Source organism: Chelon labrosus (assembly GCF_963514085.1).
Source record: "Chelon labrosus genome assembly, chromosome: 5".
In the NCBI taxonomy this organism is placed as follows: Eukaryota; Metazoa; Chordata; class Actinopteri; order Mugiliformes; family Mugilidae; genus Chelon; species Chelon labrosus.
Window position 1 is genome coordinate 15,044,653 of NC_140341.1, and position 70,822 is coordinate 15,115,474.

General features: G+C 41.6%; 7 protein-coding genes across 8 annotated transcripts; all 7 read right to left on the bottom strand.

The window, feature by feature from the left end:
* Positions 1-1,207: 1,207 nt before the first annotated feature.
* On the bottom strand, positions 1,208-11,477 carry LOC311487690 (uncharacterized protein). The gene is made up of 7 exons (XM_084544044.1): positions 10,142-11,477; positions 9,735-9,808; positions 9,273-9,501; positions 4,386-6,376; positions 3,998-4,216; positions 2,465-2,605; positions 1,208-2,214 (listed from the first exon to the last, which is right to left on the bottom strand). Exons 1-6 carry the CDS (start codon positions 10,491-10,493, stop codon positions 2,501-2,503), a joined length of 2,970 nt encoding a protein of 989 aa, XP_084400170.1. The 5' UTR covers positions 10,494-11,477; the 3' UTR covers positions 1,208-2,214; positions 2,465-2,500.
* Positions 11,478-15,145: 3,668 nt separating this feature from the next.
* chaf1b (chromatin assembly factor 1, subunit B) lies at positions 15,146-26,364 on the bottom strand. 2 transcript variants are annotated; one of them, XM_084544816.1, is made up of 14 exons: positions 26,351-26,364; positions 25,834-26,008; positions 25,226-25,358; positions 24,520-24,640; positions 24,135-24,238; positions 23,757-23,853; positions 23,559-23,643; positions 23,192-23,285; positions 23,006-23,075; positions 22,683-22,774; positions 22,415-22,574; positions 19,847-20,368; positions 18,185-18,264; positions 15,146-15,763 (listed from the first exon to the last, which is right to left on the bottom strand). In XM_084544816.1, exons 2-14 carry the CDS (start codon positions 25,957-25,959, stop codon positions 15,663-15,665), a joined length of 1,785 nt encoding a protein of 594 aa, XP_084400942.1. In that variant the 5' UTR covers positions 25,960-26,008; positions 26,351-26,364; the 3' UTR covers positions 15,146-15,662. The 2 variants fall into 2 exon arrangements, with proteins under 2 accessions (XP_084400942.1, XP_084400943.1); XM_084544817.1 differs by lacking the exon at positions 26,351-26,364 and having other exon boundaries at positions 25,834-26,017.
* morc3a (MORC family CW-type zinc finger 3a) lies at positions 26,365-40,134 on the bottom strand (the record flags this gene model as incomplete). Its single annotated transcript, XM_084544813.1, has 19 exons — positions 26,365-28,160; positions 28,330-28,487; positions 28,687-29,776; positions 29,863-29,938; positions 30,031-30,139; positions 30,249-30,359; positions 30,472-30,508; positions 30,953-31,027; positions 31,579-31,707; positions 31,784-31,891; positions 31,981-32,078; positions 32,172-32,291; positions 32,401-32,529; positions 34,356-34,503; positions 36,378-36,534; positions 36,672-36,898; positions 37,128-37,260; positions 38,367-38,439; positions 40,096-40,134. 19 exons carry the CDS (start codon positions 40,132-40,134, stop codon positions 27,998-28,000), a joined length of 3,180 nt encoding a protein of 1,059 aa, XP_084400939.1. The 3' UTR covers positions 26,365-27,997.
* A 2,312-nt stretch (positions 40,135-42,446) lies between these two features.
* On the bottom strand, positions 42,447-53,709 carry LOC311488233 (MORC family CW-type zinc finger protein 3-like; the record flags this gene model as incomplete). Its single annotated transcript, XM_084544814.1, has 16 exons — positions 42,447-42,457; positions 42,569-42,642; positions 44,884-45,946; positions 46,030-46,062; positions 47,931-48,002; positions 48,253-48,381; positions 48,466-48,573; positions 48,718-48,815; positions 48,930-49,049; positions 49,159-49,287; positions 49,690-49,822; positions 50,011-50,178; positions 50,406-50,630; positions 51,200-51,332; positions 51,962-52,034; positions 53,671-53,709. The coding sequence occupies 15 exons, from the start codon at positions 53,707-53,709 to the stop codon at positions 42,583-42,585; spliced, it is 2,583 nt and encodes an 860-aa protein (XP_084400940.1). The 3' UTR covers positions 42,447-42,457; positions 42,569-42,582.
* A 3,151-nt stretch (positions 53,710-56,860) lies between these two features.
* On the bottom strand, positions 56,861-59,627 carry LOC311488007 (carbonic anhydrase-like; the record flags this gene model as incomplete). Its single annotated transcript, XM_084544510.1, has 7 exons — positions 56,861-57,004; positions 57,275-57,430; positions 57,599-57,661; positions 57,826-57,918; positions 58,179-58,297; positions 58,512-58,709; positions 59,594-59,627. The coding sequence occupies 7 exons, from the start codon at positions 59,625-59,627 to the stop codon at positions 56,885-56,887; spliced, it is 783 nt and encodes a 260-aa protein (XP_084400636.1). The 3' UTR covers positions 56,861-56,884.
* Positions 59,628-61,186: 1,559 nt separating this feature from the next.
* Positions 61,187-63,742, bottom strand: LOC311488008 (carbonic anhydrase-like; the record flags this gene model as incomplete). Its single annotated transcript, XM_084544511.1, has 7 exons — positions 61,187-61,330; positions 61,674-61,829; positions 61,996-62,058; positions 62,147-62,239; positions 62,576-62,694; positions 62,908-63,192; positions 63,709-63,742. 7 exons carry the CDS (start codon positions 63,740-63,742, stop codon positions 61,211-61,213), a joined length of 870 nt encoding a protein of 289 aa, XP_084400637.1. The 3' UTR covers positions 61,187-61,210.
* A 1,565-nt stretch (positions 63,743-65,307) lies between these two features.
* Positions 65,308-66,656, bottom strand: LOC311488009 (carbonic anhydrase-like; the record flags this gene model as incomplete). The annotated part of the gene is made up of 5 exons (XM_084544512.1): positions 65,308-65,452; positions 65,804-65,959; positions 66,126-66,188; positions 66,347-66,439; positions 66,633-66,656. 5 exons carry the CDS (start codon positions 66,654-66,656, stop codon positions 65,333-65,335), a joined length of 456 nt encoding a protein of 151 aa, XP_084400638.1. The 3' UTR covers positions 65,308-65,332.
* Positions 66,657-70,822: the final 4,166 nt, after the last annotated feature.

Consider the following 70,822-nt stretch of genomic DNA (forward strand, 5'->3'; position numbering starts at 1 on the left):
CATCTCCAAAACTGCCGCTCTTGTGGGGCGTCCCCAGTTTCCAGCCGTCAGTATTAAAACTGGTCTAAGGAATATCAGGGACAGGATCTCAGGAGGCACTAATGACTGCACCTCAGGGGACCCTCCTGTGAAACTCCTGACGTTTGCAGACGACACCACTGTCACTGGACTCATCAGGGACGGCGACGAGGCTGCACACAGAGGGGAAACGCAACAGCTGGTTCTCTGGTGCAGTCGGAACCACCTGCAGCTAAACCCGCTCAACAATGTGGAGATGACAGTGGACTTCAGGAAGAGGGCCCCCCATCAACCCCTCCTCTCACAATCCTCAGCAGAACAGTCCCTACAGTAGACTCATTCAGGTTCCTAGGGTCCTGAAGTGGACCCCCCCCCCCCCGTACGGAAGAAGGCCCAGCAGAGGTTGAACTTTCTGTGTCAGCTCAGGAAGTTCAACCTGCCTCAGGAGCTGCTGATCATTTTCTACACTGCAATAATCCAGTCTGTCCTGACCACGTCCATCACTGTCTGGACTATGGACTACTCACATCACAAACATGACAGGGACAGACTGCAGAGAACAATCAGGTCTGCAGAAAAGATTATTGGTACTGACCTTCCCTCCATCCAGGACCGGTCCAGGGTCAGGAAGCAGGCCGGTAAAATCTCCACAGACCTCTCACACAATCTGTTTAAACTCCTCCCCTCCGGACGGCGTTACACAGCACTGTACGCCAAAACCACCTGCAAAAGACAGTTTCTTCCCCAGGGTCGAGGCTCTGATGAACTCTGAGCAGTCACAGAGTGTGAGACCAATCACTGGCCTCAGTTGAAAGCACCTACAATGGGCATGTGATCATCAGAAGTGGACAACACAATGGGAGAAAGCGACCTCGTCTGATGAATCACATCTTTTGCATCATCGTCATCATGAATGCAGCGTGTGTGTTGCTTAGCTGGGGAGCATATGGCACCAGGATGCAAGGAACACCCGCCTGTTGTTGCCATGGAGGTGTGCTCAGCGTGCAACAACGTGCAGGTGTTAGTAAGTGTCCAAAAAAACATCCAGATAAATGCAGGACCGAGGTTTCCCAAAGGAATATTACATTGTAATTTGATGATCAGTGTTACTAATGTCACCGGCAAGTGGTTTTAATGTTGTGGCTGATTGTTTTATGCAATTCAAACAAAGAGAAGAGGATGTAAAAGGCAAAAATTTATTTAGTCTTTTGACAGATAGCGAGAGACAGCTCATTTCTTTCTAAAATCAATTTGTGAAACATAAACATCTCTGTATGTGCACACATTGCATTGAATCAGTAGGAGAATTTGAAGGAGGACAAGACCAGCGCCCCGTCCTGGATTAAAGTGGAAGTAGAGATCAATAAAATGTAAAAATGCAATGACACAGTTGCGCTGATTTACAATTCAGAAATTCACATTTAAAAACGAGACAGGGTTCCCTTTTTAAAATTGGCAGCCTTAGAAAAGACAGTGGACTACAAACGGCCTGCAAATACACATGCAGTGGCGTCGCCGCGGCGCCCCCCACGGGTCGAATCCCCGACCCGTGGGCCAGGGCGAGGAGTAGCAGATCGATACGAAAGGACGAGTCAAGTCGTTTCAAAGTTAGCACACCAAAAAGGACAAAGACCCACTGGAGACACTCAAAGGACAGGCTCATTCTTAAGTCCACCTCCAACTTCAAGTATTCCCTCCAGCACTTGCATCGCTTCAAGTATTCCCGCTGGGACTCCAAACCTTCACTGTCATCACCACTTCTTAGGTTTACAACGTAAGCTATATTTATAAGTGCACTCAAAATTCTTCTATACATAGAAAAATAAAGATAACAATAAGTAGCAGTGATAGTTACGACGATCACTTTACATTTCATTTTGTACACAACCGTGACGTTGAATCACTTTATACCGTGGCATCACATTCCCCCACCCCACCCCCTGAGTGTAATGTTCAAGTTTAACCTTCTGTGGCTACGGAGAAGCAAACAGGAACGGCAACCTTGGTTTGGTTATTTAAATAACATTAGAGATCACCAACAACGGCAATGATTAGACTCCAGAGTAATTCTGCCCTTCCGCGTGTCCATTGTGCTTGTGTGTGTGTGACGGATGCTTTATATACAAGCTGCTGATCGATCAGGTGCCTCTGGCTGCAGCCCGGTCGCTGGTGTGTTAGACACTGGCAGCCTTCGTCCTGGAAAACAAACACGAGCGTTAAGAAACAAGGCCGCGAGGAAAAAAAAAAATCAATGCGCGCATCGAGCACATGCGATCACACCGCGCCGGAGCGTATTGATAGCCGTTCTTGGAAGACGTACGAGGAGCGAGGGGCGAAGCACGCACTCATCTCCTCGGCTCAACGATCAAAACTTCACCGTTAGCTTCACCCGAGACAGATGATGTGAAATTGATTGAAGGGTAGCTCGGCTGTCGCTTTCACTCACCTCGGTCTCAGTGCTTGAGCGGAGCCCGCGGCCGCCTCAGGACCCGGCGACGATGCAGCTCCGGCATTTGTACAACTTGGGGTCGTGGGTGCGGATGTGGCTCCGTACATTCCTCAGTAGAAAGAACGTCTTGCTGCAGAGCTGCGGAGACGGCGAGACAAAGAGTTAACGGCACGGAAATGGCCAGGTCTCTCATACAACCCGTCAAGTGTTTCTTCATTTTTTTTCTCTGTATGGGCCCATGTAACGTTTTAATATGAACCTATATCTAGTTCACAAAGTCATCTTGGCGGTACCTGACCCCCCTCCTCACGGCTAATCCAGAAACGGGCAACGTTGTGGAGCGTGAGTGGAGCTAAAGGCTGGCTAAAGCCGACAGCTAGCAACCTGAGACGGCACCCACCTGTCGCTCAAAGCAGCCACGCCCTTAATTATGCATAACTTTATAAAGCCTTGATATAAACTCACGTAAAATGTCTCCACTTATAGTTAACTCTAGAGACCAAAACCCGTTTTTGTTACCATGCTGCACATTTTGACACTTCAATGTTAGTTTTCTAGCCTGGTCGTTACCATCCAACGTTTCCGCCCGAAATTTGATTTCGGTCTGGCACGTTCGTCTGGCCCAATGTAATAGGAATCTGTCTCCGTAATGGGCGGGTGCTTATTTTGAGGTTTAAAATCATTGGAGTTCAATTAACCAATCAGCAACGTTTGGTAAAGACGTATATTGTGCGCCGGAGTTCAGGCTCTTACGCTTACCACTTCCGCTTCCAGTTAAATAAATCAAACTTTTCCCAAAGCCAGTTGGAAGGAGAGCTACGACGTCCGTGCCATTTATAAAATTGACAAGACAAGCCTCTTGTTCTGGTTTTAATTCCGTGATGCTCTCGAGAGTTGAGACAACTTCGCGGATGGCTTCTAGCGTCTCTTCCTCCGTCGCCGTTGCTATGCTGTTGAACTACAAGCTTCGCTGGACTACAAGCAACTCGGCAGGCGAGTTCCGCGTCATCACTCAACTGTTCGCTGATTGGCGCGGACCGCGCGGTTACACGCGAACCGCGGAAGTGCAATTTGGCCAGACTCCGTGCCAGACCGAAATCAAATTTCGGGCGGAAACGTAGGATGGTGACGACCAGGCTATTAGTTTTCAGCGCTGGAGCTTGTAGCTTGAATATGTAGCTATGTATCTTAACCACTTTTCAGTTGCTTTCAGATATTTCCTACTTACATACTATTTCTTACATCAAACACTAGTTTTATTTTTCAAAAACATTTGTTGGGCCAATATTTTTTGGAAACTGTAGAAATAATATGTTGCTACAAGGAGTTCTTGTTGGGAATCATTGCGTCTTCATGACCATGAAAGTGCAGCAAAACCTGCCGTCTGTCGCGCTTCTTATTTCCCAACACAGGCGCATGTAGCATTAAAAACAGCTCGTGTTTGATGGAAATAAAAACTGAGTTAACTTTTGTTGCTCCAGTCATGTATGTGGCCCTAGCTGTAGAAGTTCAGGAAACCTCGGTGCTTACCGGACACGGCCAGTGCTTGCCCTCGATGTGCCTGAGCCGATGCATAATCAGAGCATCGCAGTCCTTGTAGGAGGCTGCGCACTGCGGACAGGCGTGGGCCGCCTTGGGACCTTTGGGGGCTTGACTCCGAGGCCCGCGGAGCTGCTTTAGTCGCGCTCGACGTATGGCGTCCAGCACGGCGCAGCTTTTGCTGTTCGGAGCAAGTACTTTACCCTGTTGCTGGTGAGACGACAGGGAGATAGAAAATGATGCGTGAGTCATATTAACTGTACAACTGTGGCGCCTTAAATATCAACAAAGGAGGAGACATTAGTGTTTTGTTGCTCATTTGTAGATGCGTACATGTCCCTAAAGAAATCACGTTATCACTAACTGCCCTGTGATCTACCTTTGGCATGGTCCGTGCGGTTTTTGAAGCAGCACGTTTGGACAGATGCAGAGTAGTGTTCTGGGTGTTTGGCTTGGGTCTCAGAGTTGTGCCTCGGGTAACTTTCCTCTCCTCCCTCTCCCTCTTCACCACGGGCAGGATGGGTGGCCCCCTGGCTCTCAGTATCCTGTGCGGGGACTCTTTCGCCTCAAACTTCTCGCCAACTTGCGACACGGAGCGCGTCAAGCAGATGTCCACGCTCTCCTCCTCTTTCTTCACGCACGCCATGGGCCCCCCCGCGGGCCGACAGAAGCTGAACAGAAAACCGGAGTCCAGCAATTTGATGGGGGGCTTGCTCTGGCGTTTGCCCAGGTCTGGGGACGGAGGATCGTTGAATGGTACCCCAACCGGCACGGGATCTGCCGGCTCCTCTTTAATGACTTTGTACAGGGGGTGGTTGTAGATGGACGGTGGAGGCGAGTGCTCTGAAAACTGATGCCCATTCGGTTCAACGTCCTTTACATTTGGGCTTGTGTCACTTACGCCCTTCAGCCCCTGGCTCCCCACCTTCCTTCCCTCCTCTCCGGGACTAAGCTTCACCTTCTCCACCTCTCTCGCGGAGCCCCGCCTGAATTTGCCCTTTGTCGCCGGTCGGCCGCTGTTGTAGCGCAGTGTTTTGACCTTCTCTACGGTGCCCTTGTGTCTGGCCTGCGTCCTCTGCGAAGGCGGGGATGTCTGTGGCGTGCGGCCGCTGCGATTGTTTGATGAATGTCGAAGACCTGAGATAGAGTATTCAGCTGGTTCTGATTTGATCCTGACCGCGTTCCTCGCGAGGTTCTTGTTGGCGGCGGTGTTGCGACGCAACGGCTGCTGGATGTAAAAGTGGGAGCTGTCACCCTTCCTCACAGATCGCCTGAGCTCCCTACCCCCATAGGAGGCTCTGGATGCAGGCTGGAACAAGTCAGGCAACACCCCTTTACTCCGCATGCTCCTGTCACTGGGAGGAACGTGCTTCTGGGTAGTTTTCGGCCTCTTGGCTGTGGCTCGCTGCGCGCCGACCGGGCTCACGGGCTTGGTTTTTACAGACTTGCTGAGGAGGTGAGTGTTAATGGTGTTACAGAGGGGAAGCGAGAGAGTCACATCGCCATACGGCAGTACTGGAGACGACGAACGGGGTTTCCGTCGCTTGGTCAGCGAGTAGTTGTTGGCCTTCAGCTTCCTCAGTCGTTTCTTTTGTCTCCAGCCAATCAGATCTTCTGGTCTGGGGAGGAGAGCAGTCCTCTGTAGCCCTAAGACATTCATCAACTTGTACTTTTCCTGCGCTCTGGCAAAATCTTCTTCATCCTCTCCGACCTCTTCTACCTCCTGCTTCACTCGCACGGGGCTGCACACCGGGCTGGGCCTCGATCTGACAGGGTGAGACTTTCTGTTTTTTCGAGGGGTCTCCGTCGTGGGCAGCAATCTCTCAACCTGCTTGGCAGCCCCAGGAGTGGAGCGGAGGAGACGAGCGTTCGACGGAGACATGGGCGAGTAATTCTTTGACTGTGAGGTGGCTATGGCATGTCGGGGCGTGGTGGCCTTTTTGGAAGAGGGAGACTTGAAGTCCATGAGCTTCATCCTGTGCGAGGGACTCAGGGGGAGGCCGTTATGGCTTTGGGGTTTTGGCATCCTGCGCAAATTGCGGCTGGGACTCCCTTCAAAAGACTCATCGGACGCATCCAGTGTTAGATTGAAGCTGCTGTTCATGTTCTCCCCTCGTCCCAGAACCCTTTTGCGGTCCTTCTGCCGGTGATGGCGCTCATGAAACGACGCAGCGCAGGCTGAGGTGAAGCCCTTCCCGGGGTGGAGCCTCTCTTCCTGCTCCTTAATGAGGGCGGAGCAGGCTTCCACTGCAGGCCACATGCCAAGGTGGCGGGCCATGGTGATGACTTCAGGTAGGTCTTCCTGGCGAACGCACAGAGTGGAGGAGTAGGAGAAATCCAGCAGAGACAGAAGGCTGTCCTCACTAAAACCTGGGGAGGAAAGAAAGCCTTTAATTAGATATGCTGACACGGGTCAATCAGGGGGTGAGATGAGAGAGCAGAAGAAGGATTTGGTGTAAATAGAGGATCAGAGAGACGGCAGTACGGGTGGGAGCAATGTAAACATTACACTGGAGACAAGAAGACAATGCAAAAACAGCTTTAACAGGGTTCCCACTCCTAACCTGAAATTATTTTCCAGGACTTTTCCAGGACATTTTCAGCTGCTACAGAGACAAGTTATCATGTCATACACTAATACATTCCCCTGTGTTACGGGTCCAACAAATATTTCGTTATCCAGCATAATGACAATAAAGACTCTCTTGACTCTTGAATAAAGTAAAATTGACTGATTGATAGCTGTAATGCCAATTTAGCCATGTTAAATCACATTAATTTATGCAAACAGTGGAAATAAAAAATGCCAGCAGTTCAAATAAACATGTAATAGGGTAGGCTACTTTAAGTTTTCACTGCCTACTTTTCTAAGGCTGCCCCTATTCCCTGTGGTGTCTGTGCACATCTCACACTGTTGACTTTCAACTACTTTCTTTGGAAATTAACGATTTTAAGTTTACATGAAAACTCGTTAATCTCTCTCATTTCTTCTCCCCATCTATCTGTGCACATACACAGTATTTTAATACAACAGAATTCCTAAAGTTGTTTTCATTTACTTATTTTCTGTTTCTATTGTCAGACAATAAAACAAGGGTGAAATGCTGAGTGAAACGTGCCCCATTAACCGTTAATTACCTCGAAGCTCCCGCTCTGTTGAAATCAGAAATATGGTTAATCTCACTGCGCACAGCTAACCTCACACTGGCGGACCAATGCTAGCGACACTGGCACTTTTCAATACCGTAGTCCCGAGTTTTGTCTCTAGGCGCGGGGTCTCAAAAGTCGCTAAAGCCAGAAATTCTCTGCTAAAGCTAGCGACAAAATCAAATTTAATTTGCTTGTAGTGTCACGTGGGGCACTGCGCTGGCTAGAAGCAGAGAAGCTCTGTGCCGTATGTTGCCCAGAAGACATGCATGTGCATAACTTTTAACCCGTTTGCATTCGCTCACAAGGCAGGGGGAGGATAAATAATTTTCCAGGATAACTTTATAATTTCCAGGACATTTGACCCATTTTCTCATTTTCCATATGTTTTCCATGACTGGAAAATTGGTCAGTCATTTTCCAGGTTTTCCAGGTTTTCCAGGACGCGTGGGAACCCTGTTTAATCATGATGGACGCTTATGCTGCTATCTGAGGACAGACATGGAATTTAAGCAGATGAGGAGACAGACTACATCCAAAATCAGAGTCTGGATTCTCCAAGTACTAATTTTCAAGTCTGAATATGTCTTTAACAAACTGACGAGCCAGACTAATCTCTGAAGGGCTTTGAAACACAGCCTCCTTCAGCATAAACTGGCTGACAAGGCCAGTGTATCCTCTGCAGTTCTCTTTATCTTACAAACCATTATATGAGGAACGGCCTTGACAAATCAAGTCAGGACGTGTCATGTGCCTGAAAATGTACAGTTTTGCATTCAAGCAGTTGTGATAAATGTTATCACATGACCTACTAGACCAATGGAAAACAATTAACATTTCTAGCCCTGGGGATCACAAGAGCCTCAGAGAAACATTGTTGAATGTACTTAAATGTACGACTTAACTACAGCTGTAAAAATTAGTTTAGTTGGTTGGCGGACAACTTATTAAAGGAGTCTTCAGCCTAGACAAAATTATAGCCGACATATGTTAATAGTTTCTCTTGGCTGAACCGTAAAGTTCACCCGGCATCTAGTATTTTGAAAGCAGGCACCAGGGCATTTTCACACGTTATGAACTCACTGTGACACACGAAGCTGACAATACGCACCTTTTAAATTCAGTGAAACAGCGAATTTGAGGAACCACATTATCCGGTTTCACCCTGAGCTAACGCCTGCAACCATGGCGACGACACCAGCGAGACCAGCTAACCGGCCGAAAACTGAGGAGGTGCCGTGACATGGACTCTACAACTAAATCAAAACCCAGCTAATGTAAAGGTATTTAATATTTGTGGTTGCGTCCATTTTCTCTCTCTTTGACTGCTTGTTTAAACTGATAATGTTCTTAGATAAGTTTTTAGATAAGTGAAGCACAACACATCTGATGCAGTCTGCGACTTAATGGTAATGACTTTAATTGTCAGATATTAAATTAAATTTCTCTGCATTTGGGCGATTTAAAAAGATAATTTTGTCGTGGCTAATGGGAAATTATAAGGGACATTTTTTCCTATTAGTTAACATTTTAAGGACAAAACTATTAATTTGATTGTGTAGATATTAAACAGCAGTGAAAATAAGTATTGTGTGAAAATCTGGGACAGACAGTCTTGGCTGGAAGTCATTTAGTCATAGCGATGCATCTAATTATTCGGATATAAGCTGTCTGAAAGAGTTAAATGGTGAATAATAAAAAATAGCTAGCTCCAATAAATCCTGTAATGTATTTGAGCAATTGTTACACGAAGCAGGAGTTTGTTTGATTTGTAAAATTGCAAATAATTTTGAATGCTGCTTCCCTAGTTTGCAGCTTCAGACTGGTTTAAGAGGAAGAGATTTTTTTAAAGCTGTTTGACCACCTAAAAGGAACTTCTGGTGGCGTTTACAATTAAATGACAACTGGTATCAGTGTAATTATCCCTTCCCTGGTGTTTAGGTTCTGACATAGAGGTTTAATAAGAAAACTAAGACCCGAACGTTGTTGCTGTGGGGGCACGACTGAGTCATGTGATGAGAACGCCTTAAGGTCCCTCATCTGGCCACTTAACCGAAGCACAACTCAAGCAGCGACGCTTTCTAGGTCAGCCTGACGGCCTCCAGGTGTCCGATCTTACCAGTGAGATCTATGTCCGCCTTCATGCTCGAGTCCATCTCCGTTAGGATTTCCTGAAAGTGGTCGCTGACGGCCGCCAGCACGGCCCTGTGCGCCGAGAAGGACCGCCCGCCCGTCCGCAGGGTGATGTCACAGAACAGCCCCGCCTCACGCTGGCTCCTCAGCTTGCTCAGCATGTCGGCGCCGTGCGACGCCACGGTCTTGGTGACACATCCTCTGCCGCCAGGCCCCTGAGAGGCAAAGACACACAAAAAAAGAAAGAAAAAAAAGGCATCGTTATATGAATAAAACGTGTGAGGAAAAAAAAAAAACTTGTAGGATACATCAAGTGAGAATGAGAGAGAAAGTGTGAATTAAAATGTGTGAGGTGCAAAAACAAAACGAGGCGCTGACAAAACGGGAAGGAAGTCTGATAGGAGGAAAAAAAAAAGCCATTAGGAATGACTCCGCAGACTTTAGTTACCTTTGATTTCTTGTTGCGCTGACTTTGACACTCGGGACAGGCGAGGACATAGTCTCTGATCTGGAAGTACATCCCTGTGGAGAAGACATCAGATCATAAGGCGAAATAAGACATGCAAGGATTCAGGTACAAGTTCAAAAATGCGCATGAAGACTAGCTACAAATCTTAAAGAAATCCAGAATCCTTATGATAAAATAAGATAAGGTGCATATTTAACAGTTATGTCAATCATGAGTGCACGCCTGTTTCAAATGTGTCTGCACTTTCCAACAATAAGAAATGACTAAAATCTTGGGAGGCAGTTAAAATAATAAGAAGACATAAGGTGATTTCAGTCTTGGCTGGTGCAGTTTGTCAGGATGCTGTCCCGTGAAGTCAAACGTAAGACAGACAGTGGCGTTCATACCGTCCCACCAGTAGTTCTCAGCCACACATTTGTAGGTCTCCTCCAGGGAGTGGTGCCTCTGGCCGGGTCGCCGCAGGTGGAAGGTGGAGATGGCCTCGTGTCTCCGCTCCTCACCTAAAACCTCCCGGTAGTTGATGTAGCCCCGTTCCAGCTTCCTGCGGTACAGCTGCCCGTCAATCACCTCGAAGTTGGGCGACCACCGCGGGGCGGGTCCGCGTCCTTTGGAGAACCCGCCCGACTCCGGGAGAGTCTCCCCGGCTCGCTCTCCTCCTCCTCCTCCGGGAGAGCCATCCGACCAAAACGTCTCCGCGTTCGCGTAACGAGGGTTGGTGTGGGTGCAGTCGCCGGCCATTTTAACCGTGTTTATACTCCAATATTAATAAAAGTTTTTTTTTTTTTTTTTGCTTTTTCTAGTCTATAAGGAGACAGCGGCTAGTTTCTCCTTGAAGTAACCAAAACACACCTCTCTTTGATGGTCCCGGTGAGCTGTCCCGAGCAAAACTTCACTCACCTGAAACAAAGTCCACGTGGATGGGGTGACAGCAGAACCTAAACAATGCACCCCACCTAAAACAGTCTGGTACAGTCCAGGGGGGGGGGACAAAGTCAGATGGGAATCAGCAGCATTTTTTTTTTTTTTTTTTATTATTGGACGCTCTTGCTCTTGTGTCCTAGCTGTCAATGAGAGCATCACTTCTCCAAACAGTTGAAGCCAACATCCCTAAAATATAAACGGGCTACACTTCCTGTTTGGAGCACTTATGATTATATGTGTCCGAGCGGGCTCCCTAACGCCGAGGCAACATCAAAACAGAAACGTCCCCAAGTGTCCGAAGAAGAGTGGATAATAAACGCAGCCGGGAGAGTATCGCGCCAATAACGCCGAGCCAAGTGATGTAAAGTCACCCGCTACGGCTACGTAACCGGGCTTCACCGCCAACCTCGCACCGGCAGTCCGTCTTCCATCTATTTCAGGGGTCGGGAGTGGCCTCTGGGGCAGGATGACGGCCGGCAGCCTCACCTCTGGCGTTAACTTGAGATTTCTTCTCGCCAACTCGAGTCGGAAGCAACATGATGACGCAGCTATCAGCTCAGCATCGCCAGTTGAACGACCTAAAAAAAAAAAAAAAAAAAAAAAACAAGAGCGAGGCTGTCTCTCCCCCGCGAGCGGCTCGAAAAATGTTGCCAAAATCGCCGCCGCTTCCCCGCAAAAGAGAGCCAAACAAGCTCCGGCTACACACCCGACATAGTTCGCCCCGCTCTCGACGCCCCCAAAAGCAAGCCTAGTAGTCAAATACTTCAAAATTTCAAACTCGTAACCTTCTGTTTGTTGCTAATCAGCAGACTAACCGAGCCAACTCCTCCCCGCCTTCACACAAAGGCCATTAGCAGAAGCTTTAAAGAGCCTCGGCTAGTCGGACTGTGATTGGCCGACAGAGCTGTCAATCAAAGCTCTTAGCAGCAAGGTAGGTTGCTCTCTCACGAAGCAAAAATTCTAGTATTTGCAAACACAGAGAAGTTAAACATGATACACCCAGTGGATATAATGGACCACTGGAGCACAGATACTATTATCTAAAGGATTTACAGTATTTGTAGTTTGAGAGCAACCTCTGATAAATTAGCTAAAACATTTACCATAAAATTAATTCACATTTCAAAACGTCAGCTGCCACTATTGTCTCAATATCACTTATACAAATATTGTAACGCTAAATTCATTTTTACATTTGTTTTGGCTCAGTTTTCACAAAAGGATTTGAAGATGTCAAAAGTGTTGACATTAAAAGGCAGCCGTGAAATATTTCTTTAAAGTTTAACATGAGAATTGGAGTCAAAATATGCGTATTATATATATTCATTTCTATGATTGTAAAGGTTTAAAACACGCAGGTTATTATGAAAAACGCGGCCCAATAGAAACCTCTCCTCATTATACTAAAGCGCTGGTAATTTCCAGTAATATTTAATAAATAGTAATCAGATAAAAAGGGTATAGAGAGTTTGATACGACATAAAGACTTTTGAAAACTTGAACTGAACCTTCTGTAAATTCAGATGACAAAATCTGCAGTACACATTCACATAATACAACATAAATATTGTAATCTTGCGTTCCTGTATCCACTTATTTTTCCTGGCTGTATCAGCAAAGGCAAGTACCCAAATCCTGTAATCAGGTATACATTTGGAGTAATAGTCCTAAATGTGACAAGCTACACTGTCACCCTAATGCTGGAAAACAATCCACGCTGAACCGACACACATCCTTACAGGGTATGGTTAAATTGTACAGTTCAACAGTAAAATAAGTGCATCACACGGAAATGCTTGGCTTTGTATTTGAAGTATTTAATCATCTTTGAAACAGCATCTACAGCAGATATGGCAAATGTTGCATATTTGAATATAACCAGAAGAACAAGCACCGTTTTCTAACATTTATTCAACAAAAATATCAATATGAGTCATGTTTGTCTAGCTAGCTAGTGTTGCCCCTTTCAAGTAGATTTAACTGTGGCCCGAGTGGAAAAGTTGATTGTCCATAGATCACAAGACCTCCACAAGACAAGAAGTCCATGAGCAAGACGTGGAACAGCCGCACCGGCATTGCTCCTGATGGCAGGCGAGCACCTTGCACGGCTGCTCTGCTTCCATTGGTGTGTGAGTGTGTGAATGGGTGAATGATAAACAGCACCAAAGTTAGAGAAGTGAAGACCATTTAACTCATGGTTTTGCATACTTGTTCACCAGTCTGTGAAATCAACTTTTTTTTTAAATTTCTGACCACTCTTCCACGGAAACTAACATATGAATGTAAGATATTCTGGCATTTAAACTGTCAAAGAGATTTAAATCTGGCTTTGCACCAGGTCGTTTCGCTTCATAACTCTCCAGTGTTTTCTTTCGAGGTGAATTTGTAAGTGTGCCCTGTGACCTATACTCCTGTTGAAATTCCAACGTCCGATTCGACTTTTTAATCACTTCGATGAGATTCAGAAATGAGGTTCTTCACCTGAAAAACCAAACATGTCCACTGGCCAAACAGCCCTGTAACTGATTGATCCGTCCAGATTTGTCTTGCGCCGGTGTGTTCACTGGCAGTCAGTACTGTAATGTTCTTTTCGGGCAGCCAAGGCTGTTTCCTGGTGCAGGTCAAATCTGTGCAGTCTCTTTCTGATTGTAGACTATTGCTCTTTAACACAAGCAGTTACAAGACCTACCTGCAAAATATATGAAGTTTGAGGTTCTTGGAGACTCCTTTAAGCTTTAAACATTTGCCTCTTGAGATTCATTTGCAAGGGAGAATTGACGTTTGTCTTACATTCAATTTTTATTTTGGTTAATTTTCAAATTTTTAGATCCCTTATCTGCGTTTTTTTTTTTCTCTTAGAGAGCCTTAGAGAGCTTTTTATTTATTGGCATGATGGCGCCACACAATTTAGTAGCTAGAACAACAGACGCCACGTGTCAGAGGTTTAAATAGGACTGATTCCACCCGACACTCCTCGATATTTTAGTCACCGTCAGCTTATCTGAAACCAGATCCTATTTTTAAAACGGTGAAGGTGATAATGGTAAATGGTAAATGGCCTTGCTTTTATATAGCGCTTTTCTACCTATTGGTACTCAAAGCGCTTTACAATCATAGACACATCTACCCATTCGCTCACACAAGCACACACACATTCACACACCAGTGCCACGCACTGGGAGCAACTGGGGGTTCAGTGTCTTGCTCAAGGACACTTCGGCATGTGGCACATTCCGGGGATCGAACCGCTAACCCTCTGGTTCGTGGACAACCCGCTCTACCTACTGAGCACCGCATCTCCGATCTTCATAAATTTATTCGCACCATTAAAATAAATGAAAAAATGACAACATTATGTCACTTTTGTTTAAAAGAGAATGACACATGGATTGATAAACACTGACATTTTTGTTAAAATTAAGTGGATGTATACCAAAGACTTAAAATGTGACTTTACATTTTGCACCTCGTGTATACAGAGGACATTTTGCATGAGCTTAGCGAGGCGGTTGGCAGTGAGAGCAGTGAGGTCACATCCTTTGTATAGCTGAAGGACTTTATCGGCCTCGGAGAGGATGATGCCTTTTCATTTAAAGACACAGCGAGTCTGAATTCTAAAGGAACTAAAGGAGGAATTCACTGTCACGTCAAGTGGATTATTCCTAACAGAGCACAGTTTATCTTGACAATTAATAATTAAACGTAGAAAAATTCACCGGCAACATTTATATTTCAGGTTTCGAACAAAACGTTCTGACCCAAGTTTTCAATACGCTGACACAAATTGCTTTGCCCAGAACAGAAGCAACAAATATTTTTACTTGGTACCAGAAATGGCAGCATTACGCAATTCTTCCTTTTTTTTTTTTGCTTCATAGGAACAATGTGGCCTCCGAATATGCCACAACTGTGTCTCTGTACACCCACACAAAATTATAAAAGAACCCGGCTTATGGCGAAATTTGGCAGAGCTGCCTTTTACTGAAAATAATTTATTTTCCAGTTTTCCATAAAGTAAGGTATGTCCCGCTAGGAAAGAATCCATTAACGGGGAGGAACTGTTCATTTATCTTCGAAAAGAGTAATTTCTGGCGAGTTTGGCATCTGAAGGTCACTCTTTGTCTTCTAGGTGAAGGGAAGTATGGGAAATGAGAAGAAGCACAATATTAGACATGAAAATAATCAAACATATGGGAAGCTGGCAAATTGAAGCCTTGATATTAACCTGAGAAACTACCATCTTTGTGTCAATCTCTGAAAAGTTGAATGCCTCGACTTTGCCACAGTGAATCAGTATGGAGGCTGACACAAACTTGAAACCAAATTCTTCAGTGGAGCCATCACAGGAAGAGTTGAACATTTAGAAAGGTTGGATCTGTTTGGTTTTACTACTGGATTATGGTGAGGAAAATGTGAATGACTGTCTCCTAGCATTGTATGTAACAATCACCAAACAAGCCTTCTATTTGTAACAACCTTTATTCAACAATAAGGAAATGACAATAGTCATTTTACAATTTACAGTTTTTCCACTCAAGCTGCTGGTCCAGTCTTCAGCAATTAAGATACAGGTTACACACTCAAAGCTACATTAAGTTGTTTTTATCTTCTTCAGGTTTGCAGTGAGATTTTTTTTTCTTTTTCTTTTTCTTTTTTTTTTTTAAACAACAGCATTTTTAAATGTCACACATATCAAATATAATACAATTATCTCACTACCTGTTTGTTCTATGATACAAAACACACACCAGACTAAAAAAAACAACCAAAAGAAGCATGAATTCAACAACAACGACCGCAGAGCAGTTTGTTTTAAAACCAGAAACGTTTAAGTGTGAAGCGTCGATCAAGTCAAATTATTGCACCGTGGTGATAAGATCCGTGGAGGAGCCTCGGCAGATTTATACTTAGGCTCCTTTGACTGCCTCTCTTTCTTGGTATGTACTCTAATGTGATATCATAGCACCACACAGCTGCCAGTAAACACTAATTCTGGGTGAGGCCGGCCTTTCCCGTCAGGTCGCTGGTCTTGGGTCGTTTGGACTCCGGAGGCTGGCACACTGGATCAGTGGGAGGAGACGGACGCTCTGTGGAAACACAAATGAAGGGAAGAGTGAGGAGAAGAAAAAAAAAAAAAAAGGCTGGCGTTTCTGTGTGCTCTTCTGCTGATATATGCAACTATAGTCCTGTATTTGTTGAAATACTTTGACTCAGAGCACTGTCCACTGTAGTCACCGATCACAGCTTACAGTCCTCATTTATGGATCTTTGATCTTGACACACTCAAAGGTGAATAATTGCTCGTATACAGTGAAGGGCTTTTGGTTTCAGTTTTACTCAGCAACCTGTCTGACTGCCTTTGTTTCTAGCTCCACTGGACGTCTGTAGCTATGTCACTGTGTTCACAGATCTCAGGGATTACTTCAGTCAATACAATGTCTGTCATGATGAATAAAAACAAAGACTGAAACTACTGATAAAAAAGAAACAAGCTGTGAAATATGTTTGGTTTTTGAGTTTTAAAACTCCAACACAAAGGCCGTCTCTTCCGCACACTACCTTTAGAAACTGCACATATACCGAGGTAATCGAAGTGGGATGTGTTGAAACATGGTATCTGGACGCACAGGAACATACCCTGATCACAACTACTGCTGAACTGACCCAGTCTCTTGGATCGGTCCATTTCTGATCTGATTAAATGACCTGAAAATTTGTCACAGTTTTCATTATCGTGTTCATGAAAATCATACATGTGCACAAATAATCACCCAGTCCGAACAAAAATGACTCACGTAACCACCTCAGCCTTCACCTGACTGGAGGGAATTTTCTTTTGGACTGAAGAGGGGGGTTTAAGAAACCTTTAGTATTCTGTATTATCAGAAGATTTCCGTCTTATAACCATGTAAAGACATGATAAATAATAAATACATTCATTCTGTGCATGTTTGCCCGACGCGGGGTAAACATCAGGTGGCGTGACGAGCTTCCAGGTCAAACAGAAACACGGAGCGGGCGAAACAATGAGTCATTCAAACAGGTGTTTGAAAAGATGAACAAAGCCAGAAGTGATGTGGACAGTGCTGTTGAAAACTCATGTCTGTCCAAGTCATCCTTATATACTGGATGCATTCAATGTAGGGATGCACGATAACTTATTAAAAACCGATACCGATAACTTTCCGCTTCCAAAGGCCGATACCGATACCCGATAACATACCTGACATATCTTTCCGGCTAGCTTGCTACCTTCTTTAACCGCGCTGGCGCCCTCATACGCCTTCAAAGCCCCATTGAATCGATGGCTATGTTTCAAATGACTTTTCCTGTTTGAGGTATTAAAGCTGGTGCTGATTTTTCCACCTCGTGGCACTTTCTTTAAACATTTATTACAAACAGGCAGAGAAATGTCATCCTCGGAAACTTTAAAAAAGTCCCACACCACCGCCGCCGTCATGTTGTTTGTTTACAAACGTATGCACGTTGTGCTGCATTCAAGTGGTGACGGAAGTTCCCTGTTCCCGGTTTGAGAGTTGTTTTTCCAACCTTTTATGTTTCTGTGGTTTATGTGTAACATCCTGGGTAACGGCAGCTACTACCAAATTCATGACCGAGTTGACGAGTTGTTTTCCGACATGAGGGAGTATTTAAATGATTTTTTTTCAGCCAGAATGTTGTTTTTCCGATTATACCGATGCCACTTGAACGCAGCATTCACTTCACGTCGTTCAGGTCTCATGTGGGAGTTGGAGCGATTGATTAAAACAACCACTCACACCGCAGTACTGACAAAAATATATATTATATATTATCGGGGCCATTCGTTATGATATCGGACTTATCGGAATGACGTCATCATTTCCAAATATCGGACCGATAATTATCGTGCACCCCTAATTCAATGTTGTCCATAAAGTTGAGATAAATACTGAGTGGAACGTAAATACATATATCTCATCAGCATCCATGCAGACAGGTAAGATGGAATGATTCAGTCAAATTAAAGGATCAGTGTTCATATAAATGGAGCCACTGATCAATTTTTCAGGGCCACACGCTACATTATGTAAAAGAAGTGATTAATTCAAAGAGGTTTGCAGTTAAGCATAGCAGATTATAAATTTGGGAAGAACAGAGAAAAGGTTGAATCAATGATCCATAATCACGTCAGATATCACATTAGGGTGCCTATAAAAAGTTTTCAACTTCTTGGATGTTTCCCCTTTTCTTTATGTTTTATAAACGTAATTATGGTCAATATAATTTACAAAGAAAAAACTGAGATAAATAAAGATTTACTGCCAAAATGAAGACAGATTTCTACAAAGTAACGTCAATTAAATAAAAAAGTAGAAACAAGTTGACTGCATAAGTACTCGCCTCCTTTAGAGTGGCTGATCTGAGTTTTTCCACAGAGGTGCGAATGGGAAAATACCACACACAATTTTCAACCGTGAAACTAGTAATATGCAACATAAAAGTCAAAATCATCTGCCCTCACTAACCATGTTTGGCCTTCTCTGTGGAGGAGGGAGTGCTGAAAAGTGCTGGAGATCGGCATGCGACGGGAGTTAAAGACACTCTCCTGTAAACAAACAGAAAAAGCACAAAGGCCATCAGTGAAACACGCAGGCAGGAAACACGAAAACCAAGCTGATTCAGTCGTGGCCTATTTGTGAAGGCTAGTTTCAAGTTACAGATGTAAAAAACAACAAAGCATAAAAAAATCATGTGCAGGGCCTTCCATTGTCTGTGAGCAGCCTGTCAGAGAGATTATTACTTTATAGTCGGCGGGGGGTCCAACGAATCCCTCGTACCAGACAGGGCTTTGTTCACGATGCCACTACTGAGCACATGTGAAAAAACAAAAACATCCCAAACCCGGTGACGATGTTTACATCTCTCAGATAATTTACATTTTATCTAAAGTGTAATAAAAAGGGCATATTACACATTTTAAAAGGACATTTCTCCATCCATGTAGATCTTTACACACAATCAGCTTACTTTAAATCATTCAAGGGAGGGAGATGGAGGCAGCGTAGCCTGCAAGTGTGAATCCAGTCAAAACACATTTAAAAATATTTCCATAAATTACCATTTGCAGTCTTTGTTTTAGGGAGCGCCTGCACTCTTCACACCACCTGCACGACACCTAAATACCCAGTGTGAGAGTTTGGGACTGTTCTGATGCTACAAAAAGAAAACTATTAGAATATGTAATAAATAAACCTCTACGGCCTGTGGTTGTTCATAAAATGTTTTGTAAAAGTATAGTTTATTAAATGTGAACAATTTTATAAGGTGCTTGTCCTTATTTGCACTAAAACAAAGGGAACACTTCCTGTATAGTGTAGGATTATATTCAGTACAACACATATACTGTGACTGGCTGCCTAGTCTCTTGGGAGTCAGATCAGAAAACAGCGGCCAAATTATTCTTCAATTGTTGCTTTAAATATTTATTTACCTGCCAAAAACTGTTTTTTTTTTGGAAATGGTATGTAAGGAGCTACAACAAATATTAGGATATGGAGTGACTAAGACCTGTTCAGTGCTTTATCTATTTAAATTCTCAGAAGAGGCCCGACATCATGATGGTTACTTGATCAAAATACTGCTAGTGGCAGGCAAGGAAGCCATCACGGGGAACTAGGGAAAGGAAACACTACCGACGAAAGCTCAATGGATAACAATTGTGGAAAGAAATCTTTTTAATGGAATAATTGACAGACATACTAAGGCTACAGGAAGCACAACTGGACAGAAAATGGGGAAAATGGACCCTATATAAGACTCGATGATACTGGACTGGGATAATAATGGATGGATATACCAATCTGCAAGACTGTAAAATAATATGCACTCCCCAGGCAGCTTCTGTTTAGTTTGTTTGTATTTGTTTTTTTTGTTGGCTTTCATGTAACTCTGAAGCATTTTGTAAACCTCGGTTAGGAAAGTTCTGTATAAAAACTGTTTTATTTACTTCAAATATTCGGTTGAATAAAGTCATAATCAATGAAAAACACACTTGTCAGCTACTTTGTTGATGATTGTTATTTTTCATTACTATAAATGAATTATCTCTTTGTTTTAGACATCCTTCTACATGCTAACAATGAAAGCACACTGGTGCAAAGTAAAATATCAGTTCTGTTTTACTCTACCTTGGGGTGGGTCCCTTTGGTGTAGTCACCCCCTTAGGGGTAGTGGGCCCAGGAGTACTGGCGCCATTGTGGACTTTTATCGTGGTGGGAGTGAGCGGAGCGATGCGCGGCTGCGGGGTCGATGGCGCGCTTGCGCTCCCAGACGCTGGGGTTAGAGGAGCCGAAGCAGCCGAGACTTTAGGGGTGGTGGGCTTCCCCCAGCCCTCCAGGGTGTTGAGGGTGATCCTACGGGGCTGGGGCTTTGACTTCACTTTGGGCGTGCTCTTCTTCTCCTCGGGCGGGGTGGGAGAGGGGGCGTCTTTGCCGGGGTTGGTTTGGGGTGTCGGGGCAGAGGTTGGCGGCTGGGACACAGGCGGGGAGTTTTTGGCCTTCTTGCCCTTTTTCTCAGTGCCGCTGTTCGGGACGAAGACCTCCAAGGGGGGCGGCTCCTTCAGCGGAGTGCCCAGCTCGCCGGGAGAGAAGGACAGGAAGGAGCAGTAGCCGTCTGTGGAGGACACAGCCAGGAAGGAACCATCACCAGACCTAAACAGGAAACACATCAGTGGAATGAAAAAACACGTAGGAGACACATACATTGATCCTTCTAATGGTCATAGTGTTACATGGCCAATGGACCTTATATCAATCGGTCTGATAGGCCATTCCTTCCACGAAAGCCTCCATTAAATCAAAGAAAAAAAAGGTATGGGGGATAAAATCTAGTGATTATTCTGAGTAAATTAAATAATATATATTTCAACATCGAGGAAAAAGCTAATATGAAGCAACATCACTCTGAATTAGTCAAGTTAAATGCACATCTAACAGTGTTTCAATACAAAGCCTGCTCTTCTCTCATTATACAGCCTTATAATGGCTTCATGATGCAGTGGTTTTACTTTCATAGGTGTGACACAAACAAATACCGGCTTCCCAAACTACATGTGAGGGCCTGTAAGTTGCTATGAATATGGGAATATGTGCTATTCATACTCCTTTTTTTGCCATTATTCCAACAAAGACGATGTTGTTATTATTGTTAATAACCTCATGAAAAAATATTCCTGTTTTTCTGATATTTGTGCATATCCAAGTTTTTTCCTGAAGGCTCAAAAGAAAGTGAGATCCCCTCCCAACCAGAAATGTGGGCTTTTCCTTTGAGCACTTACTCCAGCTTTGCAAAATGTTGCCTAGCTGGTTTTTGTACAACGCACAGAGCTGACTGTACACTGGCAACAGGAAGTGTGTTGCAAACCAAACTGTGATAAAAAAAAAATAAAATAAATAAATTACCAGTTCAGACTGCTCCTAAAAAGAAAATATTATTTGTATCCCCCACGTCTTAACTGGAAAGCGTCACATATGACTAAAGGTCTAATTATGAGAATACAAACACAATAAACTTTTTACACAGACTCTAACAAGTACAGGACTGTTACGCGCCAGACAGGGGCAGTGTAGTTCTTTTTCTCATCCAGTTACCACCACAGGGCTGACGTGAAAAGGGATCCAGATACAGGCTCCTCGGTCTCTACTTCCCTCAGCTCTTGGGATGGGCCTCATGATCCAGTCTCTGCTTCCTGCTCGACTGCTCTTTTGATTTCTGTCGCCTGTCTTGTTATCGAGACGTGTGGACCCTTTTGAGTACAGTTTATTTCAGTTGTGGTGGAAGGTGCGGACCATAGGGTTAGGGTACCTTATACACCACACCACGTGTTTATACACACTAGGATTACAGGTTGGTGCCACCTATGTAGTTTTGATAACATTTCAGTAGAGAAGATATATAGGCCTTTTGTCAGTTGTTTTCCATATGGGAGGTTGTTAGCCAGGCCTAGTTTTGTTATATTACTTTTATTTGTTTGGCACAACCACGTCTAATCCCCCGCTGTTTCTGCTTCGAGGAGATTTTTACCAAAAGCTACCTTTTGTATTTCATTAAATTCTGTTAAGCAGACTCGATTTCACTGGTTGTCCTGTGTTGGTCCCTAAATTCCGCTGGAGCCTCTTAGGGACGTAACAAGGACATTGTTTTATTTAGTATAATAGTTGAATCAGTGGCATTGACCTGTGTACTCATCTTTAATCATTTATGTATTTTATATACTGGGAAAATGTGCTGACTTTCTGTTTTTATTCACGGCTGTTTTATATTTACCATTACTAACGGCTGCCCCCCTCAAGAATATTAAAAATTTACTTTACTGGGAGCAGAATTACAGAAACTAGCCTCATATTTAGATCAATGCAAAAAACATCAACCACAATCGCTTCCTCTATTATAAATTTCACCCTTTAGTTCAGGCCTGGCCAACCTTTGCCCGGTTTCATGCGGCTCTTACGTTCATGTCGAATTTTGTGGGTTTTTTTGTTTACGGTACGTGCATCTGACGCAAATGACTTGGAGGGTAGAACCGTTGAGTAGTGTAGGCCTACCAAGTTCGCTCTCAAAATGGCAGGGAAAAAATTTTGAAAAGGATTGTTGAGGGCAAGGAATGTCAGAAGTCCCACTAAGCAACATGCATGTTAAAGAGACAGAAAAAAGACAGGCATCTGTTACAATTACTCCAAAAGGCCGTGTTAGTTTACCATGTGAGATCACTGAGTGTGTGGTAGTGGATGTTGGACACCAGGCCAAAGGGAAGAGTCTGCTGCGTATCATACAAGAAGATGGAGTCCTCAGAGGCTACGGCAAACACCATACGGTACGGCAACTGGAACACATTAGGAAGAGCCTGGACAGAGCCATCTGTAGGGGAAAGAAGAACACGTACAAAAAAAAAAAAACATAAGAACTACAAACAAAACAGAAAGGAAGGAAGGAATTTATAATCAGCCCTGTTTGTTTTGTCCTTGCCTTCTCCCTTTTTGGTCCTCAGTTCAAAGTAGACAGGGCAGCAGCGCACAGCCAGTGTTGCTTTAGTTGGACACGGCAAGTGGGCAATGGGCCTAAAAGACACAGAAAGGCATTTATGCATCAATTATAAGTGTTAATAGGAGTCTGGAAAGTTTTCCGTTCTTTCATTCATCTTCTGTAACCGCCTGTCCTGTGAAGGGTCGCGCTGCGGCTGGAGGCCATCCCAGCTGTCATCGGGCCAGACCGCGGCCAGGCCGCCAGCCTATCGCAGGGCTAACACAGAGAGACAGACCTGGAAAGTTTGTAAATTACACAAAAGTTACCTTTTCAGACTCTTCCTGGAAAAGATGTAGGTAGTATTCATGATGTTTTCACCAATCTCCACACATCCAGCTGAGGGTGGAAAAAAAGAGAGAGAGAGAGAGAGAAGGAATTTGGTTTATGTAAATAATTTACAAAACTAGATTTAACAGAGTAAAAGCCATATTTCATGCATGCAGTGTGTGTACCTGGAGCGAGCAGGAACGACCCATCTGGAGTAAATGAAAGGCGGCGAAAGAACGACCTCATACTGTCATCGTGGAACATTCTGTACTGCTTGACCTGTAAAGTTACGTTCAGCCATGTGAGTATTTATGTTACATGTCTCACACACACCGGACAGTTTAATGTGTTTAGATGCTCTACCAGAGAGTTTAATTTCAAACTATTAAGAACAAATATAATGAATTAAACATGTTTTAGTCGAGTGATGGATGAAAAAAAGATAAATGCATGGCTTGTTGAACATGCAACTAATAGGTTTTAATGTAGAACGTCTGATTCTATGGAAAGAAATTCATCTGATGCTAATGAAAAACATGAATTTCTACTGACCTCTCCTTCTGCAAGTGGTCCAGAGCTCATTTTACTGATACAGAAGGCCTTCTTCTTTGTGTGAGTGCTGTAAACACGCATCACCCTAAATAGGAGGGGAAAAAATATCCTGAGCATCTGTCTGCTTAATACTCCAGTAGTGTTGACTTACCATGCAGCATTCTTTTATTTAGTGAAGATTTATTTTTATTTTTTTACCTGTCACAGCTCAGAGTGGCAACATATTGCCCCAGGGGATCCCAGGTTACGCCCTGCACGTAGCTCTTGTGGTCATTTAAGATGCACAGTTTCTGTCCTACAGGGGTAAACGCAATAAATACACAGCCACAGTCAGGTTTAATGAGAACATGCGTTCACAGAAACAGATTAAACAAAACATACATTGATGCAACTCAATTTAAATAACTCATTCCTGTTTCGATGCATTTGTTAGGACACCAGTGGTGTTGTGTTGTAGGGCAAAGAGAGAACGGCCAACGACACACAGGCCAAATGCAAATGAAGTCCGAGCGGCCGGACCTAAATGTTTCCTCAATGCATCGCGGGTGCTTTCAGGTCCTAAGGCTACAGACAAACCTTTGTTGATGTCCCACATAATAGCAGTGTTGTCAACAGATCCAGACACCATGAAATTTCCATCCCGTGTCCAGCAGATGTCATACACGTCCTCTATGTGGCCCCTGAAAACCAATCATATCAAATACGTGCAATAACCATTACCGAGTATCGCTGCAAATTCACAACAAACCCACAAACTGTTTCACTTGAACTCTGTTTCTAGAGATAGACCTTCTAATTTTTTACAGTTTAGACAATAAAACTCAATACAGTGATTTGTGGTTCATGAACGTCACAATACAAACAACAAGGAGTTGTAAAACACCAGCAACACAGCAAGAAGAGCTGTACAATTACTTCTCCTATTTTAAGTGAGACACAGGGACTTGCTGGTCTTGTGTACCTTAGTGTTTTGACCACAGACCAGCTCTCCTTGTTGAGCTGAGCATCTTCATCCTCCTGGAAAACAGGGGTTTGTTCAGGCTCCTTAGAGTCATTGAGCTTCCACAGCAGAATGGCTGCATCTGTATCAAGTTAAAAAAAAATAATAAAAGAATCATCAGACATCGTCCTTTGTTTTTTTTTTGTGGTTCAGTCCGCATCAATGGGGTGAACCACAGTATATTTGTTTGTTTGGGTCGTGCTTCAGTCCGCATCAACGTATCAGGTACGTTTGATTGCTACATAAAAGGGCTAGGCTAAATTATTGAAAGGTTAGTTGTTGATAGTCACTGAATGGTGAGAAAAAACGGGGTTGTGCAGTGGCAGCGTGAAGGGGGGGGGGACTCCAGGACGCTGGAATTCACTGTTAAGCCCACTTGAAAACCCCAATGACACGCTGCATACTGCTAACTGTTAACTAGACCAGGTATCTGATGTCTTTATGTTGGTTGGTAGCTATATTTCTTTGTTTAAGCGGTGCATACAAGGTTTGAATTGTCCACCGTCTGCTGCTCCATACAAGCCAGCAGGGTTTCTCAGTTGGACAGGGCATCTAAATGTGTCTTGCCTGGACTCTTGGCACAAGGGACTGTAACATCTAATCCTGTGTATTAATGAAAAAATTAGCTGTCTTATGAATGGACGTCTATTAACTGAGCGTGACATACCATCTCCTCCTGAAGCCAGCAGCTCTCCGTTGGGGCTAAAGCGTACTACGTTAACGGCCTTAGTATGTCTCGCTAGATTGGACAGAAACTCCACCACGGCCTTCCCGTCTGGGCCTGTGTCCACCCGCCACAGCTGCATCAGCGATCAGGAAAGAAGTTCATTAAACACAAGCGGTAAACAGGTTTGGAGCATTTAACGACACACATACATATATATTATTTGATTACAAGTTCATTAAAAGAAGGATGTATTTCAGTGGATTTTTTTGGCAGGGACTTGTAAAATCTTCTTAATAAAGTTAGACTGGCTTAGTGCATCCCATGTGACTAATTCAGCCATTCAAGGTATTGACAGATCCCCTAATCTACTGCCACCGTTTCATTATGTACATCAATAATGAAATGCAAGCATGCAATGTCATTTATGTCTACAACTGTCTTAAAACAAGTTTAGATCAGCAGCTACGTTACAGTTTAGAAGAATCATCTATTTTAACCAATATCAAAACAACAAGAATGGACGTATGAAGCATCACATCCATAGAGGGAAAGCACTGAGAAGCAGTTATAATGAATAAATCTGCATTAACCAGATGTTAACAACTCACTCTGACTGTGGTGTCGACTCCAGCTGTGGCCAGCCGATGAATGCGTCCATCTGAGCTGTGCTGAAAGTCCAGACTGTAGACTGGCTCCTTGTTGTGCCATGCGATCTCACAAGTTACTACCTTCATTTTTAGTTTTTATATGTATTTTTAAAAAAGAATAATCCAACGTCGACTTCTGAGGATGAAAAAAACATGTTAAATAAAGCTAAACGGGCCGACATTGGCTCATTAGCTACCGGAGAAGGCAAATTTGGATCCTACGTTAATAAATACAGAAGAAAATAGATAAAACAGAGTCAATTTTAACAGATGACACAAGCTAACATCGGTAGCTTTGCTTTGCTTTGAGAACAAAAATGTGGCGACCGCTACAGGCAAGATGTCAAATGGTGGAACATTTAAGTTACTGTAAATTTAAAAAAATATGTTCGCTACACATACACACAAGTTATAGATCATTTACCATCAACATTTATCATTTTAATTCAAGTAATATGGAGGTGAGTTACGGTTTTACCTCCTCTGTTGTCCAGCGCAATCTGTAATAATTTCCCGCGTACGATTTGTTAAAAACTTCCGGTCTGGCGGCTGCGCTGATTGGACAAAAAAGAAATGCGGAAGCGGAAGTTAGTTTTTTTTTTTTTCGGCAGTTATTTTATTTCCAGAGACGGTACAGTTATTTCTTAAACACGGTTATAGAAATATAAATATCATACACACAACGCTCAACATTCGCACGACACATTATAATATCTCGATACAGTTTAAAAACTAAACCCCGTCCCTCTTATTTGATAACCCCTTTTTAAGCACGTCTTCACAAACTGTACCCTTTATCTGTAATACAATATATCGCCAAGAGTATTCACTCGCCCATCCAAATAATTGAATTCAGATGTTCCAATCACTTCCATGGCCACAGGTGTATAAAACCAAGCCCCTAGGCATGCAGACTGCTTCAACAAACATTTGTGAAAGAATGGGTCGCTCTCAGGAGCTCAGTGAATTCCAGTGTGGTACTGCGATAGGATGCCACCCGTGCAACAAGTCCAGTCATGAAATTTCCTCGCTACTAAACAGTCAGATACTGTGGTGTAAAGCACGCCACCGCTGGACTCTAGAGCAGTGGAGACGTGTTCTCTGGAGTGACGAATCACGCTTCTCCATCTGGCAATCTGATGGAGGAATCTGGGTTTGGTGGTTGCCAGGAGAACGGTACTTGTCTGACTGAATTGTGCCAAGTGTGAAGTCTGGTGGAGGAGGGAGGTTATGGTGTGGGGTTGTTTTTCAGGAGCTGAGCTTGGCCCCTTAGTCCCAGTGAAAGGAGCTCTGAACGCTTCAGCATACCAAGAGATTTTGGACAATTCCATGCGCCCAACTTTGTGGGAACAGTTTGGTGATGGCCCCTTCCTGTTCCAACATGACTGTGCACCAGTGCACAAAGCAAGGTCCATAAAGACATGAGAGGATGAGAGAGTTTGGTGTGGAAGAACTTGACTGGCCTTCACAGAGTCCTGACCTGAACCTGATAGAACACCGTTGAGATGAATTAGAGCGAAGACTGCGAGCCAGGCCTTCTCGTCCAACGTCAGTGTCTGACCTCACACATGCGCTTCTGGAAGAATGGTCAAAAGTTCCCATGAACACACTCCTAAACCTCGTGGAAAGCCTTCCCAGAAGATTTGAAGCTTTCGACATCATATTAAACCCCATAGATTAAGAATGGGATGTTCATATGTGTGTAAAGGCAGATGAGCATATACTGATCATATTCTAACAAAAATTCCACTCATGCATCATATTCATCAGATACTGACAGCTTGTGTATAAAGATGCATAATTTCAGCCCAGTGTAGAAGACCGATTTAGCTGCACGAACAACATACAGAGTCCTTTATCAAGATAAAACTGAGAAAAATACTGGAATTAATCACAAAACATAAATAGCAGTAGAAATATATATATATTCACTGTACATGATGTGCTACAAATCAGTAGAAACAGATGCAACACAATAATAACATATTGTATGGCACAAAACATTCATTAATCTTTGCTGCGATTACATTGTTAATATTGCTTATTAGAGGAAATACTGCAAAGGACTCCATATCAATTTCTTCCATTTGAAATGTCACACTTCGATCTAGGGTCGGATGAGTTTTTACTCGTATCTTGCTCTGATGTGAGCTGTGATAGAGTCATCAATAAGAACCTGCTCTAGGATCTCATCAATGACATTACAGTTATAATTGACTTGCTGCAGGTCCAGCGCAGGCACAAAAGAGACGAGAAGGCGCCCGACGTTCTGCCGAAGCTCAAGCAAACTAAAGAGAGGAAGACAAAAAGAGAGAGAGGGAAATTCATATTTACATAACTGTTCTTATGAATTGTTGAGTTCATAAATGGCTTTGTAATCAACATGCAGGTGGAGTGTTGGACTCATCCAACTTTCTGCATAGATATGAGCTTAAATGTGCGCTGGAGCCCACAAACCTTCCTGCCTCCCCTGGATATGCGTGATGAGAACGATCTTTTTGTGGACCAGAGCTTCCTTCAGCTGTGTTTTCCTTCTGCTGCTGCTGCTGCAAGCTAAGCCTGACCTCTTCACACTGGGCTGCCAGGTTTGCTTTGTCCTCCTCTAGACAGCTCAACTGATGGTACAGCACATAGTGAACCACCAGAGGACAGAAAAATGGACAAATGAGGGAGTGTAAGTCATCATCAATATAACAATGGTAAAAGAAACAAGCTATCAAGTAAAATACAAATAAGAAAGACAATGCAACAAGGGAGTATTGAAATTAAACTGGACATGTCAACATTAGCTAAATTCAAAACTGGGTCACTGACCTGTGAGCGCAGTTCATCCCTCTCCTTGTTTCTTTGGTCCAGTTCACGGAGCAGACGGTCAACCTTCATTGAAATCTCATCACTGTCCTCTTCCTCACCGTTGGCAGTACTAGTGACGTTGGGCTTCATCTCAGTAGCTTCTAGTAAGGCCTCTTTGTCCTTAATGAGTTCATTGACTTTCTTTTTGGCCTTCTCAAACAGACTTTTGTAGTCAGTCTTTCCCTCCGTTTCTTCTGTCTGGATGGCTTGGTCAGAAAACTCCTTCCTCACATTGACCTCAGACTGATCCTGCAGTCTGCTCTGAATGTCTTTCAGCTGAGAGCGAAGTTCGCGAACCTGTTCTTTTAAATCGTCTCTCTCCTGAGCAGTGGCGTGCATGAGCTCCAGGAGCTGGTCTTGCTGTTCCTGTACCTCAGTAATGTTGGGGTAGTGATGTGGAGAAGTATTTGCGCAAGAAGGTCCAGCTTTTTGATCACCTATCAGATTATGTGCCACTCCATTCTGCAATATCTGCTCTCCTTGATTCTCACTCTGAGTGTCTCTGCTCTCTTGCTTAATTAGCTGTTCTTTGCTACTCGTACTCGTACTCGTACTCGTACTCCGTGTTGCTCCCTCCTCTCTTTCAGTCTGATTTTGGCTGTTCACTTCCTGCTTGAATTTGCGTACTTGTGTCTGGGTGGTGGTGCTGGCTACACCTTGAAGGAGTGATGGGGAAGGACAGTTTTCCACAGCAGCAGACTCTGCAGAGCCCTCTCCTTCAGCATTTGTCTCTGAGGTGGCATCAACAGCAGCATTGTTGTCACACTCCATACTGATAGGAATATCACTTTGCTCTTCCTCCTTCTTCACTTCATTAAAATGACTGACAGGCTTGTCTGGCTTAGGCGTGCTAACAGTCTCCAAGATGACAATATCATCATCAGTGTCAACTTCAGTATCATCATCATCATCACTAACATGAGGCACAGACTGGGGGGTCAGGGGCCTCACATCTACTGATGAGGGTGTATCTGGGGCGCTACTATGGAAGCCGTTGACTCTTGGTCTCTTCTGTGCTGTCTGTGGAGTATCAGGCTGGGATCTTTTTTGCCTGAAGTGAACACAAATAAGAGTTAATGTCTTTACAGATGCAGAGGCAATATAGTTATTAAGTTCATGAACAACACAATAACATACCCTAGAGGGGTCGCTGACAGTGAGAATACATCAGAAATAACTGGAAGGCCACCGCTGCTGCTGGGGGAGCTGCAGGCTATAAAGAAAGAATACATAAACATTTTCATCTCTCATGCTTCTTTTCTTTTACTCATACAGAGAGAGAGAGAGAGGGCAATTTTTTCTCACCAGCTTGTGAAACGGTAGAGGGACTCTGAGGAGAGGAGTCAGCCCTCTCACCACCTCTTACAAATAACCTTATTCTTGGAGTAGAGTGAGTGGAAGGGGATTGAGGAGACTGTTTACGAGAAAAATGTCAACAAAACTGTTAATAATTATAATTCTTTACATTTTTTATACTCAATATTCCCATTTGATTTTCATAAAGTAATTATTAAACAACATACTTTTTGATGAAGCTGCTGTATCACGCGTTTCTCTTGCCGTTTGATAGCCCTGTTTTGTCTGGTAACATCAGCCATAATTTGATCCTGCTGAACCCTTTGATTGTCCTCATCCTTGAAGAAAACATACGTACTGTATATTAAATCACGCTGATGTGTTACAGCTGTTCTAAGGTGGACACATGAATTAGCAGGGAGAAAATCCATCCAGACCGTGTACGCTTACCCTGCGTCTTTTCGTTTCTCGTTTCTTCTTTTTCTCTCTGTGACAAATAAAAAGTAAGGAGTCATACCCACAGACATTAAGCAAACTAATCAGGGGTAAAAATGGTGACAAAAATCATAACAACTAAGTTCTGGGAATATTTATTTATTTTAAGTCCATAGGACGCACTTTTTTCTCACTTTTTTTTTTAAACAAAATATTGCCAACTTCAAGTTTGGGCACTTAAAAGTCAGCGATTAGATATGTAGTTCAGAAATGGATTTAACAACAACTACAACTGTCACAGTTCAGGTTGCGCCATTTAAAGTGAGACTGGCATCTGCCCCCTATTCAAGTGACATAACTAGGCTACTGTAATAAGTGCTCTATTAGACTACACCATAAGTGATGTAGGCCATATTTAGCTACACATCTGCACAATTATCTCATGAATTAGTCAAAAGTCGTGGCAGTGTTTCAAAAGTGGAAATCTGTGACTCACTGTTGCTTATATGTTTTGCAGTATGATCGTTGTTCATCATCAGAGTCCTCGGGCTCCTCATCTACATTGCAGCTCCTGTACGGACAAATCATATAGAAAGTGAAAGCATTAGCAAGCGGTGTATGTTTGTGGTAGACCTTGACCCAAGCAAATAGCAGACACTCAGGTTACAGTGGCTGGCCTGACGAGCTGGATAGGCAGCATCTCTGTTCCGATCGTCCGCTAGTCTTACAAGTAACCACTAGTTGGCAACCCCTCTAGGAATATGAGTATAATTTCTGATCATCATTTGAATTGATAATGCTTTGATTAGACTTAGACAGACTTTATTCATCCACAAGGAAAACTGCATGGTCACAGTAGCTTAGGTGTACATAAAAAACACTACTGAGAACCACAAGTAAAAAGAAAGATAAAATAAAATAAGTAATAAAATAATAAATAAATCTAGTAAAATAAAATAAAATAGTATGAGCAAAAAATGTACAAAATAGCATATGAATAAATGTATAAGAAATAGAGAGAGAAGTAACTATATATTACATACGTAGGAAGATTTTATAAGGTGCAATAATGTTCATTAACATTAATAAGATGGCGTTATCTGTTACAGAAGGAAAGATTACCTGAACTGAGGGTCAGGGTTCATACGGCAGAACCATTTTTCTGGCAGCTTGCTGCTGTCAATCCCATCAGGGAGTTTGCGCCACCTTAAACAGTCATCACACTGCACCCAGTTTTGATCTGGTTTCTTCCTGTGGAGGAGTCAACGTGGTTAGAAAAACCGCACTTGCCGAACACATGATGTCAGTCACTTAATGTTCTACTAACATGGTATCTTCCACTGGTATGGTGCTGTTTGGATTTTCTTTGGTCTTATTGTAGCGGATTTCCTTCCAGTACTCCTCCAGTTTGATCCCCAAATTGATGATGGTTTTTCTGTATCAAAACATCAAACAGGTCAGACTTCAAGGAATCAGGAATCATTTTACAGATAAGACTTGTAAACACAGCATTGTCGTTATTACCTGTACTTCTCTGTCTCCATAAAGCTCTGTTTGTTGTGGGTAGGATCTAAAAAGTCACATTCTATGATCCCAATGACTCCAACTCCCATGTTGTTTCCCTGTAGAAGGTAAAGATTCAGCTCATGATAACACTCAGAAACCTCTGAATACATGTGGAATAAACAAACTCTCTTAAAACAGTCCAAACTCACCTTCAGCTGACAGCCCACACGTTCGTAGGCTTTGATGAGCCGATTCTTGTGATACATCATAATGCCATACTGGTCTTTACTTTTGGTGTTGTACCCAAAAGTTATAGGAATGCGTTTGTTCTGAAATAATGTTTAAGGAAATCTCAAGAGCAGCAAAATAAACACATATCACCAACCATCACCAACCAAAAAGAGGAAGATTAGAAAGAAATCTACGATGAAAGGATACCAGGAAAGTGGGCTTGTAGTGGTCCTTTTTGGTGCAGGCCAGGCTCTTAGCGATGAGTTGAGATTTAACATTCACACCTCGTACCACAATCTGCATCCGGGGCTTCAGGTAGAGAATACGACAATATGCCTGAAACCATTACAAACACAGATATCAGTTTGTTTATACGATAAAAAAAAAAAATGTGACTAAGAATAAAAAATAGTTTGCACAATCAAATGGATTAAATTCCCCAGAAGACTATGATTGGGCCATTTCTCTGTTATTACAGACCTCTTAGAGAAAAGGGAAGGGAATCTCCTGTCTTTCCTTCTCTCATTGAAGATCTAAAGCTTAAAATAGAATTCATTCATTCATCCATCTTCTGTAACCACTTGTTCCTTTTCCGGTTAACATATAATTCAATTATTAAAATCTAATTTCCGTAGTTTAACTGCTAGCAGTGTTGGGAACGTTACTTTAAAAAAGTAATTAGTTATAGTTACTCACTACTTGTTCCAAAAAGTAACTGAGTTAGTAACTGAATTACTCTATAATAAAAGTAACTCGTTACCAGGGAAAGTAACTATTTGCGTTACTGTTAAAAAAAAAGTTGCTATATGTCAAATAATTTTGATTTTTTTTTTGCAGTTTTCACAAGTCAGTTGAAATGACTAGAACAGACAGGTGTTTGTACATAACTTTCGATATTTATATATTTATATATATATATATATTTTATAAATTAATATTTATATTTCGATAGGGTTTTGATCTATATACAGTCAATGGTTTCGACAGCGAGCTGTCATCTGTGGTGGAGGTATCGGTGTTTTTGGCCACTAGCTTTGTAGATGCGTGTGTCGTTGTGAGATGCTTCATTAAATTAGAGTTGCTTACAACGGATGTCGACAAAGTCTTCGCTCCTGGACATAATGTACACATTACATGCACGTTCTTGCCTTTGACCACAATGAATTTGAAGTAGTGCTTATATCTCCACCTTGAAAATGCCAACTTTTCATCGGATTGCTCCTGACTCGCCATCTCTCTTGCGTCATCGAATCTCTGTTTAGCTGTTGTGTGTGTGTGTGTGTGTGTGGCGCGTATGCTGGCATGTGTGTAAAAACACTGGCTCTGATTGGCTACCATGAAACATGACTCTGCCTTAGCCAATCATAATCGCTTACCTCGTTATTAACCCACCTCCTCACTAGCGGTGAGCCAGGGGTGCGTTCGGATTACACAGTTTATTCAATCAATGCATAGTAACGCACCGCATTTAACGTTCAGTAACGTTAACGGCGTTGTAACGACGGGAAAAGTAATTAGTTAGATTACCCCATTACTGAAAAAAGAACGTCGTTACCTAACGCCGTTCTTTTAAACGGCGTTATTCCAAACACTGACTGCTAGTCTGCTGGAAGCCTCCTAATACACTGAAAAATGACACTAGTGGAAGCTGCATACTAGACTGTGGTTTGTGCTTTCAAATTAGTTGACACGTTACAAAATGTAGCTGTAATTATGCTGAGAACACAAAGCCTTTCCTCTTTTAGCTGATGAATGTGAAAACAGTCCCCTGGAGTCAAACATTGCAGACCAGACACACCAGTCCATACAATGAGGGTCATTTATGGAGCGTAATTAGTCTCAAAATGGTCACAAATACGTGTCCCACGATCCACAGGTCCAACGTGAGATTCACAAATGCGTACAACAATTTGTGTGCGTACTTGGGTGGTCACAAATGCGTAATAAGCAATTTAAACATGTACCAAGTAATTTCACAAATAGACACAGAGCCCACTGAATAAATATTATTTTATGCTGTTTTTTTTTGTTTTTTTTTTAATCACATGTTCAAATTGCTCGGTACACATTTGTGAATCTCGTGTTTTACTCGTGGATCATGGAACAAGCATTTGAGACCATTTTGTTACTCATTTCAATCCATAGTCCCCGCTGCTCCTTACCCGCAGCGAGAACACACACTCAGGTGTGTATGATGAGACCTTGTCTGGAATTTGAGAAGCGTCCTTCAATTCCTCGTAGACGTCCGATGGAATTCGGATATCGTAACGGTCTGTCTCAAAATCAAACTCTGTTGTTCTGGTGGAAGTCCTACAAAAAACAGATAAACAGATTTATAACAATAACAAATTTAAAAGAGAGGAACGCAATAGAGAATATTACAAGTCAGCAAGCTATGTGGCGTATGTATTTACCATTAGGCCACCAGAAGATGAAACAAACATTTCTTTTTCTATGAGTTTTCAGTTTTCAGATCTGTTGATCAATTAGTTCACAAGTTCAATGCAATGTTTTGTTAGCCGAGAATCTAGACGCGCCCCTAGCGGCAGCAAATTACATTTGCTTCCAGGGGCAGTCTAGTTACTCTCCGTTGACTTGAGATTTCGAAAAATCCAAGATGGACCGGGCCAATCACGAGTCGCTGGGCGGGCTTAACATGATGACGACTGACCTGCGACCACAAGTTCCGTGAATTACGCGTGAATTCCCCATCCTGCTAGAACTACCAGAGCGATGGCTGCTGCTAGCGAACAACTTTCTTTCGAATCGGCTTTGGCCGCCACTCTGAAAGACTTGAAGTTAAGCTTTTCTCTGAGAAAGGAACTCTCTTTTCCGTCGCTCTGACTACGTCACCTTCTTCGTTGCTCTGATTGGTTGTAGCGCTATCCTATTGCGTGGAGAGGGAGTTTGAAAGACAACCGTTTATCCCACCCCTCCGGTTGAGCCCTGTCTATGGAGAGTGCCCAGACCCTACATTTAATGTGGGTCTGGCTCGTCAGGCTAATGTTTTGTAGTATTACATTGGAAAACACTGAAATGGTGGATATTTTACGAGAGACAAACTCTTAGCTTTACGTTATCAAGGTTAAAACACTGTACATGCCTGTACAGTATCAACTGCTTGTACAAGTGGGGTAATTTAATGTTATTAAGTCGGACGCTGAATCTTTGCTCCTTCAATCCAGATAAATACGGAAACATTTTTTGGAATGACTCAAAAGGACTCAACCTGGGGTTCCAAGAAACGCAAGAAAACACACATGGGATCGTGATTGGCTATTTAGTTAATATGTTTCCAACATTTTCAGGTTGAAAACCTGGACCATAACCGGTGCTACTTGTTAGAGAATAATTTCTCTTCCCTATAGATAGTTTTGTGTGGTTTCTGTTAGATTACTGTTGGGGTCAGTTATCTGCCCTATTTTCTCTTTGAGGAAACATGCCAAGGCCTTGGTCCCTCTGTGGCGTCTTCAATCTCACTCTCTGGCCGTCTACAGACACAGCTGTAGAGTTAGATGATAACGTCCTCCGTTCCTGGAAGACACTTTGTATTTCCTACCTGGTGTGAGTCCTTATCTTCATGCTTATGTATTATAGCCAATTGGATGTTAACACATCTCCCCTTTGCTGCCTCGGCCCACCTTTCCAGTATAAGAATCTGAGCTTTACTGTTTGTCCCTTAGAACTGAGGTGGACTCATGCACTTATATTGTGATGACGAATCTTCTGTTCTCCTCGTATACGAGCCTAAATAAACTCCTTCAGCATAAGACATACAGGACTCTGGTGCTTCTTCTTCTTCATCGGCATCACCACAAATTCCTTCCTAACACTGCTGTGTCAGCTGAGGCAGCAAGAGAGAGTCAGACAGAAATGTAACTACCTCCAGAGACAATATCTCATTCCAAAGTAATAGGCTTAAATGTATGTTAGCATTTCTCTTAAAATCAGGCAACAGCTAATGCTTTCCTCTTTTCTCACGATGAGCACCCTTTATCTTTAGAAATGTACTTCTAATGTGATGTTCTTGTAGTTCATATTTTGTCTGAATGTTGTACAAAACTGAGGTCTGAAACACTGCCAGACAAAAAAAACCCCCACATGTTCCTACTGGCCATAGCACTTAGCCTCCAGAATAAATAATTTAGAGCATACATCAGTGTTTGTGTGGACTAGGGGCAGACCTGCGCAGATTCCAGATGATGATCCGTGTGCCAGTTTTCCCTGTGGACCAGGGTGAACTGATGGCGTCGACCTCAGCAAGCAGTTCTTCTTTGGTACTGAAAGGGGAATACTGCAGAATGTCCTTCAGACTGGCTTCGTCCTTTTTTCTTACAGATAGTAAAGCTAAAGTTAAGGACAACAGCAATGAAAAAGTGGAAATGCAATTGACTGATGTGATATGATTGAGAGACAGCATGTCTCTTTGAAACACAAAAAATATGTGTGTGTGTGTGTCAGCATTAGAGAAAGGATATATTCATTTGTATTTCTCCCTTCAAAGGAAGCAATAGGCACGACTATTTGCTCGGCACCAATCTTTTCCAGGTAGGTCTGAGAGAGCATCCCAACACACGACATGTTCTTTGACTTGGAAAAAACGATGGCATCTTTGCCAAGACGCATGGATCCAGACTTGAAGCCGTTCCCATACATTCCAATGGGCTGTTTACCGTGCGAAGCAGTCTTGTCACTGTACCCAAAGCTTTAAAAAACAAAAAAGTCATGAACATAAGTTGCGAATGAATCATCAGTAGATGTAAAATGCTGACAGCAGCTGACACCGAGCCTCTCCTACTCTCCTCTCTCTCCCTTGTCCACTGTTTTTCTTGTTTTTTGTTTTTTTTAATTATGCAGTGGGTGGAGTTACACTCCAATCAAATTTGTCATTTAAAACTTAATTTCCCAGGAATACCAAGCGGTGCGATCTGTACCTGAGCATCTTGTGCATTGTTTCATGGTCCAGTCCATTTCCATTATCCATAAAGGTGAGACATTCTTCACCTTTGATCACGGTCTTATCAATCCAGAACTGTTTGGCGTTGACATCTGGATCATAGGCATTGTCTGTCAAAAGAAACAATTAAAGGAAGCATTTTTAAACCATGCACAAAGTTTTGTTTCCTTTCCAACATTTTTCAAGTCGCTGTTATGTAGAGGTGTAAGGAAATCCATGTCCATCTGAACTTTGCACACATACCCTCACCCTGTGTGGACTGGTGTGACAAGAAGCTCATGCATTAAATTAGCTGGGTATGTTTCCAGCTACAGCCAAGAAGACCGTTATTCTCTAATTCAGCCCATCATTGTTTAAAAAGCTTCAACAGGTTAGACAAGAGACCACGTCAAATACACATGTAAACCAAACCAAAAGCAGTCCAGCAGATTAATTGAAAGCATCACCAGTCTGCAGTAAAAGAGAAACTAGGGGTGCACCGATCCGATATTGGGATCGGATATCGGCCCCGATATTGACAAAATAGCTGGATCGGGGATCGGAAAAATTAACAGATCCACGGGCCGATCCAGTTTTCCCCCCCCCCCCCCCCTCCGTCGCAGCAGATCCTACGTCATTCGTTAGCAGCACGTGTGTCGCATGCTGGAACGAGTTGGAGATCCTGTGTAGTAGTCCAGTAGGTGGCGGTATATGTCGTGAAGATATGATCCGCCATTAAACAGAAGAAGAAGAAGAACGAGTTGGAGCATTTAAGCAACATGGAGCGAGCCAAAGAGTCGGCTGTGTGGAGATATTTCACGCTTGCCACGCCAACTAGTTCGACGGCTGTTTGCAATGTCTGCAAAGTAAATGTTTATTTATTTAAATTTATTTTAAGAAGTTTGATTACATTCTATTTTCGATTTGGATGCACAATTGTTCTTTAAATAACAAATAAATAAGTATTCAATACATTACATCTATGTTATTTTGTCTTAGTTAGGAAAGTCTGGTGCCTTTAGTTTCTTCTACATGGTGGAAGGAAGGTATAAGGTGGAAGGTATGCTGTTTATTATTAATTCAACAATGGTATCGGATCGGTATCGGGTATCGACAGATATACAAAGCCCAGGCATCAGTATCGGTATCAGGACTGAAAAAGTCGGATCGGTGCATCCCTAAGAGAAACTAACCAAGACACCTTATCCCTCTTGAAAATATTATTAAGATGACTCACCTATGAGTTCAGCTATGGCGCTGAAGGGCCAGGTGTGGCTGGTGGAGTTGCTGTGAAGATACTTTGGAGAAAGCTACAAGTGGAACAGATTAAAATTGACACAATAGTTAGATTTGATCAAAGATGCCTTGTTTTCATGCATCAGTCTAGCTTCAAACTAGCTTTATTACATTATTAAGAGCACATCTGTAAAATATACAACATGTTTAGCACAAAAGACTTTATTCATATAAAATGTAAACTACACAGGAGAATTTAGCACTGCCTTGGTTAATTTAAAACACATGCATATGAAAACATGTACAAATCATGTTTTATTTTTGTAAACTTTTTTGTAAACAGACTTTACACTAAATGTTGTGTGCTTCAAGTCTATATCTCTGAACCTCATGCTGTCTGAAACTAAACACAACTGAAGCAGAAGGTCTAAGACTTTCATTTAAACCGGATCTCTCTGATCATAGCTGGTATGTATCACGCCACCAACAGTAAAAGTTACTGCTCTAACCTCTGTTCTCAGCGCCCGTTTTTTTTAATGGCAATTCCCTAACACGTATGAGTCGCAAACGCACGACACATGCACAGAGGTGCCAAACATCGCGAAGGAAAACACACTTACGTTGGCATGCAAGTAAAACAGTCTTACGTTGTTTCTGGTTTTCTATGCACCAATCAGCCAAATTGTGAAGTTAACAACATAGATATTCTTCTGGAAAATTGTTGCAGACCAGGTTGCCAGTCTAGTTGCTAGGTCCTGCTGACTGCAGACCGGCAACGTCCCAGGGGAGCTGCAGTTTTGGAGACGCTCTGAATCACAGTTGTGCCCTAATCAAAGTCGTGCAACCAGTCAACCTGGTCAATCACCCCTGAAGGCAAACTGTTCGCTTGCTGCCTAATACATCCCTCCCAGTGACATGTGGCATGATAACTAGATAACTATTGTTTTATTGTCATGGTTGATCAGCGTATATTGATGAGCACTTCTTCTTGCACTGTGGGTGCAGCAGGAACGCTTCAGGAAGTCTTTTTGCTCCCCTCAGCAAAACACCCACATCATACACTCCCGACCATGTCTTGAATATGTATGTGTGTGTGTGTGTGTGTGTGTGTGTTTTGTTTTGCTTCCACAAATGTGACAACAGCAGAGGAAGGGCTTTCACTATTTAGTCAATAAAGAGTAATACACAACGGAAATAGGGGAAAGCAAATAAACGTATGCCATACACACCTCACATGCAGAGAACATGTGAAATTAAAGTTTCACACACAGAGATAGCTCGATTAATAACTGAGATATCTTGAATGCAAATATTCATGTAGTAGTACCGACAAGGCGTGGACCAGGGACCAGCCTGCTGCATAAAATCACGGACTGAGATGTCAGCGATTTACTAGGAAAACGAAACTCAGCACTGGCTCAAATTCACACATGAGTATCTTTGTTATGCTGCGATTAATATTGACATACTTAACTGGCTATTGAAATACTTATCGTTTGTTGTCCCAGACGTTAACAGCAAGCTAACGGCAAATAAGTAAAGCTCCGTATCGCCCCTAACTACGCTCCACGTACGAGTAGAAATTCGCACTATACAGATATATATTCAACCTCATTAGCAACATGGAGTGAAAATTGACTGTTGTTATTTTTTATTTTTTATTCCTAATTTTTATTTGCAGCTACTGAATTAGGCACTTTCCTGCACACAAGTTATTAAACTCCACTTACCGTACTGAGCGGAACACCGCGGTCTGTTTGAGTCGCCATCTTTCCGTAATGTCAGTAGGCGGGGTTTGAGTGTGTGTTGCGTCGGAGTCAGTGTCCTCGTCAGGACGTGTTTCCTCCCTTCCCACCATAGACTATGAATAAATAAATAAATAAATACATAAATAAATAAATAAATAAAATGTAATTTATATGTAGTTTACGGTTCCCATCCCTAAACGGCGCCGTGAACGCGCCTTCTTCACAGCAAAGCTCGCGCACACGAAATCGTCTTCTTCTTCTTTGGTTTTTAATGGCAGTTGGAAAACCAGCTTAAAGGTGCACTACCTCCATTATTTGTACACTTGTGTGGAACATGAGATTTAAACCATAAATCATAGAGTACACATATAGGACTAAACAGATGAAAAAACAACAACCCTACATTTTTTTTTTATCTAAAATTTTCTCTTTTAAAAATAGGTTTAATTTTACTCAAAGACTGAAATAGAAGATCTCTCTGTATGTTGTGTTTGGTGCAATGAAGCATGAGATGTTCAAGGGTTTCTGGTTTGGTTGCGGTGTGAACATTTCCTTCTAGGTGTTTGCCTATTTTATATACTGACCAATATTCAGTCGTGTGAAACCTATTGTATAGGTTTCTTCCTGTTTAATTATTATCCCAGTACTCCCGCCAGACTGACTGAGAATATGATGTAATTACTGACTCAGCTTAATTTTTGCTTATTGTCATTTGAAGCTCTATGTTCTCTTGCATCACTGCTTGTTTAGCCAATATATCTAACAGCTCATTCCCTTTGATGCTGACATGAGCAGGGACCCAAAGAAAGCTTGAAATGTTTTGCTCATATATCAGTATCACGGAGGCCGTAGGGAAGGCCAGGAAGCCCAGAATCGTGATCATGATCCACTATTGTTGTTGGTGCTTTGTGCAGATTTTGTATACAATATTGTTTCTGTACACTGTAAATTCAATTTTAATGCTTTTGACTTTGGATGAAATGTCACTGTCACACCACGCGGCTCCTAGTGAATCCATCAGCCCATTAGAGGGAGCAGGAACTCCAGTAGCCTATCTGTTGCCTTAAGATCTAAATATGCACTGTTGAAGGATACCAATTTAGGCTCATCATTCTGTTCCCGTCAGTCTCTGATGAAGAATGCTCATGGTCCATCACACCGTTGCTATTGTGCAGAGGGTCACATCCACATAGTAAATAAGATAACGTCTGGGTTGTCTCCTACCCCCTAGAGTGTTAGCCCCCTTGATCTTGTTATCTTTTGCTATCATCACCTGTATGCTAGACCTGGAGTCTCATGGCCTTTTGCCACTGTGGACACTCTACAACACCTTTGCATTTACATGATAACACCTCATCCTTGGTTTACAGCAGCATCTCCATACCGTACCCCCCTTTCTTCAACAATATTTGCAAGTCACATTAATCTTTTGGTATCATTTAGAGTTGAAAACTACTTCTTTAAACTAATTCTTCCTGTTCTCTGAAGTATATGAGTTGATTGAACTACAGAAATTAGTTTAGTTACATTAAATAATATAAATGCATACTTAAAGGCACAAAAAGTAAAAGAGTAGCCATGTGCATATAAATGTGTATTATTTTATTGAATGATGAATGATGAGGTTCTGCAATATGGCAAATGACAATAATAAAAACAACAATTAAATAATTGATAAAAGCACCAAATGGTATGACATGCAATGTTATACTTAATACTAAATAGTGAATTTATAGTCTGAATAGTAAAATGACCCAAAAATGTAGAGAGAACACATAAAACATTTTACTTTTGAAAATGATAACAGAAACTGAAATTATTTAATTACCTCAGCATTAGAGTAAATCTATCTTCAATTTAATATACCAAAATCCAAAGAGTAGAGTAAAACACTGTTGTTTCTACACACAAAAAGTGGAAACAAATGTCACTTAATTGAAATTTCCTATAAAGATTATGAAAGGCACTACTGTGCTAAGCATGTGATCCAAATTATGAATAAATCCAAAAGGGGAACAAACGCCAAGGCACAAGGAAACAGGAGACACAATGATCAGATGGGACTACATATATATACTTTGTATAGACACAGAACTACAGACAAGACACAGGAGAAACTAATGAGGGAGGAGCAAAACAAACACATAGCTGAGAAAAAACAAAAACTAAACAGAATGGCAGGAAGTACAGTTAACAGACAGATGATTCTCACTTCTAAATCCTGTTAGAAACAAAAAACGATCCTGTTCTAGGTTCTCTTCTCATCAATGATATTACACTCATGTTTCATTCGCTGCCACTTCAGTGCAGGCACGAAGGAGACGAGCGGGTGAGCTATGTTCTGCTGAAACAAAGAGAAAAAAGAAAAGGAGAAATACAGGCAACGAAATTAATATTTACATAAATGTATCAGAGTTTAAATTAGTGCCAGAGACCACAAACCTCCCTGTCTCACCTGGACACGTCTGATCATCTCCTTGTGGACCTCAACTTCCTACTGCTGTGTTTTCCCTCCTGCAGACTGCTCAACTGATTGCACAGCACATAATGAACCACCAGAGGACAGAAAAGGGACAAATGAGGGTTGAATGGAATACACTTTTTCGGGCACAAAGATACATACTTGTCAGGGACGTGCGGCCAGGGGAGGCAGGTGAGGCAGTACCTCACCTGGCATCATGAAAAGTAATGACGATAAAATAAACTGTTCTGTTGATAAAATAAATCATACTATTTGTCCATTGGTCTGTGATATAAATGCAATCACTGAATTTACGTATTTCCTGTGTGAACACATGGAGCGAGCCGAGCCTCGCCTCAAATTCCGCAACCTTACAAACTGGGTTAGGCTCGTGTCGTTGGCGCGTGCCTGTGGCTAACTCTCTGTGTGTCATCAATATAATGGTTGTTCACATGTTTATCATGTATCCAAATTTTCCATAGCCTAGTTAATGTATTTCATGTATGAGTGTAACACATCTGGTCTTGTTCATAGGTGTCAAACTCTGGCAGTGTAATTATATTTGGCCCGCAAGACCAAATACCAGATGGCTACTAAAGCTGGCGAGCCGGCATTATACAGCACATGTATCATTGATACTACAAATCCCACAATGCTCTGCTTCTGTTTTGGCGCATCAGTCAGGACAGGACCTGTGACTACCCTCTCCTCCTCCTTTGGATATACCCTTTCCTCTGCTGACAGTAGTCACAGTGTCCTCATGCTACTACTGGCACTGTGCTACCCCTCCCAAAAATAGTGAAAAGAAAAGCAGAAAACAGGAGCTTTCCGGACAGGTGGGAGGCAGAATATCTGTTTACATATATAAAAGACAGTTTATGTGTTGTTTTATTTGAAATTCGATTTTGCATATGTGTGCAATATTAAGTTATATATTGGATAGTATTACGCTTTGCTTGTACCATATTCAATGTTTAAGCAAAACTTGTTTAGGTCCATATGAAAAGGTACATTGTCATATCTGGAGAAAGATTATTTTTTCAGTAAATATCAATGTTGGCATAACATTTCTTGTTTCTGATTGGACAGAACCAGTGCTAAAATATAAGACGATGTGATTGGTTGTTTCACTGCCAGTCAAGAAATGACGCTTTGTGAATGGTCGGCAAAGCTTAAGTGTAGACACTGTTACGCGCTTTGAAGGCAGACATGTACTGTCCACATTGTGGAAAGAAGTATGAGTCATTGCCAAATTTCTGCATGTCTTGCGGAAAGACATTGGCATTATTTAAAGAGGCTGAGGGGACGCCCGATGAGGACGTAGTTGCCCCGTCTCCTCAGTCCTCCTTCAAGCGTGCTTTCAGGGTTCCAAGGGACATGTCAATGTCATGATGGGTTGAAAGCATATCAAGAATGACATTATATGTATGTCCTCTTTTAAAATATTTCACTATTAATGCCATCATGTCGTCCATTCTTTCCAACAAGGTTTAAAACTTGTACATGGATGCAGCAGAGTAGAAACAGGAAATGACGTTACACTGTCGGGTTCAGAAACAAGAAGTGCTGTCCCTACACTCTCTGTAATCTGAAATGTCTTTGTGTTTTGGGAAATGTCGTTGTGTTTTGTGCAATGTTGTTGTGTTTTGAGCAATGTCGTTGTGTTTTGACCTTCATAGCCACTGTACTTTTTTTTCTGTGTGAAAGCCAAAAATAGACAATTGTATATTGTAAGTTTAAAACATTCTCAAAACTAGACCTTCAATCAAAACAGGAATTGGTAAATGATGGAAGATATTTTGTCTGTACTAAAGTGGATCAAATCATCAGAAGATTCAACAACTCAGTATTACTATATATAGTATATATTTGATTAAGGTGATGATTTGGTTTTAAATTAAAATACTTGTGTTTGTTTTTTGTCACTGGGTACTCGAATGAGCGAATGAACTGTGGAGTTGCGACGGCAAATGCTCTCTCTCTCTTATTCTCTCTCTTAACTGCCATAGATGTAACATTGTTCCTTTGGCCAGATACCGTATACCTATATATGTGTAAAGAATGCTCATTTGAGATATGAAACGTAACCAGTTAGTGTGGAAGGAACCAATTGAATGGCGAATTTAAGTTATTTCATTGGGTTCATTATTGTAAATCAGTGCTTCACCAGCCTCGAACTTCACTGCACATCACTGGTACTTGTATAGAATAAAAAATATTTTGAGTTTACGGTAGATTTACTAACAAGGGAGTATTGAAATTAAACTGGACTTGTCCACATTAGCTAAATTCAAAACTGGGTCACTGACCTGTGAGCGCAGTTCATCCCTCTCCTTGTTTCTTTCATCCAGTTCACGGAGCAGACGGTCAACCGTCACTGAAACCTCATCGCCGTCCTCTTCCTCACAGTTGGGCTTCATCTTAGTAGCTTCCAGTAAGGCCTCTTTGTCCTTAATGAGTTCATTGACTTTCTTTTTGGCCTTCTCAAACAGACTTTTGTAGTCAGTGTTTCCCTCTGTTGCTTCTGTCTGGCTGGCTTGGTGAGAAAACTCCTTCCTTACATTGACCTCAGACTGATCCTGCAGTCTGCTCTGCATGTCTTTCAGCTGAGAGCGAAGTTCGCGAACTTGTTCTTTCAAATTGTCTCTCTCCTGAGCAGTGGTCTGCATGAGCTCTGGGAGCTGGTCTTGCTGTTCCTGTACCTCAGTATTGTTGGGGTAGTGATGTGGAGAAGTATTTGCGCAAGAAGGTCCAGCTTTTTGATCACTTATCAGATTATGTGCCACTCTATTCTGCAATATCTGCTCTCCTTGATTCTCACTCTGAGTGTTTTCGCTGCTCTCTTGCTCAGTGCTGCAGACATTTAAATCTGAACTCTGTTCTTTGCTACATCTACTCATACTCTGTGGTGCTCCCTCCTTCCCTTTAGTCTGATTTTGACTGTCCACTAAATACTGGGTGGTGGTGCTGGCCAGATCTTGAAGGAGGGATGTGAAAGGACAGTTTTCCACAGCAGCAGACTCTGCAGAGCTCTCTCCTCCAGCATCGGTCTCTGAGGTGGCAGAGGGTGTATCTGGGACACAGCTACGTTTATTCTGTGTAATATCACTTTGCTCTTCCTCCTCCTTCACTTGATTAAAATGACGGACAGGCTTATTTGGCTTAGGGGTACTAACAGCCTCCAAGATGACAATATCATCATCAGTGTCAACTTCATTCTCCTCCTCATCATCACTAACATGAGGCACAGATTGGGGGCTCAGTGGCCTCACATCTACTGAAGAGGGCGTATCTGAGGCGCTACTATGGAAGCTATTGACTCTTGGTCTCTTCTGTGTTGTTTGTGGAGATTCAGGCTGGGATCTTTTTTGCCTGCAGTGAACACAAATAAGAGTTAATGTCTTTACAGATGCAGAAGTGATATAGTTAAGTTCATGAACAACACAATATCATACCCTTTTCCTCCTTTCGTTTTCTTTTTGCTTTCTCTGTAACAAATAAATCACACAAGTAAGGAGTCATACCCAGAGACATTAAGCAGTTAAGGTGGGGGAGATTTATTCATTTTAATTATCAGCTTGAAGATTTCAGAAAAGCCGAGACAGAGAATTTCTTTTTATCATTAAGTATGACTACCTCTGCATTTGTAACAAAGTCAATAGGATGCATTGGCATTTAAATTTTCTTCTTTATCTTTTCAGGTGCTGATGTCTTTTTTGCTCCTCAACTTTGGACATTCATAAGCAAATGACTTGTAGTTTAGAAATGAATTTAACAACAACTAACTAAAGGAAAAACTGTCACAGTTTAACTTCTGTCATTTTCAGTGAGAATGGCATCTGCCCCCTTATAGCGCAGACCTGAGGCTACAAAGCAACCAATCCCTTTCCACCTAGACAGGAAGTGAAGTGGGAAGGAAGGAGAAAAATGGCACACACCTGAGAAAAAATCTCTCTCTTAATCAACTAAGCCACATGGAGGAGAACTGAGAAGTGAGAGTAATAAAAAGATAACTAATGGTAAATCGAAGATAAAACCAAAACCAGCTGGATGCACCTGAACCGTTTTGGTTGCCAGCGAAATCCCACTAGTCTTTCATATGACATTGGATCTGACTGAGGTAACTAGGCTAACTTTATTAATTAAGAAGAACTTTGAAACTGACAGGTTGAAAAAAATATTTTATTCAGATCATTAGAGGACAATGTTTCCAGAAGAGCAAGTCATGTTGTAACTGTCTGTGAAATATCAACAAACTCTCATCAGGCTAATTAACTGTACTAAGTAATCACTAAATAATCCTAAAATTAATCTACAAATAGATGGTCAAACAATACAGCAAGTAAAAACTGTGAAGCTCCTTGGGCTCTGGCTTGATAGCACATTGTCATGGTCTGATCACATCAACAGAGTTGTTGCCAAAATGGGCAGTGCTGTCGCCATAATGCGTAAATGTGCTCCGTTTCTCAACTCACAGTTGTTTCATCAAGTAGTTTGTTCATTGATTTTATGTCATCTTGATTACTGTTCAGTTGTATGGTCTGCTGCATCTAACAGTCTTTTAAATAAATTACAAGTGGCTCAAAACAAGGCTGCAAGACTAGTTCTTGGTTGTTCTCCAAGAACTAGTGTTGCAGAAATGCATGAACGTCTCAACTGGTTGAGAGTCAAGGAAAGACTATCTGCTAATGTACTAATGTACTTGCACAGAATAATTAATACCCAGACTCCTACATTTTTTTTTAATAATATAATTTACTGCTCAAACATTCATTCTTATAACACTCGAGGGGCGAATAGTGGACTGATTACTCTACCACTACCTAAGTCTGACTCTATGAAGTTGTCAGTATTTTATAGGTCAATTGCGCTTTGGAACAGTCTTCCAGGTGAGGTTCATGAAATTAAGGGAAAGGCTGGTTTTAAAAGAAGATTAAGAATGTATTTGATATCAATACCTTAATTATATCATCATCCTACTTGCGTGTGATTGGGTTATGTGATACATGACTGTATATTGTTTTGTTTTGTTTTTTCATTTTTATATATTTTATAATTACTTGACATTGTAATGCCTGTTGTGCTCTATTAAATATTACTGACTGGACCCCAGGACGACTAGCTGTTGCCTTGGCGTCAGCTAATGGGGATCCTTTTTAAATAAACAAATAAACAAATAAACTGTCCTTATTCAGTTAAGGTTGTCATTTCATTCTTTGCGTCCTCACTGACTTTGCATGTCTTCAGTCATTTCAGTTAACATTTTAGATCTGATTTCAAGAAACAATGCCATTCTTATTAAGTCTAAACATTCAGTATGCTGTGGTGGATCTTGAAATTGAAATTTGTGACTCACGCTTGTCTATAGGTCTTCTGGTATGAAGGTTCATCATCAGAGTCCTCAGGCTCCTCATCTACATTGCAGCTCCTGTATGGGTAAATCAGATAGAAAGATCAAGCATTAGCAAGCTATGTCTGACCTAAGCAAATACACTTAGGTTACAGTGGCTGGTTTGGTAGACAGCCCAAGGCCCAATCAGTAGTCCATCATCATTGTTTGCCTAATCTCTCGTTTTGCAAACCATGAGTCAGCAACACCTCTAAGAACAAGAGTGAATTTTTCATTAATATTGGTTATTTTTTCCGATCATCATTTAAATTGATAATGCTTTGATTACCTGAACTGAGGATCTGGGTTCAAACGGCAGAACCATTTTTTTGGCAGCTTTCTGTTGTCAATCCCATCAGGGAGTTTACGCCACTGTAAACAGTCATCACACTGCACCCAGTTTTGATCTGGTTCCTTCCTGAGGAGGATTCAACGATGTGGTTAAACCAATTCTACTGTACGTGCAGAACACATGATGCCAGCCACCTCAAATTGTACTAACATGATATCTTCTACTGGTATGGTGCTGTTTGGATCCTCTTTTTTCTTCCTGTAACGGATTTCCTGCCAGTACTCCTCCAGTTTGATCCCCACATTGGTGATGATTTTTCTGTACCAACAAACAGCAAGCCAGATTTCAAAAAATTAGGAAATATGAACACAATAATAATAAAAATATTTTGTGCGCATCAAACATCCAGTGTGCTCATTTAGACTTAAATCAACCCTGTAAATGTAGCGTTATTGTTATTACCTGTACTCCTCTGTCTTCATAAAGCTCTGTTTGTTGTGGGTGGGATCTAAAAAGTCACATTCTATGACCCCAATGACTCCAACTCCTTTGTTGTTTCCCTGAAGAAGGGAAAGATGCAGCTCATGATAAGACTTAGAAAACTCTGAATACATGTGGAATAACTCTCCGAAACTGTCATGGTATTGGCTTTAGAACATTTTGTGCTTACTTACCATAAACTGACAGCCCACGCGTTCGTAGAATTTGATGAGCCGATTCTTGTGATACATCATAATGCCGTACTGGTCTTTACTTTTGGTGTTGTACCCAAAAGTTATAGGAATGCGTTTGTTCTGAAATAATGTTTCAGGAAATCTCAAGAGCAGTAAAATAAACACATGTCACCAACCATCACCAACCAAAAAGAGGAAGATTAGAAAGAAACCTGCGATGAAAGGATACCAGGAAAGTGGGCTTGTAGTGGTCCTTTCTGGTGTAGGCCAGGCTCTTAGCGATGAGCTGAGATTTAACATTTTGACCTCGTACCACAATCTGCATCTTAGGCTTCAGGTAGAGAATACTACAATATGCCTGAAACCAATACAAACACAGCCCAGCTTGTTTATACAGTCAAGGAGATGTGATAAAGAATGAAAATAGTTTGCTCAACCAAACCGATTAAAATCCTCAGATGACTATGATTGGGCCATTTCTCTGTTATTACAGACCTCTTAGAGAAAAGGGAAGGGAATCTCCTGTCCTTCCTTCTTTCTCACTGAATCATCTAAAGTTTAATCTAATTTTTAATTTTAGTAGTTTAACTGCTGGTCACAGAGAGTCTCCTAATACACTAAAAATGACACTAGTGGAAGCTGCATACTAGATTGTGGTTTGTGCTTTCAGATTAACCACGTTGTCAACTGATGAATGTGAAAACAGTCTTCTGGAGTCAAACTGCGCACACACATCAGTCCATACATTACTGCTCCTTACCCGCAGTGAGAACACACACTCAGGAATGTGTGATTTTTGAGAAGGTTTCTTCAATTCCTTGTAGACGTCGAATGGAATTCGGATATCGTAACGGTCCTTCTTAAAATCAAACTCTGTTGTTCCAGTGGACGTCCTACAAAAAACAGACAAACACCTCAGGTGAGTCGTCATGTCTTTTGTTAACTTATTACAGTGTTTTTCAAGAGAAGCTCCTGGGTGCTTGAGGTATTAGCAAAACAGAGCTCCAAGAAACTAAGAAAACAAAAGTGGTAAAGCTGTGTGTATTCATCAGTATACAGTGTGTGTGGACTACGAACAGACCTGCGCAGATTCCAGATGATGATCCGTGTGCCAGTTTTCCCTTTGGACCAGGACGAACTGATGGCGTTGACCTCAGCGAGCAGTTCTTCTTGTGTGTTGAAAGGGGAATACTGCAGAATGTCCTCCAGACTGGCTTCGTGCGCTTCTCTTACAGAGATTTCTGCCGTCCTATGATTAATAGAAAACGTGTCTCTTTCAACATGTCAAATTCACAAAATAAATAACATACTTTTAAACAATAACAAAAATATATACTCTCAACCTTTTCACAATAAAAGACAACATTATATTTCTAGTTGGGGTATTGTCAAGCTAGATATTGCCCTTGGTGTTTGTCAAATTTTCATATAATGAATATGTGATGGGTGTCAGAGCATTAGAGAAAGGATATATACTCATTTGTCTTTATCTTGTCAAAGGAAACAATAGGCACGATTATTTGCTTGGCATCAGTCTTTTCCATGTAGGTCTGAGAGAGCATCCCAACACACGACATATTCCTTGACTTGGAAAAAACGATGGCATCTTTGCCAAGACGCATGGATCCAGACTTGAAGCCATTCCCATAGATTCCAATGGGCTGTTTACCATGCGAAGGAGTCTTGTCACTGTACCCAAAGCTGAAGGGAGAAAAATAAAAAAAAGTGCTGTATAAGAATACTGATATTAATATTTACATTTATTGGCACATTTCCTTAACATTGCAGAGTCAACTGTTGGAAACTTCTGTGTTCATACAGATATTTAAAGAACGATAACACAGCATTCTGTGTTGCAGCTTTCTGTCCCTAGATAACTCTCTTTCCGAATCACTATTTAACATGTAAATACTGCCTGTGCCTAAAATATCTACAAAAGTTTGTCATAACACATTGCAACTGTAAGATCACGATTATAGCAGTGCAGCAATTATGAAATGGCAATGCAGTATTTCATCTTCAGTCACCGTCTCATATTTATTTCATTGTCTGACAACAAAAACAGAAAAATACGTGAATGAGAACAGCTTTGGAAATTTGGATATATTAAAACACAGTATATGTGAGCACAGAGAGTAAGAAAGAAGCAGAGCAACCCCCCAGCTTCTCCTTCTACCCTGTCACCTAGTTTGCTTTTTTTTTTTTGTTAGTATGATTCATTACCAAATAAAATGTATTTTCCCAGGAATACCATGCAGTGCGATCTGTACCTGAGCATCTTGTGCATTGTTTCATAGTCCAGTCCATTTCCATTATCCATAAAGGTGAGACATTCTTCACCTTTGATCATGGTCTTATCAATCCAGAACTGTTTGGCGTTGACATCTGGATCATAAGCATTGTCTGTCAAAAGAAACAATTTAAGGAAGCATTTTTAAACCATGCATAAAGTTTTGTTTCCCTTCCAACATTTTTTCAGATTGCTGTAATGTAGAGGTGTATGGAAATCCTAATTTCCAGGTGACTTTTCCAGGTGGATTATCCCTTAGATTTCACCACAACTTCCTTGGTTCGACTCCAAGAAGAGATAAAGGTAGATTTGTTATTCTTTCTTTTATGAATATGACAAAATGTAAACAAGATTCACAGCATGTGACAAAAAATACCATAAGCAACACTGGCCCAAAAAAAACACAACACCTTCAATGGAACAAATGATTAACCACAATTAACCTCATAACCAAAGGAAAAAGCTGATGTCTTAAATTAGCTGGGTATGTTTACAGCTACAGCCAAGAAAACTGTTATTCTCTAATTCAGCCCATCATTCTTTAAAAAGCTTCAGCAGGTTAAACACAAGACTAGGTACAAAGCTGCAAGAGACCACATCAAATACACATGTAAACCAAACCAAAAGCAGTCCTGATTACTGAAAGTCCAGCAGATTAACTGAGAGCATCACCAGTCTGCAATAAAAGAGAAACTAACCAAGACGCCTTATCTCTCTTGAAAATATTATTAAGATGACTCACCTATGAGTTCAGCTATGGCGCTGAAGGGCCAGGTGTGGCTGGTGGAGTTGCTGTGAAGATACTTTGGAGAAAGCTACAAGTGGAATAAATTAAAATTGACACGATAGTTAGATTTGATCAAAGATGCTTTGTTTTCATGCATCAGTCTAGCTTCAAACTAGCTTTGTTACATTATTAAGAGCACATCTGTAAAATATACAACATGTTTAGTACAAAAGATTTGTGACTTTAGTGATATAAAATGTAAACTACACAGGAGAATTTAGAATTTTTGTAAACTTTCTTGTAAATAGACTTTACACTAAATATTGTGTGTTGTTGTTTTAAGTCTATATCTCTGAACCTCATGCTGTCTAAAACTAACACAACTAATGTAGAAGGTCTAAGACTTTCATTTAAACCGGATCTCTCTGATCATAGCTGGTATGTATCACGCCACCAACAGTTAAAGTTACTGCTCTAACCTCTGTTCTCAGTGCCCATTTTTTATTGAAATTATGTATGAGTCACAAACACATGACACATGCACAGAGGTGCCAAACATCACGAGGAAAATACACTTATGTTGGCATACAAGTAAGATAATCTTGCATTGTTTCTGTTTTTCTGTGCACCAATCAGCCAAAACATTAAAACTACCAAATTGTGAAGTTAATAACATAGATATTCTTCTGGAAAATTGTTGCAGACCAGGTTGCCAGTTCAGTTGGTAGGTCCTGCTGACTGCAGACCAGGAACGTCCCAGGAGAGCTGCAGTTTTGGCGATGCTCTGACTCAGTCATCTAGCCATCACAACTGTGCCCTAATCAAAGTCGTGCCTGTTCACTTGCTGTCTCATATATCCCTCCCAGTGACATGTGCCATGATAACTAGATAATTAGTGTTTTATTGTCATGGCTGATCGGCGTATATTGAGGAGTATATGAAACATAATGTCTATAGTCTTTGTTACGTGGGGGAGTAATGTGTTAACACAGCAGTAGATGGGGTTAAAGGAGAGCAGGTAGCAAATCCTTTCAGTTCATTTCTAATCTACCTTTTCAAATAGAAGACAGAACTCAACACAATGATGGTCCATAATCTGTCATTTATTTTGGCGCATTTGTGGGAAGTGTGTAAAGGATGTGAGGGGATAATGAGCAACAAAGCTTCCCCAGTCAGAAGACACCCACCACATGTTAAGTCTGGACCACATCATACACTCCCGACCATGTCTTGAATGCTTGTGTATGTTTTTTTTGTTTTGCTTCCACAAATGTGATAACAGCAGTGGAAGTGGTTTCATTACTTAGAATAATAAAGAATGGAAATAGGGGAAAGCAAATATTGAAAAGTAATAAATGTTTGCCCTACACACCCCACATACAGAGAACATATGAAAGTAAAGTTTCAAACAGAGCTTTCTTGAATTCAAATATTTGAAAGTAAATATTTATCTAGTGGCAGCAACATGTGGACCTGGGACCAGGCTACATATAATCATTGACTAAGATGTCGGTTGTTTACGAGGACAACGAAACTCATCACCGGCTTAAATTCACACATGAATATATTTGTTATGCTGTGATTTACATATTTAACTATTGAAATACTTATTGTTTGTTTTTTGTCACCTCATTACCAACTTGAAGTGTTTTATATAAACAAATTTTATTTGCACCAACTAATCTGGGCACATTCCTGTAAACAAGTTAGTAAACTCCACTAACCGTACTCAGAGGAACACCCCGGTCCGTTTGAGTTGCCATCTTTCCGTAATGTCAGTATCAAGTATGGATCAGGTGGACACAAATGGAGTCAGGGATCAGGCAGGCAGGCAGTTTAATTGGAAGCATGGTCAAAACCAGGAAATCAGGATTCAGGCAAAGGTACAGAGGTCTAGTAGGTAAAAACTCAGGTAACAAAGATTAACTAAAGTCACAACAAGGAATCACTCTAGGAAAAAACAAAACAAAAAAGGAAACAGGCTGGGACACTCAAGGGAATCCTTCAAGACGATCTGGCACAGGAGGAAAGGGGAACACAGCTTATATACACGAGAGAGACACACAGGTGAAACACATGAGGGCGGGGAAAGCAATCACACAGGCAGAGATAGACAGGAAGACAGACTTCAGACTCTGACTTCAAAATAAAACAGGAAGTGACGAAAAGAGGACAGAAAACTGAACATAAAAATAACAGACACTAGACAATACGTGGTCCTGACAGTACTTCGGACGGAAGGGGGGGTGGGTACTGTCAGGACTACGTAGTCTGACAGGGATCAGGCCGATGCCTGGCGGCCCAGGAACTTGGTAGGCATGGAAGTCCTGAATAAGTTGGTGGTCCAGAATGTCGCGGGAGGGCAACCAGGATCTCTCCTCAGGACCGTATCCCTCCCAGTCCACAAGGTATAGGAGTACATGACCCCGCCGCCTGACTGACAGCAGTTTCCTCCGGCACAGAACTAAACCCCTTGATGAATTTCCTATAGAAGTTAATGAAACCTAGGAAGCGTTGCAGTTTTTTCCTGAAGGTTGAAGTAGGCCAGGTGCTCATCCATACTCTCAGAAAATATCAAGATATCAACACAAAGATCTTTTTATTCAACAGGTACCAGAGGACATCATTTACCAGGGACTGAAAAACTGCTGGTGCATTTGTAAAACCAAAAGGCATAGCAAGATACCTGTAATGTCCAATGGGCCAGAGCGTCCACAGCAGTGGATTCAGACAAGATGTCCAGGCTCTGAAGCTGATTGATGATGTGGGACAGCTGGGCCGAGACGGTGACACTCTGAGCTTCAGCACGAGAGGTGGCTTCTGAAATCTCATGACAGATCTGCGCAGTCTGTTGGTCTTGCTGGTACAGCTTAACCCCTTGCACCTTCAGCGCGACATGGAGGTGGTCTGACTCCGATGCGTCCATAGTTTGGCCATATTGTATTATCAAGTACGAATCAGGTGGACACAAATGGAGGAGTCAGGGATCAGGCAGACTCGAAGGTAATTTAATTGGAAGCAGAGTCAAAACCAGGTACAGAGGTCCAGCAGGATAAAACTCAGGTAACAAAGATTAGCTATAGTCACAACAAGGAATCACTCTAGGAAAAAACAGGCTGGAACACTTAGGGGGAATCTTTCAAGGCGTTCTGGCACAGGAAGAAAGGGGAACACAGTTTATATACACGAGAGAGAGGGAGACAATGAGACACAGGTGAAACACATGAGGGCGGGGAAAGCAATCACACAGGCAGAACTAGACAGGAAGACAGACTTCAGTAGACTCTGACTTCAAAATAAAACAGGAAGTGATGAAAAGAGATTAGCAGACACTAGACACTAGGTGGTCCTGACAAGTAGTAGGTGTGGTTTGGGTGCGTGCTGTGCCAGGATCAGTGCCCCCGTCGAGATGTGTTTCCTCCCTTCCCACCATAGACTATAAACAAATAAACAAAATCACTGCTTGTTTCGTCAATACATCTACCTGCTCATTCCCTTTGACACTGACATGAGCAAGGACCCAGGCGTTTTGTTATTTTTTAGCTTGTTCAATGCAGTCTCTAATTCTTTCTTTGTGATCTGTGACATTAAGCATTCATTTTGATGAACTCCAATTGTAGGCAGATCTAGTGAATCTAGAAAGGTTCTTATATTTTCTCTTTCTTGCTTTGGTTGTGACTAGAGGGTCTTGTAATATGTTTGAAATGCAGTATCAATTTCCTCTAAGTTGTGATATACTTGCCCTGTTTTAGGGTCTAGTATTTTACTAAAAAACATTACTGATTGTGAAATTATTTTTTTTACGTATTTTCCTTGCGAATAATTTTGTAGTTTCCATAGCTCACCACCAGGTTCACGTCCCAACACAACTTAATTAACAGCTATCTAAAATATATATGGCAATTATTGCTGATTTAAATTACATTTATTTAAACACACTGTCACACTATCACAAAGAAAATATTTAAGATTATAAATTAGAAGTTGCAGGGCCCGCATCAAGGACTGCATCGACGTCACTGTGGACCCACACCAGTATGTATACAGGAAGAACCGATCCACAGAGGATGCCATATCTTCTGTGGTCCACACAGCCCTCACCCACTTAGAGAACAAGGACTCTTATGTTCGCACCATCATACCACAGACCCTGGTTTATAAACTGACAACCCTCAGACTGAGCTCCACCCTTTACAACTGGGCCCAGGACTTCTTAACCGACAGGCTGCAGTCTGTGAGGATCCACGATGTCTCATCCTACTCCGGTCACCCTCAGCACCGGCTCCCACCAGGGCTGTGTGCTGAGCCCCCTCCTGTTGACCCTGCATTAAGAGCAGGACCACCAGACTGAGGAACAGCTTCTTCCCGGAGGGTGTGAGACTGTTGAACGCTGGAGGACCTCCGTAGCCCCCCCCCCCCCCCCCCCCCCCGCTGGGTCTGCTGGAGCCTATCCCAGCTGTCATCGGGCGAGAGGCGGGGGTACACCCTGGACAGGTCGCCAGTCTTACTGGGATATTCCTTGCAGTTAATACTTATTGCAGTGCTGACACTTTTTTTACTGCCCATATTCATACACTTCTTGCTATTTTGTACTATACTTAGTTAGCTAATTTTATTCTTATTTATACTTTTTACTATTTCTGCTATGGCTTGAATCGGGACCAGAGAAATTTCGTTCCATCTCATGTACCAACGTGTGTTGAAATTATAATAAAGAATCCTTGAATCCTTGAAAAGGATGCACAGCATGCTACAGATGCGACAAAACAGGCAATCAGGCACCAGAGTTCTTATCTCATTGTACGTAGCTGTTACAATTTCCAAGTTTATATCATTAAGGCTAAAATAAGCTAAGTAAAGAGTAAATCGGCAGAAAACTATTGGAACAAGAATGAGAAAGGAAAAACAATCTGATGAGTGAAGAAGGTGAGGTGGGGTTTATTGGAAGGAGGCACGGACATTTCGGCCCTTGAGATCTTGAGGAGGCCTGTAGTTGTTTACCATGCAGCATGGATCTTCACCTTCTCCAGAGAAGAGGAGGCCACGGAACATTTCCATCTAACGAGGAACCAGAAACCAACAGAAAGGAGAAGGAGAGAGCGATAATTAAGGTATGATTTTGGCAGACAAGATCATATCATAGCTATAACATTATAACCTCTGTTGCAACTCCATCATTGCCCACTAGAGCACAACAGGAATATCAACTGTCTAAAAGACCTCAAGCTGATTTGCCACTTTTCTGTGTTTTTCTTGGCTATTTGGGATGCTCTATCTAACATTAGCCACTGAGCCACATGTGGGTGAACTTAGTAAATATGGGCGTACCTGTGCAGGGCTGACACTGATTGGCTCCTTCAAAACGATCCAGGTCACACTCTCCAGGAGTGGCGGAGTCGTCAAAGAGCCGTCATATGTCCAATAATCCAGAGAACCAGGAAGAAGAGTCTTTGCATCAAAGTTAGAGAAGGTGGTCTGCTTTCCCTGCAGGTGTTACAGAGCAGGAGATAGAAGAGGGGGAGCGGGAAGTGAAGAGGAAAGGAAAAAAAACATTACAATTAATTCATTATTTTCCTTAAAAACTGCTCTAGAATGGGCACATTTGTACCAAGTGCAGCTGTACTTTGTGAATTTTGTGACAGTTGTTTTTACCTTTGTCTTAATGGCATCGAAGGTATCCAGAACTTTCTGAAGCTGAGGGTTGGCATCACCAATCTAGATCACAACATAAAGTAGATACAAACATAATGCATCATACAATAAGAAACATAAAATACTTTTTTCACAATCTTAAAAGGCAGGAACACTTAAACACCATCCTGCTAATCTACAGTACAGTGACAGACTGATTTGCCAAAGTTGAATCACTGATGACTCACCTTGAGAAAAACCCCAACTACGGCAAGACCATCAGGCTTGTCGGCTGCCTCTCCAAAGCTGGGATACTTAGTGTTCCAGTGCACCAGGTGAAGCTAACAAGGAAATAAAATAGTATTAAGTCACAGACTGGCTGCATGTCACCTTATCCAGACAACCTGCTCAAGCAAGGCACATGAAAAATAGTAAGGACCACTACTGTAAAGAGATCGTCGCTTACCTGCCCCTTACATCCTTGCCACATAAAGAGTTTAAAATCTGTTACTCTGCAGTACGTGCTAATTGCAATAGGAACAGTGCATGCATATTTTAATTCACATTCGTTTAACTGGAGATGCTCCAGTGGCCTCAGTACCTCACAGGGGAACCTGATGCCATCGACAGTGTGCTCCGAGCCTTGGTTGTCACTGCCTCCCCAGTGGAAATGAAACTGCCTCAGACGGTATGTTCCAGAAATAGGGCCTCCAGTTAGGGCTGGTTTCAGACAACAGATCACATAATCAGGAAACACTGAACAGTCAATAACAACAAGTTTTTGGTTTATTACAGTGACTACAGATCTCATCAGCTTAGAGCCCGCTGAGGCAGAAAGTTTGTGTTAGCAACTGGAGCATGTTTCAATATATTATCAATATATATACTGTTATGCAAAGACAAAAATGAATAATAGAAGTTGAGCTGTGCTTACTGGAGCTGTCTGTGTCGTCCACATAGTCCACCTGAAAGGAGTGTCCGTTGTTGAGCATGCCCTTGGCATTGGAGGGGTCATACTTCAATGTCAGAGGCTTCAAAGAGGAGTCATACTGGGCTTCCTTGGGGACAATATTGATGGGAGACTGTCTGGGCCCATTGGCTATAGGAAAAGTTTCTGCCCACTTGTCAGGTCCTACAAATACAGAAATAAATACACTTAAACTAATGCCACTACTGTATAATGTTGTCTTGTCGCTTCCGTGCCATGATGATGATTCAGCTATTTTAATGTAACGTCACCAAATATATATACATAACTTAGAAAACAATTCTCACTTACAACTACTTTGACTAGACAGGAAGAAAAAAGTATTTTAAATTTTGATTTTCGAAAAAATATGAATTAATTGTAAAAATGTATTCCAATCTACTCAGTCTACTCAGTATCAATGTGATATTCAAGATGTTCACTAAATAAAAGTAATTAAAAAAGGAAACATTACTCTTGTATGAAACTGAAGTACACAAGGAAAGTAGAAATACATAAATAGGTATACCTGTACTTTACCTTGACATTCAATGACAGAAAGAAAAATAATGATATTCCCTGTTCTCTATTTCTATTATTTTCAAAACTATCCACATAATAACTCAATACTCAATAAAAATGAAATACTCAGATCTCTTAAGTTGAATTATGGATGCAGGGATGTTAATATAGCACTTTAATTTTTACAGTCCTGATGCTTTCAATCTAAACATTTACACTTTAAACATTTTCTATTTGCTCTGCATGTATAATATCTGGATAAGCTAAGCCGACAAGACCTGTGGATGTTCCTGGTTGTGAAAGTTTCAGTTACCCTGAAGCTGAACAAGTATGCCCCAGCAGTTAGAGTAACTGTTAAAGTAATTAAACTGTTGTTGAGGAATGGAGGATTGGTGTCTGTAATATATACAGCACTGTCTACACTAACTGATTCTGTGTGGCAACATGTTTTCAGCCTTTAACACATAGACTTGAAAATCAAGTACAATAAGTGAATCAAACTGTGTTGGGTGCTGTGAGATCCTCACCGTTAGCCGCTCCGTATCCCCATCCTTGAGACATAGCTGCTCCTCCTTTATGTTATCCTGGTACCAGAAAAGAATAATTAATCCAAGTGAGTTTGCGGGTTAAAAAGAGGCTGAAGAGGCAGGTGAGGAGGCAGCACTACTCTTTCTAATGATATTTCCTCTGATGTCTCTTGTGAACAAACCAAAAAAAACCCGACTTAAATGTCACATAAATGGTACAAACTGTTGTAACTGATCATTTAAAAGAAGATCTGTTTTTTAGTGTGCATTTTTCCAGTTTGTATCCATGGTAACAGAACATTAACTGTTACTGCAGCAGGTTAATGCAGATTTGCCAATATGTGACAACTTACATAGATAATTATACTAAGTATAATATATTATTATATATAATATATTACTACATAATAATAATAATAATAATATAATAATTAAATAATAATAATATAATGATATGTAATATAAAAAAAGGGCCAAGAAGATCCTCAAACAGCCCAGTCACCCCGGACACTCTCTCTTCTCTCTACTGCCATCAGGTCAGCGTGTCCGATGCCTGAGGTCAGAGACTGAGAGGCTGAAGAGGAGTTTCTATCCACATGCCATCCTCCTGCTCAACTCTGAGCCTTAACCGGACTTAAATACCTGCACCACTGCACTTTACTCACATAGCTGCTTTCAATACTGTAAATGTGTGTATATATATGAACTACCCTCCTCTAAGTTTACACTTGAGTTTACGTCTATATTTTATTCTTTATTACAGTCTATATTTTATTTTATTTTTCTCGGTTTACATTTACACTTATATTGTTTACCTTGTGTTTACCTCAGCCCTGACAGCATTCTACAGGTGTGTGGTGGAGAGCGTCCTGTGCTCCTGCATCACTGTGTGGCACGGCAGCTGCTCTGTGGCAGAGAAGAAGGCTCTGCAAAGGGTGGTGAAAGCTGCACAGAAGACTGTGGGACGCAGTCTATCCACCACCACGGACATCTACACCTCCAGATGCAAGAAAAGGGCCACCTGCATCAGGAAAGACCCCATGCACTGTTCGTCCCTCTCCCTTCAGGCAGGAGGCTACGGAGCATTAAGAGCAGGACCACCAGACTCAGGAACAGCTTCTTCCCGGAGGCTGTGAAACTGTTGAACGCTGGAGGACCTCCGTAGCCACACGTAGACACACGTGCACAGATTGCAGTTGTTTTTGCAGAATGTGACTTTAAACTTCCACTTGCACACTACCTCAATGCACTTCTTGCTATTTTGTACTATACTTAGTTAGCTAATTGTATTCTTATTTATACTTTTTACTATTCCCGCTATGGCTTGAATCAGTACCAGAGAAACTAATTTCGTTCCATCTCATATACCAACGTGTGTTGAAATGATAATAAAGAATCCTTGAATCCTTGAATCCCTGAAAAGGATGCACGGCATGCCACAGATGCGACAGGCAATCAGGCACCAGAGTTCTTATCTCATTGTACGTAGCTGTTACAATTTCCAAGTTGATGTCATTAAGGCTAAAATAAGCAAAGTGAAGACTATCGGAAGAAAACTATTGAAACAATAATGAGAAAGGAAAAACAATCTGATGAGTGAAGAAGGTGAGGTGGGGTTTATTGGAAGGAGGCACGGACATTTCGGCCCTTGAGATCTTGAGGAGGCCTGTAGTTGTTTACCATGCAGCATGGATCTTCTCCTTCTCCAGAGAAGAGGAGGCCACGGAACATTTCCATCTAACGAGGAACCAGAGACCAACAGAAAGGAGAAGGAGAGAGCGATAATTAAGGTTTGATTTTGGCAGACAAGATCATACCATAGTCTCTTATAACCTTATAACCAACTCCATCATTGCCCGCTAGAGCACAACAGGAATATCAACTGACAGTGGTCAGATAAGAGGTTTTGACTGCAACAATCTGCTATCAACAGAGTGTACCTAAAAGACCTCAAGCTGCTTTGCCACTTTTCTGTGTTTTTCTTGGCTATTTGGGATGCTGCATCTAACATTAGTCAACATTAGTTAACCGTTCTACCTACTGAGCCACATGTGGGTGAACTTAGTAAATATGGGAGTACCTGTGCAGGGCTGACACTGATTGGCTCCTTTAAAACAATCCAGGTCACACTCTCCAGGAGTGGCGGAGTCGTCAAAGAGCCGTCATATGTCCAATAATCCAGAGAACCAGGAAGAAGAGTCTTTGCATCAAAGTTAGAAAAGGTGGTCTGCTTTCCCTGCAGGTGTTACAGAGCAGGAGATAGAAGAGGGGGAGCGGGAAATGAAGAGGAAAGGAAAAAACATTACAATTAATTAGTTATTTTCCTTAAAAACTGCTCTAGAATGGGCACATTTGTACCAAGTGCAGCTGTACTTTGTGAATTTTGTGACAGTTGTTTTTACCTTTGTCTTAATGGCATCGAAGGTATCCAGAACTTTCTGAAGCTGAGGGTTGGAATCACCAATCTAGATCACAACATAAAGTAGATACAAACATAATGCATCATATAATAAGAAACAAAAAATTGAAAAAGTTGAATCACTGATGACTCACCTTGAGAAAAACCCCAACTACAGCAAGACCATCAGACTTGTCGGCTGCCTCTCCAAAGCTGGGATACTTAGTGTTCCAGTGCACCAGGTGAAGCTAACAAGGAAATAAAATAGTATTAAGTCACAGACTGGCTGCACGTCACCTTATCCAGACAGCCTGCTCAAGCAGGGCACATTGATTTTCATATGATGGAACTACAAGTTTCCCACTCTCCTGTGATTTTATTTTTTGTTTGTTTTTGTTTTTTTTATGAAAAATAGTAAGGACCACCACTGTAAAGAGATTAACGCTTACCTGCCCCTTACATCCTTGCCACATAAAGAGTTTAAAATCTGTTACTCTGCAGTACGTGCTAATTGCAATAGGAACTGTGCATGCATATATTAATTCACATTCGTTTAACTTGAGATGCTCCAGTGGCCTCAGTACCTCACAGGGGAACCTGATGCCATCGACAGTGTGCTCCGAGCCTTGGTCGTCACTGCCTCCCCAGTGGAAATGAAACTGCCTCAGACGGTATGTTCCAGAAATAGGGCCTCCAGTTAGGGCTGGTTTCAGACAACAGATCACATAATCAGGAAACACTGAACGTCAATAACAACAAGTTTTTGGTTTATTATGGTGAATACAGATCTCATCAGCTTAGAGCCCGCTGAGGCAGAAAGTTTGTGTTAGCAACTGGAGCATTTTTCAATATATTATCAATATATATACTGTTATGCAAAGACAAAAATGAATAATAGAAGTTGAGCTGTGCTTACTGGAGCTGTCTGTGTCGTCCACATAGTCCACCTGAAAGGAGTGTCCGTTGTTGAGCATGCCCTTGGCATTGGAGGGGTCATACTTCAATGTCAGAGGCTTCAAAGAGGAGTCATACTGGGCTTCCTTGGGGACAATATTGATGGGAGACTGTCTGGGCCCATTGGCTATAGGGAAACTTTCTGCCCACTTGTCAGGTCCTACAAATACAGAAATAAACACACTTAAATTAATGCCACTACTGTATAATGTTGTCTTGTCGCTTCCGTTCCATGATGATGATTCAGCTATTTTAATGTAACGTCACCAAATATATATACATAACTTAGAAAACAATTCTCAAAAGATTCTCACTAAATAAAAGTAATTAAAACAGGAAACATTACTCTTGTATGAAACTGAAGTACACAAGGAAAGTAGAAATACATAAATAGGTACACCTGTACTTCACCTTAACATTCAATGACAGAAAGAAAAATAATGATATTCCCTGTTCTCTATGCTTTCAATCTAAACTGTAACACTTTAAACATTTTCTATTTGTTCTGCATGTATAATATCTGGATAAGCTGACAAGACCTGTGGATGTTCCTGGTTGTGAAAGTTTCAGTTACAGCAGTTAGAGTAACTGTTAAAGTAATTAAACTTTGTTGAGGAATGGATGATTGGTGTCTGTAATATATACAGCACTGTCTACACTAACTGATTCTGTGTGGCGACATGTTTTCAGCCTTTAACACATAGACTTGAAAATCGAGTACAATAAGTGAATCAAACTGTGTTGGGTGCTGTGAGATCCTCACCGTTAGCCGCTCCGTATCCCCATCCTTGAGACATAGCTGCTCCTCCTTTATGTTATCCTGGTACCAGAAAAGAATAATTAATCCAAGTGAGTTTGCGGGTTAAAAAGAGGCTGAAGAGGCAGGTGAGGAGGCAGCACTACTCTTTCTAATGATATTTCCTCTGATGTCTCTTGTGAACAAACGAAGAAAAACGACTTAAATGTCATATAAATGGTACAAACTGTTGTAACTGATCATTTAAAAGAAGATCTGTTTTTTAGTGTGCATTTTTCCAGTTTGTATCCGTGGTAACAGAACAGTAACTGTTACTATAGCAGGTTAATGCAGATTTGCCAATATGTGACAACTTACATAGATAATTATACTAAGTATAATATATTATTATATAATAATATATTACTATATAATAATAATAATAATATAATAATTAAATAATAATAATAAAATGATATGTAATATAAAAAAAGGGCCAAGAAGATCCTCAAACAGCCCAGTCACCCCGGACACTCTCTCTTCTCTCTACTACCATCAGGTCGGCGTTTCCGATGCCTGAGGTCAGAGACTGAGAGTCTGAGGAAGAGTTTCTATCCACATGCCATCCTCCTGCTCAACTCTGAGCCTTAACCAGACTTAAATACCTGCACCACTGCACTTTACTCACATAGCTGCTTTCAATACTGTAAATGTGTGTATATGAACTACCCTCCTCTAAGTTTACACTTGAGTTTACGTCTATATTTTATTCTTTATTACAGTCTATATTTTATTTTATTTTTCTCGGTTTACATTTACACTTATATTGTTTACCTTGTGTTTACCTCAGCCCTGACAGCATTCTACAGGTGTGTGGTGGAGAGCGTCCTGTGCTCCTGCATCACTGTGTGGCACTGCAGCTGCTCTGCGGCGGAGAAGAAGGCTCTGCAAAGGGTGGTGAAAGCTGCACAGAAGACTGTGGGACGCAGTCTATCCACCACCACGGACATCTACGCCTCCAGATGCAGGAAAAGGGCCACCTGCATCAGGAAAGACCCCATCCACTGTTCGTCCCTCTCCCTTCAGGCAGGAGGCTGCGGAGCATTAAGAGCAGGACCACCAGACTCAGGAACAGCTTCTTCCCAGAGGCTGTGAGACTGTTGAATGCTGGAGGACCTCCGTAGCCCCCCAACAACAACCACCCATAGACACACGTGCACAGATTGCAGTTGTTTTTGCAGAATGTGACTTTAAACTTCCACTTGCACATTACCTCAATGCACTTCTTGCTATTTTGTACTATACTTAGTTAGCTAATTTTATTCTTATTTATACTTTTTACTATTTTTGCTATGGCTTGAATCAGGACCAGAGAAACTAATTTCGTTCCATCTCATGTACAAATGTGTGTTGAAATGATAATAAAGAATCCTTGAATCCTTGAATCACTGAAAAGGATGCACAGCATGCCACAGATGCGACAGGCAATCAGGCACCAGAGTTCTTATCTCATTGTAAGTAGCTGTTACAATTTCCAAGTTGATGTCATTAAGGCTACAATACGCAAAGTAAAGACTATCGGAAGAAAACTATTGAAACAAGAATGAGAAAGGAAAAACAATCTGATGAGTGAAGAAGGTGAGGTGAGGGTTCATTGGAAGGAGGCACGGACATTTCGGCCCTTGAGATCTTGAGGAGGCCTGTAGTTGTTTACCATGCAGCATGGATCTTCTCCTTCTCCAGAGAAGAGGAGGCCACGGAACATTTCCATCTAACGAGGAACCAGACACCAACAGAAAGGAGAAGGAGAGAGCGATAATTAAGGTATGATTTTGGCAGACAAAATCATATCATAGTCTCTTATAACATTATAACCTCTTTTGCAACTCCATCATTGCCTGCTAGAGCACAACAGGAATATCAACTGACAGTGGTCAGATAAGAGGTTTTGACTGCAACAATCTGCTATCAACAGAGTGTACCTAAAAGACCTCAAGCTGCTTTGACACTTTTCTGTGTTTTTCTTGGCTGTTTGGGATGCTGTATCTAACATTAGTTAACATTAGTTAACCGTTCTACCTACTGAGCCACATGTGGGTGAACTTAGTAAATATGGGAGTACCTGTGCAGGGCTGACACTGATTGGTTCCTTCAAAACGATCCAGGTCACACTCTCCAGGAGTGGCGGAGTCGTCAAAGAGCCGTCATATGTCCAATAATCCAGAGAACCAGGAAGAAGAGTCTTTGCATCAAAGTTAGAGAAGGTGGTCTGCTTTCCCTGCAGGTGTTACAGAGCAGGAGATAGAAGAGGGGGAGCGGGAAGTGAAGAGGAAAGAAAAAAACATTACAATTAATTAGTTATTTTCCTTAAAAACTGCTCTAGAATGGGCACATTTGTACCAAGTGCAGCTGTACTTTGTGAATTTTGTGACAGTTGTTTTTACCTTTGTCTTAATGGCATCGAAGGTATCCAGAACTTTCTGAAGCTGAGGGTTGGCATCACCAATCTAGATCACATCATAAAGTAAATACAAACATAATGCATCATATAATAAGAAACATTTTTCACAATCTTAAAAGGCAGGAACACTTAAACACCATCCTGCTGCTAATCTGCAGTACAGTGACAGACTGATTTGCCAAAGTTGAATCACTGATGACTCACCTTGAGAAAAACCCCAACTACGGCAAGACCATCAGGCTTGTCGGCTGCCTCTCCAAAGCTGGGATACTTAGTGTTCCAGTGCACCAGGTGAAGCTAACAAGGAAATAAAATAGTATTAAGTCACAGTCTGGCTGCATGTCACCTTATCCAGACAGACTGCTCAAGCAAGGCAGATTGATTTTAATATGATGGAACTACTAGTTTTCCACTCTCCTGTGATTTTATTATTTGTTTGTTTTTTATGAAAAATAGTAAGGACCACCACTGTAAAGAGATTGTCGCTTACCTGCCCCTTCCATCCTTGCCACATAAAGAGTTTAAAATCTGTTACTGTGCAGTATGTGCTAATTGTAATGGGAACAGTGCATGCGTATTTTAATTCACATTCAGTTAACTGGAGATGCTCCAGTGGCCTCAGTACCTCACAGGGGAACCTGATGCCGTCGAGAGTGTGCTCCGAGCCTTGGTCGTCACTGCCTCCCCAGTGGAAATGAAACTGCCTCAGACGGTATGTTCCAGAAATAGGGCCTCCAGTTAGGGCTGGTTTTGAACAAGAGATCACATAATCAGGAAACACTGAACGTCAATAACAACAAGTTTTTGGTTTATTGTGGTGAATACAGATCTCATCAGCTTAGAGCCCGCTGAGGCAGAACGTTTGTGTTAGCAACTGGAGCATTTTTCAATATATTATCAATATATATACTGTTATGCAAAGACAAAAATGAATAATAGAAGTTGAGCTGTGCTTACTGGAGCTGTCTGTGTCGTCCACATAGTCCACCTGAAAGGAGTGTCCGTTGTTGAGCATGCCCTTGGCATTGGAGGGGTCATACTTCAACGTCAGAGGCTTCAAAGAGGAGTCATACTGGGCTTCCTTGGGGACAATATTGATGGGAGACTGTCTGGGCCCATTGGCTATAGGGAAACTTTCTGCCCACTTGTCAGGTCCTACAAATATAGAAATAAACACACTTTAATTAATGCCACTACTGTATAATGTTGTCTTGTCGCTTCCGTTCCATGATGATGATTCAGCTATTTTAATGTAACGTCACCAAATATATATACATAACTCAGAAAACAATTCTCACTTACAACTACTTTGACTAGACAGGAAGAAAAAAGTATTTTAAATTTTGATGTGAAATCACAATTGAAAAAATATTAATTAATTGTAAAAATATATTCTAATCTACTCAGTCTACTCAGTATCAATGTGATATTCAAGATGTTCACTAAATAAAAGTAATTAAAAAAGGAAACATTACTCTTGTATGAAACTGAAGTACACAAGGAATGTAGAAATACATAAATAGGTATACCTGTACTTTACCTTAACATTCAATGACAGAAAGAAAAATAATGATATTCCCTGTTCTCTATGCTTTCAATCTAAACTGTGACACTTCAAACATTGTCTATTTGTTCTGCATGTATAATATCTGGATAAGCTGACAAGACCTGTGGATGTTCCTGGTTGTGAAAGTTTCAGTTACAGCAGTTAGAGTAACTGTTAAAGTAATTAAACTGTTGTTGAGGAATGGAGGATTGGTGTCTGTAATATATACAGCACTGTCTACACTAACTGATTCTGTGTGGCAACATGTTTTCAGCCTTTAACACATAGACTTGAAAATCAAGTACAATAAGTGAATCAAACTGTGTTGGGTGCTGTGAGATCCTCACCGTTAGCCGCTCTGTATCCCCATCCTTGAGACATAGCTGCTCCTCCTTTATGTTATCCAGGTACCAGAAAAGAATAATTAATCCAAGTGAGTTTGCGGGTTAAAAAGAGGCTGAAGAGGCAGGTGAGGAGGCAGCACTACTCTTTCTAATGATATTTCCTCTGATGTCTCTTGTGAACAAACGAAAAAAAACAAAAAACAATTTTAATGTCATATAAATGGTACAAACTGTTGTAACTGATCATTTAAAAGAAGATCTGTTTTTTAGTGTGCATTTTTCCAGTTTGTATCCATGGTAACAGAACAGTAACTGTTACTATACCAGGTTAATGCAGATTTGCCAATATGTGACAATTTACATAGATAATTATACTAAGTAGCTATAATATATTATTATATAATAATATATATAATAATAATACTATAATAATTAAATAATAATAATAAAATATACAGTACTGTGCAAAAGTTTTAGGCAGGTGTGAAAAAATGCTGTAAACTAAGAATGCTTTCAAAAATATAAATAGTGATTGTTTATTTTTATCAATTTACACAATGCAAAGTGAGCGAACAAAGGAAAAACCTAAATCACATCAATATTTGGTGTGACCACCCTTTGCCTTCAAGACAGCATCAATTCTTCTAGGTACACTTGCACACAGTTTTTGAAGGAACTCAGCTGGTAGGTTGTTCCAAACATCTTGGAGAACTAACCACAGATCTTCTGTGGATGTAGGCTTCCTCACATCCTTCTGTCTCTTCATGTAATCCCAGACACACTCGATGATGTTGAGATCAGGGCTCTGTGGGGGCCATGCCATCACTTCCAGGACTTCTTGTTCTTCTTTACGCTGAAGATAGTTCTTAATGACCTTGGCTGTATGTTTGGGGTCGTTGTCCTGCTGCAGAATAAATTTGGGGCCAATCATACGCCTCCCTGATGGTATTGCATGATGGATAAGTATCTGCCTGTATTTCTCAGCATTGAGGGTACCATTAATCCTCACCAAATCTCCAACTCCATTTGCAGAAATGCAGCCCCAGACTTGCAAGGAACCTCCACCATGCTTCACTGTTGCCTGCAGACACTCATTAATGTACCGTTCTCCAGCCCTTCGGCGAACAAACTGCCTTCTGCTACAGCCAAATATTTCAAATTTTGACTCATCAGTCCAGAGCACCTGTTGCCATTTTTCTGCACCCCAGTTCCTATGTTTTTGTGCATAGTTGAGTCGCTTGGCCTTGTTACCATGTCGGAGGTATGGCTTTTTGGCTGCAACTCTTCCATGAAGACCACTTCTGGCCAGACTTCTCCGGACAGTAGATGGGTGTACCTGGGTCCCACTGGTTCCTGCCAGTTCTGAGCTGATGCCACTGCTGGACATCTTCCGATTTCGAAGGGAAATAAGCTTGATGTGTTTTTCATCTGCTGCACTAAGTTTCCTTGGCCGGCCACTGCGTCTACGATCCTCAACGTTGCCCGTTTCTTTGTGCTTCTTCAAAAGAGCTTGAACAGCACATCTGGAAACACCTGTCTGCTTTGAAATATTTGTCTGGTAGAGGCCTTACTGATGCAGTATAACCACCTTGTGTCTCATTGCTGTGCTCAGTCTTGCCATAGTGTATGACCTGTGACATTAAACTGTCTTCCACAACCACACCTTGGTAGCAGAATTTGGCTGTTCCTCACCCAGTTCTGAGCCTCCTACACAGCTGTTTCTATTTCAGTTAATGACTGTGTTTCAACCTACATGTGAGATTGATGAGCATTAGCACCTGTCTGGTATAATTGGTTGATCATACACCGACTACAATCCTACAAAATCCCTGACTTTTTGCAAGTGTACCTATAAGAATTTTTTCACACCTGCCTAAAACTTTTGCACAGTACTGTATATAATATATTTCAATATTTAAATATTGTAAATGTGTGTATATGTACGAACTACCCCTCTATCTATCTATCTATTATAATAAATAATACTACTATACCACTACCATTATTACTACTTGTTAGGGAGGAATTTATGGTGATGTCGATGAAGAAGAAGAAGTACCAAAGTCCTGTATGTCTTACATTGAAGGAGTTTATTTAGGCTCGTACGAGGAGAACAGAAGCTTCATCATCACAACATAAGTTCATGAGTCCACCTCAGTTCTAAGGGACAAACAGTAAAGCTCAGATTCTTATACTAGAAAGGTGGGCCGAGGCAGCAACGGGGAGATGTGTACATAAACATGAAGATAAGGATTCACACCAACTAGGAAATACAAATTGTCAGACAGTGAGGGCATTATCATCCAACTCCAGAGCTGTGCCAGACAGCCAGACAGTGAGATTGGAGACGCCAAAAGAGGGACCATGGCCTTGGCAAAAAAAAAAAAAAAGTAGTAATAAATGAAATAGAACAGAAATTGTGTTCATTTATTTTTTTAATTTCAGTTTATGTGATTTGAGTACAGGTTATTGCAGCACAACAGAAATATTTATTTTGTAGGGGAAAGAAACAGAAAAAGCTGTGTGTGGGAGCATGTGGAGCCTTTGTTTTATTATTTTACACTGTTACATCAGTAGGCGCTCAATCTAACTCACTCTTGGTGTTTTGGGTTACAGTTTTTTACAATCACTTTGCTACTATTTTCAGAACCTTGATGTCATTTTTCACAACTCTAGACACAAAACTCAAAACGGTTATCACTTGTAACACAGGCTGTCTAATCCAAAAAAGGTTTAAAAAAAAAAAAAAAAAAGGGCAACTGGACTTGTAAAGTTTGTTCAGAAGACGTT

Coding starts and splice junctions, on each gene's coding strand:
- LOC311487690 (XM_084544044.1), bottom strand. CDS start 10,493: ATGGCCGGCGACTGCACCCACACCAACCCTCGTTACGCGAACGCGGAG. Junction 6,377..9,272: donor GGCGGACATAGATCTCACTG/GTAAGATCGGAC, acceptor TTTCCTCCCCAG/GTTTTAGTGAGGACAGCCTT. Junction 2,606..3,997: donor GCAAGCACTGGCCGTGTCCG/GTAAGCACCGAG, acceptor CCGTCTCCGCAG/CTCTGCAGCAAGACGTTCTT.
- chaf1b (XM_084544816.1), bottom strand. CDS start 25,959: ATGAAGGTAGTAACTTGTGAGATCGCATGGCACAACAAGGAGCCAGTC. Junction 23,644..23,756: donor GCCACTCTGAGCTGTGACAG/GTAAAAAAATAA, acceptor CCTCCTATTTAG/GGTGATGCGTGTTTACAGCA. Junction 22,775..23,005: donor TCCAGGAAGAGTCTGAAAAG/GTAACTTTTGTG, acceptor TGTGTCTTTTAG/GCCCATTGCCCACTTGCCGT.